Here is a 56,032-nt window from a genome sequence, read left to right as displayed (position 1 = left end):
GAGAGCTACTATTGTTGAAATTTTGTTTACCTCACATGATTTTTGGTTGCTTGCTTGGAAAGTTTCACTCATCTCCAATAAATTTTATTTTGTTTTGGGACGAGTAACGTGGACATTCTTGTTTGTATCTTTTTGTTTTGTTTTTCTTTTCTGAATTTGTATCTCGTATTTGTTCTTAACAAAGGTGGATTGAGTTTTGAAAATCTAGTATTGACACGAATAGTCTACGCACTCTTCATTGTTTATCTTTTAATCACATTTTACTGATGTAGTTTTTCATTAGTAACCCCTCTAATTTGGCAAATGGGTCTTCTTTGTCATGGCTGTGTCAATTTGCTTTTTTAACGTGCTCATTAAGCTAATAGGTTCAAAAATTCAAATCCGAACTAGGCGTGTTAGCCTATTACCAATTTTTATACTAAAAATGTTATTGGGCCTTGTTGGCCTGATAAGATGATTACAAAGAAAATAGAACATAGACCTTTAATTTACTATAAATGAATAGTACAGAACCATACTGTTTTTTGACTTGTCAAAGATACCAAAATCTCAATCTTCCTTCTCGATTGGAGAGAGCACTAAATGTGACTTTGGTGGGAATGTGATCATAGATTAAAACAAAACCACAGTCTTGGTTATGGTAATCTTCATTCCCTGCAGAAATATTTTGGATTACTTTCCTATTAATGCATTACTTTTTGGAAAGTGATCTTGGTCGGCTTCAAATGAGAACATAGAAAGCATTGATGGAAAATGTGAAAGGTCTATAAATACAAGTACAAGACTCAGAGCAAAAGACACTCAAATCATTCAACAAAACAAACTACAAGCTTTAAAACCAAAAGCTCTTTGCTTTTACTTGTTTCATTCCTTTTGTCTTATGAAAAAAATCACTTGAAACCAAGACCTTAGAACTTTAGGAAACCTTCCTTTACACTCTAAGACCAATTAGAATTTGCTCTGCTACCATCTCTTTTGCATAGCATCGATTCACCAACCTTAAGAAAGTCTCTTTGGTTGTAATGTTAAGTATGATATAAAATTAATTTTTTGGGTTTTGAAAACACAAATAAAGCTTTTAATTCTCTTGCTTTTGAAAACCCAAACAACAGCACAGCAAAAAGCTCATCTTCACTATACTAAATTGGAAACACCAAACACATGCACAATTGTTAATTTTGTACTGAGTCTTTGGCACTCACACTTCATGCCTATCATACTAAAACAATTTCTAGTTTGCCTCAATCGTTGAATCTCATTTCCATTGTTAACACATGGAGCCATGGAAGAGAGCAACAAAATACTCTAAGGTCGCGTTTGGTGGGCTAGATTGATAGACCCTTGATCAACTTTAGCTCATAAACTGCTGTAGATACATAGACAAGATGAACATAAGGAATTCAATACTATTTTCATAACAACCTCGTTGTATCTTACAATCCAAGCTATATAGCAACAGGTCCTAACAACCTTTAATACTAACAAACTAATAGCTTTTACAACTAATACAACTAATTCACTAATATGATGACACTTGGTACTATCCTAATTGCCATATAACAACCTTTAACGACTTAGATTCCTATCATTTACTTCCCCCTTTGAAATTAGCCTTGTCCTCAAGGCTGGAATTTAGGAAATCGAATCTTCAAATCATCCAAATTCTCCCAAGATGCATTTGCAACATGATGATTCGTCTAATGCACTAAGACTTCAGTGACTGGAGTGGAACCTTGTTGAATTACCCTGTGATCCATGATAGCTGCTGGTTCATCTTGAATTAGACCCATATCTTTGACTGTTGGTAATGGTATATTAGTAGAGACTGATGTGCCTAGTTATTTCTTGAGGCAAGAAACATGGAAAACTGGGTGAATCTTAGAATGAGGGGGTAGCTTCAATTTGTAAGCCATATGTCCTATTTTAGCAAGAACCTCAAGGGGTCCATAAAATCTAGGGTGCAATGTATGAAAAAGGTGTAAAGCTAGTGACTTTTGTTGGTAAAGTACCAATCTGAGATGCACAAAATCACCAATTGCAAAAGACCTTTCTATTTTGTGCTTGTCCAATTGACTTTTCATCCTTACTTGAGCTTCTTCTAGATTAGTATTCAAAAGGGACAAAATTCTGGTTCTATCTTGTAAACACTGATCTACCAATTCAATCTTTGTAGTCCCAATTTCATAAGTTGGAACATGTGAATGAGGCTGCCCATGCATCACTTCATAGGGTGTGAGTTTAGCTGCAGTGTGATAAGAAGTATTGTAGCTCAACTCTGCCATGGAAACCATTTCAATCATTGCTTGGGCTACAAGCTACAAAAATATCTCTGGTATGTTTCTAAACATTGATTAAGGACTTTAGTCTGTCCATCAGTTTAGGGATGAAACCCTGAGCTAAGAGACACAATTTTGAGCCTTGAAGTTTAAAGAATTCTTTCCAAAATGAACTGATGAAGATTGGATCCTTATTAGATACAATGGAAGTTGGCATCCCACATAGTTTAAACACTTGATCAGTGAAGAGTTGAGCTACTGAGTGTGCTATATAAGGGTGAGATAATGACAGAAAGTGTGCAGCTTTAGAAAATCGATCAATAATTACAAATATGACCAATTTGCCCTTGCAAGGAAGAAGGGCAGTGATGAAATCCATAGATATGTCAGATCACTCTTTGAGGGATATGTAAGGGGTTAAGAAGTCCAGCAAAAACAAGTGTTTCATACTTGTTTTTTTGACAAATATCACATCCATCAACCATGTCCTTGATGTTGTTTTTCATACCCTCCCAATAAAAGGACCTGGAAATCCTTTTATAGGTTTTTAGAAAACCTACATGACCTGCAGTAGGTTTACAATGATGTTCCTCAAATATTTTTTTCTCTCTAAGAACTTTTAGGACTTAAGACAATTTGATTCTTGTACCTAAGAAATCCATTATCAAGCTGATATCTCAATAATTTCAATGGAAATGAATCTGAAGTTGTATTCAAGATAGCTTGTGATTTTTTTTCAAAATCCAATCATCTTTTTCCACATGTCTACGAAGATCATCAAGCCAAGACATATAAGGGTAAGATATAACGGTGAATTCACTATCCATCACTATGGAATCCAATGAATTTTTAGCAACACTACTTGTCTCATTTGCACCGGTACTACTTGTACCAGTAGGTTTATTTCCCTGAAAATTGAACATTCGAGACAATGCATCAGCTGCCTTGTTGTCACTACCCTTTCTATACTGAATTTCATAATCAAAGCCAAGTAGTTTAGAGACCCATTTTTGCTGAAAGGAGAATTGGCTCAATTTTGGAGAAAGTACTTGAGACTATGGTGATATGTGTAACAATCCGAAAATTTATATTTGGAAGCAAATACTAAGATAGGCCCAAAATTTATTTCGGAAGATAATCACCAAATTCCTTTTCTTTCTTTTCTAATTAGGCAGTGCCCATTTCTCTCCCATCCACTACCACACACGTGGCACCTCAAAATTTTTTGGAGAAATCTATATTATGGTCAAATGACAATTTCACCCCTAATTTTGCTCGTTTATAACTTTTTCATTATAACTCCGTTTCACGAATGGTTTGCGCTTACACGTTCATGAGATTGAGCTCTATCCACATATGCCAAGAAATACAATAAAATATATGAGAATAAAATATGTCCTCGTAAAATTACGTTTAATCAACGAGAGACATTTTCGTCATTTCATTTTCCAATAAATTTTTTTTTACATAATCATATATTTTAAATTTTTCAGGGTATTACAATATGTTTTTATACTGAAATTTTTCAGGGTATTACAATATGTTTTTATACTGAAATGGTTCATAAGTAGATAAGACTGCCACTTCTTAACTGCGTAAATCACTGGCAACATTTCTTTTTCATATGTAGATAATACTTGTTTTTTTGGTCCTAATGACTAAATTGTAAATGCAATTGGTTTACCCCTCTTGCTACAAAATTGCCCCCATACCAGTACCTGAGGTATCACTCTCAATAATGAATGGTTTTGAAAAATTCGGGAGAGTCAACACTGTGGGAGACATCATGTCATTTTTGAGTTCTTGAAATGCTCCTGTGGCTGCAAGGTTCCAATGGTATCTATCCTTTTTTGTGAGTTAAGTCAAAAACCATAGATTCTTCCAAATTGAGGAATGAATCTCCTATATTACCTAGTTAGGCATAAAAAAACAAACCCTTTAAAGCTTTCACAGAAGTAGGTAGAGGCCACTTTGCAATGGCTTTTAATTTCGTAGGGTTAGCAACAACTCCATTTCTTGAAACAATGTCCCAAATATTCAATTTGTGTTTTTTCAAAAGCACAATTAGATAGCTTGACAAAGAGTTGACGATCTTGAAGTAAATTCCCAAATGGTGTAGGTGTAATTCCCAAAAGACTATATATCAGAATATCATCAAAGAAGACTAATATAAATTTCCTCATATAAGGCTTGAAAATCCCATTCATCAGGCCTTGGAATGATGCTAGTGCATTTGTTAAGCCAAAATGCATAACTAGGAACTCATAATGTCCCTAATGAGTTCTAAACACAGTTTTATTAATATCTTTAGGATGCATACGAATATAGTGATAACCTGATCTAAGATCCAACTTTGAGAAATATGATGCACCAAAAAGTTCATCCAATAGCTCAACAATCAATGATATAGTGTACTTATCTTTAACTATTAATAGATTGAGTGCCCTATAGTCCATGCACATTCTCCAAGTACCCTCTTTTTCTTCACCAAAAAAACTTGAGAGGAGAAAAGGGTTATGGCTTGATTTTATAAAACCAAAATCCAACAATTCCTTGACACATTTCTCTATCTTTGTCTTTTGGAATGGCCCATACTTGTAGGGTCTTGCATTAGGAGATTTGCAACCTTTTGTTAATGGTATCCTGTGATCATGGGATCTTGATGGAGGCAACCCAGATGGGTTTTGAAAGATAGGCTTATATTGTGCTAACAAGGCTTTGTAGATCAGTTTCTTATGTAGAATCCAACTAAGAGAGAGTTAAAGTAGTTGTAGTATCCTCACTGACTTGTAGAACAAACAATGCAACTCTTAAACAGTGATCATGATTAAGTAACTTATCCATTTGTAAGGAAGAAATGGATTGAGGATCTTGAGCTTGAGGAAATGTGATAGAGGATGTGGTATTTTCAACAACAAATTACATGATCATTTTATCAAAATCCCATAAAATTGGTCATATTGTTCTCAACCATTGAACTCCAAGAACAATATCACAACCTCCCAAAGGGAAAGCGTAGAAATTCATAGCTGCATAATTTTGAATTTGAATAGACTTGTGCTAAACATCCAGTGCTAGTGAGAGAACGTTCATTTGCAATCTTAATAGTAAATGGATATGTAGTAACCAAGTGACCTTCCAATTGCTTTACTAAGGAAATATCAATGAAATTGTGTGAGTTTCCTGAATCTATCACTTTCATGGTTTTGATAGATTTTGGGGCAGACATACCATAAACTGCAGAAACAGTGACTTCAGGTTCTTCATTATCATTAAAGTTATGTTCAGTAAGATCTCCAATTTCATACACATCCATGAGTAAAACTTGCCTCTTTGGACTAGCACACACATGTTCTTTAGATAATTTCTCATCACAATTGAAATATAGTTTATTTTTCCTCCGAAACTCAATTTCTGCAGCTGTTGATCTTCTAAGGAAGACTCAGTTTTTGGTATATTGGTAATATCATATAGATGTGTAAGCTTGAATTGTGATGTAGAAGAATGGTTTCTTGAAAATGATTTTACCTTGAGTTTTGCCAATTTAACATCTACTTGGTGAGAATATGCAATAACTTCATGAACATCATAGGGTCGCAAAATCTTGACATCATGACGGATTTCTGGTTTCAACCCTTCAATGAAGTAGCTTTTTAATAATCATAGTCATTTCCACAGTACGATTTGCCAATCCGTCGAAATTTCATGATATAATCTCTGAGTAAACCATTATGGCAAAGCTTTCACTAAGTTCTCAGTGCAATCAATAAGATAAGATGAACCAAATTCACGACAAAAATTCTTGGTGAAGTCCTCCCATTTAGGGTAATTCTTAACACAATTAACCTGTTGAAACCACTGCAACACTTCGTTTTCCATGTGGAAGGAATCCATATGCACTTTCTTATCTGTAAGAATGTCGAAGTACTCATAGTAATGTTCTGCTTTTTAAATCCATCCAAGAGGATCATCTCCTTCATGAAAGCGAGGAAAATCCAGTTTCACCAATGGAGGTTATGGTTGGAAGCTTGAATCATGGCGATTGAATTGATGGTGTCTTGCATCATCATGCAAATTAATATATGATAGAGTTGCATCCGATGAATCACCAAGAAAACCCATATCCCATTTCTCCACAAAATCACGATGGAACTTCTCAAATTGAGCATTTGATGAATCTTAGTGTACTTCCATGGCATCAAATCTTTGAAGCAGTGTGTTGAGAGTGTTGTTTATAGCATCAACATGATTCTACGATTGCATGGCTTTCTTTGTTGAAGAACGGGTCATGAGGCACAGAGAAGGGATGAAAAATCACTACCGGCTCTATACCAATGATAGACCCTTGATCAACCTTAACTCATAAACTGCCATAGAAACATAGAGAAGATGAATATAAGGAATTCAATACCATTTTCATAAAAACCTTTGTATATTACAATCCAAGCTATGTAGCAACATGTCATAACAACCTTCACTACAACTAACAAACTAACAGCTTTTACAACTAATACAACTTATTCACTAATATGATGACACTTGGCACTATCCCAATTGCCATATAACAATCTTTAACTACTTAGATTCCTATCATGGATGAGATTGAGCTTTATGGATAAGATTGGATTGACAGAGACTTGTAAGGATAGGTTAGATAACCCACTATACTATAGGTTCATAACCCATTTTGTTCAATCCTGTCCATCTCGCATTTTGACACAACAAACAATGAGCTGGACTCAAGTTCATATTAATTGATCACAACCTATCCCATCTAGTCCACCAAACGGAGCCTAAAAGATCTACGAGCATGACTTATCTGCCCATAATTTTGGGAAAAAAAAAGAAATATTGAGATTTAACTATAACTCATTTAATTCAATCTCAACTACTCACTTGTAGCAAAAAATGTGCAGGAGAGAATTTTTAAATGATCTACACTTATTTCCGGGGATATTGAAGCCTAGTCCTTGTTGGAAGGCTTTGTGCAACTATTTTTAACAGTCCAACAAAACAACCATCAGCCAACAAGGCCTTCCAACGAAAGACCAAACTAGCATAAGTTTTTTGTTTGTTGCGTTGGTGAAAAACAAACTATCAACATAACCTAATACTAATTGCTAAGTCATGCTCCCGCACCATTTGGACTAACCCAACTCTTAAAATTAGAATAGGTTTTCAATGTTCACTTGAGAGCAAGCACGGCATATTAGAGATTTTTCAGTGTACCCAGAACACAAGACAAAATACCACATGTCATAATATAAGTGGAGGTATATTAAAAAATATATCCTAAAATATGATATATCAACCTTGTCATCCACTTATACACCCTCAAAATACACCTTAAAATACATGATGTATCACCTTGTGCCACATAAAAATTTCTCCTACTTATAGCAATCTAAGGGCCCCAATGATAACCATTTGGTTTTCAAAAATGTTATTCTATCATATATTTATAAAAATAAAAAAACCATTTTAAGTTGTTTTCATTTTCATTATTTCCTCCTTCATCTCTTCACCTCTCTTCCATCACCTTTCTTCATTCCACCTTCACCACAAATACTTTATCATATCTCAAACACTAAATGTGAAAAATAAAAAAATAATTATGCAAGTGGTGAATTATCTTGGTGAGTTAGTAATCATCTTCAATCCGCTACATCTTGAACCCGACTTCAAAACCTCCTCCTTCTTCTTAAAGCATGTTTAGTCAACAATAATAGAAAAAAAAAAATAAAGGAACAAGAGAATTTTTTTTATTTTTTATTTTTGTCCAACGATGGATTTTGTTACATTAGATGTTAGATTAGCTAACGACATGGTTTGTACCTACATTGTCATGCAAGAGCTAACACCTTTCTACCACTCTGGTAAAGGGTCACTTGCAAGAACAAGAGAACTTAAAATAGAGAAAGTAAGAAAAGAGAATCAGATTAAATAGTCTTCCCTAATCGATCTAATTTTTGATTTTTAGGTATTTGGTTATGAATTCAAGAAAAAACTTATACTTTTCCGATTCCTTACGTGTAAGTAAAGTTATAAAGGCACTAGGCGCTAGTCGGACAGTCGGCTAGGCAGGACCTAAACGGATTTTAATCATATGCTACTTATTAAAAGCAGCTGTTAGGCCCAAAGAGTCCAGACCATTTTCGGGCTAAAATAGCCCAACCGGTAGCGGTCCAGATCCCCGTGTGAAAAATGGCGGCGGTGTTTCATCGTCCCTTTTAAATTAAAAATCCAGAATTCCAGTGCCTTCTTTTCACTCCAACAATTCAAGCTTCGCCTTCGAAACCTACTGCTTCAGTGCGATTGCAGTCTTTCGTCTCGAGCAACAACCCTAGCAGCAAGCAAACATGGAGGAACCTCAGAACGGAGGAGAAACCCTACCAACATACGCAGAGGAACCCCAGAACGGCAACGCGAACTCGGCCGTGGCGGAGACCGAGGAGGAGCCAATGGTGGGTCCCGGCCCACCCCCACCCCCTCGCGCTCGACCCAAGCGGCCGCTCCAGTTCGAGCACGCCTACCTCGATGCTCTTCCCTCCGCTCAAATGTATGTATTGATTTTTCCCTCCTTCACGCTCTGATTGCTTTTTGGTCCAACTCGTAGTTTTAATTTGGAATTTTAGTAATCATATGTTGCAATTTCAGTTGTAGTTTGAAAATCCAGTTTCGATTCGAAAATGCCATTTGTTGTTTGGCTTCATAAACCCTAAAACCCTAGGGAACTCAGCTCATGTTAATTAAGCAAATTCCATGTGTTATGATCCCTGTTGTTTTGGCTGGAATGAGTTGGATTCAAACTCTTGATAATGATTGTTTATGTTCCCCCCTGCCAATAGCATTGGTCGTCCGGTTAAACAATTCTCATGTTCTTTCCTTCTCTTATTTTGTGGCATAAACAGGTACGAGAAAAGTTATATGCACCGGGACGTTGTTACGCATGTTGCTGTGTCGTCGGCGGATTTTGTTGTAACTGGAAGTGTTGATGGTAATGATAGCAAGATACTGTTTTTGCAAAGTCCTATTATTCCTCTTGTATCGTGCATGTCATCAGCTACTTGTGTATACATAGTGTTAATTAATGAATTGGCTATGTGTCCATGCTGATTTTTCAAAGGCTTGTTGAGGTTAGTTATTGCCATCCAAAGGTCTAAATTCTATGTCAGTTTACTACTCTTGTACAAACGATAAGAGTAATGTGATTCATGTGCACATCCATATAGAGTGATGTGGGTACCAGGGTACGATACTGAGTTGTAGCCTAAGCAGTGGTTGCTAGGTGTTGATGACATTGTGGTGAGTAAGAGTTTAATGCAAGACATGGTGGCACATATTCTACGGCCACGTTTGGTGCCAAGGATTGGATTGGATTAGATAAGTTAACACATTCAAGGTATGTTGAATTAAGAAATGAAGGCCAACTTCCAAATTTTGTTCTAGTTGAAAGAATTAGATGGACTAGTCATGACTAATCCACTGTTCTACCTTCAACATAGACCAATTTTTGAAGTTGGCCTCCATCTCGTCTTTCAAAATACCTTTAATCTAGTGAGCTATCCAATCCAATCCAACTTTAGGGACCAAGGGCTTGTTTGATACACATGATTGGATTAGAATGTATAACCTACTAAATTAAAGGTATGTTGAAGGGAGAAATTATAAAAATTGTGACCACCTAGATGATAGAAGATGGATTACTCATGACGAAAACTTATCCATCCAATCCTCCTTAAAATGGTAGGATTAGAAGGGATGAATTTCCTTCATAGCTAATCTTCTTCTAATCCCCAGCAAATGAAAAACCATTCACTTCCACCTTCAACATACCTTGCGATTTGAGGGTTTTCCATTCCAGTCCAATCATGTGTACCAAACGAGCCCCATATGTAGCCTAATAGTATGTATATGTCTGCAAGAAAGAGAAAAGATTCTTTAGCGTAATGTTGACTCCTGTGTGTTTTAGTAAAATGGAAGTAGGCATTTAAGATGAAGTGTGCATTTGAGTCGAATGAGATTTGCATAGCTAGCATACTATGTCAATGATTACATCCTGAAATATCAAGGAATGTACTCTCCCAGTTTTCAAAATAAGTGTGTAAATACAAGGATGGGTATAAATTTCCTTCTGTCAGTTAGCATTGCAGTAATACGGCCTGAATTTATATGTTATAGCCCTCTAAATAGATGCAATCTAATTAATATTACTACCTGGACTGGGAAATTCGTGATACTACTCATAAGATCTTGCGTTATGATCTTTTTGGTTTTCTTAGATTTCTAAGCTATTTTTCATTCCTTATTCTTGTTTTTTGTTCTTTGTTTATTTTTTCCTACCAGGACATTTGAAGTTTTGGAAGAAAAAGGCTATTGGCATTGAATTTGCAAAGCATTTTAGGTCCCACCTTGGTCCAATTGAAGGTTTAGCTGTGAGTTATTCCTCGACATTACTACATGTGTACTCATGCTGGATTTTACTTTTAGATTGATCACTGCTTTCGTTCTAAATATTGGGCTGACTCTGAACATGCAATCAGAAGTGGTTTATCCTTATACAGCAGCATACGCATAAAAGCTGCATATTAATCTCCTGTTTTAGTTTGTGCGTGCAACTTAGGGTTCCTGAATATGTGTTAGGTTGTATTAATCACAGTCAGCTGAAACTTTAGCTCTCTAATTAATGAGGTACAGCTATATGTTTCTAATCCTGTTTGATAGAGGATTTGTTTGTCAAGCAGACAAGCTATGTACGCTCAGTTTATTGTGTAGCGAACTAGTGGTAATCCTGTTACTCATGATATTCAAAGTTAGCTGTGGTTTTTATTTTTCCTTTTTTTCGATCCACAATATTGGTACTAAATAAAAAGGATTTTTATTACTAACAGTCCTTGAAATTGACTTATCTCCTCATTTTGGTCCTTGAAATTCAAAATCAATTAATTTCGTCATTGAAATTGACCACCGCACAATTAATTGGTCCTTCCATTAAAATTCATTGGTAATTCTGTACTTTGTTGACGTGGCACATAATTGAGCCCAAAAATAAAAAATAAAACTTATTGTAAACAGAAAAAATAGAAAGAAAAAAAAAACCTCGATGAACTCGTCGACAACGCCATGCATCTCTCAACCACCAAACTCAAATTCATAAACTCCACCAAATCCTCCAAGCAGTCTGAACCTCTATCATCCGTCTTCACATTCCTCTTTGGAACAGCCACCCAAGTCTCGAAATCAGTCTGTTCCTCCTCCAGCAGTTCATCTCCTGCCTACCACCAAACAACTTCAGTCTCCTGCCTACCACCAAACAACTTCAGTCTTTAGCACATCAGAGAACAGCCAAATGGGTCTCAAATTTCAAGATCCGAAAATTTCCCAAATCTACAAAAGATGCGAACTTTGCAGAAACGTTCTTGAATGGAGAACTGGCCAATTGCATTTGGGAACAATTCAAGCTATTCCTTTCACTGGAGATGGCAGCAGCGCCGATCTTTTGCTTGAGATGGTAGCATTGTGAAATTTTCCCTTTTTACTTTATTTTATAAATTTTAGGACTCTAAATTGTTTAAAATAATTGACTATTGTTTATAATCCATGTCACCCTATTTGATTGGACTGGTAGACCCCACATCTGTGCATGTCAGCAATGTAACAGAAGTACTAACAAAATTTTAATGGAAGGACCAAATTGATGTGTGGTGGTTAATTTCAGGGACGACATTTATTGATTTTGAATTGTAGGAACCAAAATGAGGAGTTCTGTCAATTTCAGGGATTGTTCGTGATAAAAACTCAAATAAAAATGATATCTGATGCTGTGTCGTCAAATTTCAGATTCTGATGGTAATGACTAAAGTTTGTCCATAACTGATGTTTAGTTCCCATGTTTCTCTTAGTTCCTATTACTCATGTCATATACAGGACTGTCCTGATTTGTGTGTGTAGATATTTGAGGATTTTTTGTATTTGGTTTGTAATTGCACACCTACTTATTTGGCTGAGCCAGCCTACCATTTTGGTTTTGTTGGTTATTAGTGATTGTATGTAGATTTCAAGTCTTCCTGTTATTGTTGTCATGAGCCATGACTTGTTCAGCTATGCAGGTTAGTGTTGATGGTTTGCTTTGCTGTACAATTTCAAATGACAAATCTGTGAAGATATATGACGTAGTCAACTATGATATGATGGTCATGATTCGCACAGAGTTTGTTCCTGGTGCTGTTGAGTGGGTCTACAAACAAGGGGATGTCAAGGCCAGGCTTGCCATCAGTGACAGGGACTCATCATATGTACACATTTTCGATGCACGATCTGGTACAAATGAACCTATTATCTTCAGAGAGGTATGTTGTTGCAATGTTGGCATTCCTTCCCCCTCAGTCATATTTTTTTATTAGAAAAATACATACCTAGGTTAAATAAATTGAACTTTCAATTTTGTTTTCCATTTCATTTCTTATTCCATTCCTCAGGTACATTTGGGCCCAGTGAAAGTTATGAGGTATAATCCTGTATTTGATACAGTGATTTCAGCTGATCAACAGGGAATGGTTGAGTATTGGAGTCCTGACACCCTTAAGTTTCCAGAGACTGGGTATGTGCACTTTGGCATGTTAATATGATAATTTTCCTTCATCAATATGGTAGAGAAACTGTATAAAAAATTAAAAATACACCAAAGTTTTATGTGGAAAACATTATGAGGATCATAAGTTCATATGATCAGCATTCACAATTCCTATAAGATTGATTTTGTTAGAAAATAGCGGTAAGACCGTAAGATGATATAGTACTACAGTTGCAGTCAGAGCAGTCAAACTTACCAAGTTTTGCTTACCTTTATCCTAGTCAAATATAACTAAGCACAGCTTTTTAGAAAGTAGAGAGACTACTAGTGAGAATTCAGCATGTGCTGTTTTTCACAAACCTTGTTGGGAATTACATTTTGTGTGCATACTTTTTGTTCTCTGTTCTCTTTCCTCTCATTAGCATAGCAAATAACACAATTCTGATTACATCTGTTCTTTAATGATTTACTAATCAGGTGTTTAAGTTGTCCACTCCACTTCCTAATAGAACCATACTGCTTTCATGTGGTGCTTGTAGGGTGAAATTCAGAATGAAAAGTGATACTAATCTGTTTGAAATCCCGAAATGCAAAACTACCGTTTCTTCTATCGAGGTAATCTGCACAATCCATCTCATAAGAATATAGATCTGGAAATCGATTTGAGCTTTTTCGGGCATTTGATTCTCATGGAGTATGAACTCCTCCTATTTCTATCTTTAGATAAAAGCTCAAACTTGTCTTTTGTTTTGTTTCACTCTTTCTTAATAGATGATGTATGACAAAAGAAGTTTGTTACAGAATCTCTTTGGTTCCTCAGGTTAGCCCAGATGGTAAGCAATTTTCGATTACTTCGCCCGATCGCAGGATACGTGTATTTTGGTTTAGCACAGGCAAACTACGACGAGTTTATGATGAATCTCTTGAGGTAACATCAGTTTTTTACTTGAACATTTTTTGTAAGGATGTTAATCTCTAATGTTTCTGAGAAACTTTTGTTTTTTTAACACTTATATTGATCAAGTATCCTGTGCTGATTAGGTGGCCCAAGATCTCCAGAGAAGTGATGTGCCTTTGTACCAGCTGGAAGCCATCGACTTTGGGCGAAGAATGGCTGTTGAGAGGGAAATTGAGAAAACAGAATCTGCCCCACAGCCGAATGCAGTTTTTGATGAAAGCTCAAATTTTCTCATCTATGCAACTCTCCTTGGAATTAAAGTAATATAAGAGTCATATAATCCCCTCCGCCTTCCCCATTACTTCTCTTGAGTAAAGGAAACTAATTTGTCTATTTTAATTTTGTTTTGCAATTTCAGGTGGTAAATTTACACACTAATAAAGTTTCTCGAATTCTCGGAAAAGTGGAGAATAATGATAGGTTTTTGAGAATTGCCTTATACCAAGGTGACAAAAGCAGTAAAAAAGTTAGAAAAATCCCTGCTGCTGCAGCAAATGTTAATGAAAGCAAAGAGCCTTTGACAGATCCTACTCTCATATGTTGTGCTTTCAAAAAACACAGAATCTATCTATTCAGGTACTAAAATACTTTAGAGAACCTCGAAGACACTTGTCTGATATTGGTTTTTCTTTTAAGCATATACTATTGGTTCATTTTTGCTGTTTTTAAATTACTACATGGCTAATGATGATTGGATGCCCAAGTTGTTACTACTTGCTGATATTTTTCTGGCCCAGATCTGTACTTGGAGGAAATCTTGATAATGGTAAAAGTTCTTGTAAAGAAGAAATTGGATTGTCATTTGGAATCATAGGATTGAAATATTCATATAGTTATTGTGGTATTCGTTTGGGAACTGTGATTCTACATTTCTAATTTGATATAATCTGACTTCCTTGTGCTCTCTTCAGTCAGAGAGAACCAGAGGAGCCTGAAGATGCAACTAAGGGAAGAGATATATTCAACGAAAAGCCTCCTGCTGATGAACTCTTGGCTGCATCAGAGATTGGTAAATCATCCTCAACATCTCTTCCTGACAATGTGGTAAGTTTTCTTTTACCTTGTATGTTGGATTTGATGGTCTTTTCTCAATTTTACTTCTACTTTTCTTAATATTTCAATAATAATGCTTGATTCTCTTGTAAAATAATTCTACGAATAGGAAACTGAAATTCAAATGGTACACTTCCTTTCTGTTCTCTTTTCTTACTATGCTGTTGTCCTCGAATTAGAAAGCAAAGGGGAGATAAAAAGGAGTAAAAAGAGGAAATATAGGTTTTGCATGTTTTTTGTTTGTAAAGCATATTGGACTCCTTTTTACTTTTTCCTATCTTCTTGGTATGCCATCCTGTTTGGTCTTTCCTCTCTCAGAAAAGGAGTATTATTTGCCTTTATGAGAAAATCAAGATGAAGTTCTTGTTATACATTCCAGCATACGGAAATTATTAATGTACTGGAATTTATTAATAATTGGATGAACCAAATAACCAAATAATTAAGTTACTGGAAATTTTTATGTCATATTATCTTTGCTAGATAGTGTCATATAAGTTCACTGTCTTTTCTACATAAAAACACGAATAAATCCACTTTTCTGATTTTTTTGTTTTTTTTTTTTTTGGTATGGATCTTTAGATGTGTATCTTCTTCTTAATTATGCGGCCTGAATCTCATGAAAGATGGGTTCAGCATTGCTTTGTTTTAATCATGTTCTATTTAGCTGTATTATTTGGGATGTGTTATAGCCTTACAGGTGTCTAATATTCTCTTTCCTTCTTCCCCATCAGATTTTGCGTACTACAATGGGTGACATACACATGAAACTGTATCCAGAGGAATGTCCAAAAACTGTGGAGAACTTCACAACACACTGCCGAAATGGCTATTATGATAACCTCATATTTCATCGAGTCATCAAAGGTTTCATGATACAAACGGGAGATCCTTTAGGAGATGGTACTGGTGGGCAATCCATTTGGGGACGGGAGTTTGAGGATGAATTTCATAAAAGGTAAAAGGTTTAATTTCATGGAGCAAGTGAGATTGTAATGAAGACAAAGTTTCTAATTTTGTCTGTTTGCTCGCACAATTTTTTGTTTTGTTACAGTTCTAAAGTGTAAGTATTCTTTGATGTAAATGTTTCTTTCCTTGCAGTTTACGACATGACCGGCCTTTCACTGTGTCAATGGCAAATGCGGGAGAAAACACAAATGGATCTCAGTTCTTTATCACCACAGTGGCAACTCCTTGGCTTGACAACAAGCACACAGTTTTTGGCAGAGTTATCAAGGGGATGGATGTTGTGCAGGTACGATTGAGCCTTAAATTTTATGTTTGTCATCTGCATGTGGTCCTTTTTTCTCCTTGAGACTGGGGGATGGGGCGAGTCCGGTGTCATCATGTGCTGGTGCAGTCTTCTCGAGAGGGGCGGGAGGGAGGGAGGATGAGAGGGACAGATTTAAAGTTGCCTAGAAATTATTCATTGATTTAAGTCACTCCAGGGAGGAAAATGTTATGTGGCAAAGGACATTTTTTTCCCTTGCAAACTTGGAAACTATCCTATGATGATGGGCATTTAAGCATACCTTTTACTTGTGAATCACGACTAGTATGAGGTCCCCCTGTGCGACTGATCAATCAACGTCTGACAATCATCTTATTGTTGGCACTTGGCAGGCTATAGAAAAAGTGAAGACGGACAGGGGAGAAAGGCCCCAAGTAGACGTGAAAATTCTGAATGTTACTGTCCCCAAGCCTTAAGATTCTCCCTTTTGATGATGTTGTTTCCAAATATGGTTGGGGAACGTTTTGGTGAATTTTGACCGCAAAAGATGCATTCAGGTAATTTTATTCCCCTTCCTTTTTTCACCTGCCTTCTGCCTGCCCAATGAAAATGCTTTTAATGTGGGGGTAGATCATCGGAACATTTGTTTTACGTCTATGCTTCGTGTTTTATGCCGATTATTTTGCAAGATGTTGCTTGTTCTGGGTAAAAGAAGAAACAACGTTTCCGTGGTATGTGTTTTTGCTATGAGCACCTATCAACCGTGAAGATGAGCACGAATTCTGTGTGATTGCTCCGAAGTCATCCTAAGGCTTTTATATGAAGTTTTATTCTAGTATGCCCCCTATTAACCGTTTATGTAATGAAGTTCCATCGTCGTATGTTGTTAATTTCCTTCAACTCAAATACCTTTGACAAGCAAACCTTGTTCACTAATGTTTTTAAAGTTTGACCTGTAGTTTGAAGCAAAGTATACTTCAAACTTTTAGTGCTTGATGGTATTTCGTCCTTTTTTTTAAACTAGTTTATCTGTGTCTTTGACTCGACTAATCACAAGGTCCCCTACTTGACCCCACACCATTTAGGGAGCGAGAAACTCTAACATTTGTTAGGTGGGTACCGTGGGGGAGAGTCGAATCCCAGACCACTTGGGAGCAAACCAAGGACCTAACCGCTAGACCTTTAGGGGGCCTTTGTTTGCCCTCATCAAACTTCTTTGGATTGGACTAGCTTAGTTGGGATTGCTAGCTGGTGTTTGATGCGGACAAGGATTACCATTAATGAGACTAGGTCGGACTCGCACCGACTAAGTCTTTTGCTAGGTAGTCTTAGCGAGGATCCCCAATATGTATGGGATTGCTAGTCTTGTCCCCAAACTTGCTCCATTTTCCAGCTACGTCGTCTGCAAATTGTTCCTTTGCAACACCCATTAATCACCTCCTAGATCTAAAACAAAGCCCCACCCATCCACTGCCCAAACCTAAATCCAACCACCAAAATTTAAAAAGAAAATAACGCGAAATAAATAACAACAAAATTCAACCCTAAAATTCAAAATCCACACATTGCCAGAAAATTTTGAGATGGCTTTGCAGGCTGAGAAGCCAACGCATGTATCAGAGGGAGGAGAGAGATCTGAAAATTTTTGGGAAAAAAAGGATGAGGAAGGTGGAGATACTTGATGATGATAAGAGGGTGAAGAGGATGACCTTGTTTTGAAGGATTTGCGATGAGCTTTACACCTGTGTTTTGCAGAAAAAAGAGGGAGGAAAGAAGAAATGGGGCGGAGAGCCAGAGGGAGAAGAAAAGAAAAGATGCTACGCAAGGGATAGTCTTTTAGGTGTAAAAAAGTAAAAGGTGAATAAATAATAAATATGCATTAAATAATATAAAATATTATTATGTATACATTAAATAATATAAAATATTACCATATATGCATTAATTAATGTAATATTATAGTTCATTAATTATCGTGTTTTTAGACCGATATTGCATCAAATGCTTCGTGAAGTCCAATTTGGTCTAGTCTAAGCCAGTCCAACTTAGTCCCTGAAGCTAGTTCAGTCCAAGGTAGTCCGGTGCAACAAATGCACCCTTAAAGGCTGTGTAAACAAGTTAGGGTTTCCGATGAATATCTTAATTAAAAGCCTACAATTTCTAACCAATCTAGTTTATAAGTTATAACTAGACTATCGGAAAATGCTAAAGAGATAATTAAACGATTTCTAGTGTGTAGTTCAAAAAAAATAAATAAAAGGAACTGTTATTAGCACTATAAAAATCTCATTTTACACTCCTCACAAGTGTATTTTTATTTTTAATTATAGAAAATTTGGAGTATGAAATGAGATTTTTGGAGTGCTAATAACAATTCTCCAAAATAAATATATTATAGTTTGTTTTTCGTAAAACCAAATGCATATTAAGGTTAAGATATTCAACGAAATGTAAATTAATGAGGAAAATAAAATAGATTGGAGACGGAGGATATATAAGCAAGAGTAAAGCTAGGTAGAATAATTTTTTAAACCAAATGATTTGTTACCAATAGAAAATAAGTACGTTAATCATTATTTACATAATAATTCAATCATCAACAACCATGTCACATGGTTTACAAAATTTGATCTCCTTATCATTACTCTATAGTAATCATAGATGCATTCTTTTGTATCTAAGTACGTTCAAATTTTAATACGTTATTCCCACATATTTTCCTAGCTATCTCATAACTGGGAAGTAACAAGGAATGCAATATCCCTATATAACATGACCCAAAAGTTCGTTGTAGATAATGAATAAGGAAGTTCGTCTTTGAGATTAGATGCCGATCGAGTTGGAATATCTTTCCAAGGAGATTTTACGCATTGCTTATAGTTGTAGTCGAACTGGTTTTGGGTTTGCTTGCTAAACACTCCTAACTAATTGAGACACTCTTGCATTTGCAAATGGTGGAGATGACGAGAGACATAAGAGCTCAAGGTATGTGTTTTCAAATTCAAGCTAAAGTGATTACAAATGAATTGTTTGGGTCTATGAATGAACGGAGTATGATATATAAGCAACCCAAGGAGGTTATAGGTCTAAATTTAGGAGCTTAATTTTTGTACCTATTGTTTTTGTTTTTTATTTTTTACGAACTAAACCCTTGGATAGAAATTAGCTTTAACCTATTCTTCAAGTTCATTTTATTTTTGAACTAAAACACAGCAAAAGTTGGACATCATGGTTTCTAGAAATCCAATACTAACTATATAATTGGACATAGTTTCTGGTTTATATTTATGGTAGTTTAACCCCTCGAGAACTCAACACAGTTTCAGCATTACTCGCATTGTGACTTGAAATTTGGCTATCATAGGATTTTCGTAGTTTGTCTTCATTTTTGCACTATTGAACGAAGCCACCACAGCGTCATGCCAAAAATAATACTGTTTTATATGCTCCCTCGGATCCCTCTTGATCAAATTGTTGATGAAGCCACGGCTAGCTTTTGTGTTCGTTATGGCCAACTCATGAGCGACTCAAGCAAGCTCTTCGTAATTGGATGCTGATCAGGATCAAGGATCGGAGCCGAGAGTTTTCTGTCATTCGACATTGGTAATGGTCTGTCTGCAAACAGTTTCAACCAATTGAGTTGATGCATTATGCAGGTGAAGGAGAAGAGAAAAACAAGAACACAGACGTAAAAGAAGAATGTTAACGTGCTTGAGGAGAGTTGAGAAAAGGATTCACTTAATCTTCAAACATCTGTTGTTTTATAAGTTGTTGAGAAAAGGATTCACTTAATCTTCAAACATCTGTTGTTTTATAAGTTTTCTCTCTTCATTATTTGAAAGAATTAATTATCAGAGAGGTGTGTTTCGTACCACTCAATTGGATTCTGCGGGATTTGGATACACCCTCAGTTTTTTCTCTACCTAACTAGCATTTCGAATGTCGAAATAAATATTCTTAATTACTTGGAAGGAACTGGTTAAGAGTGAGTCTTGCTTGGTGATGGTCACACCGTCAAGTGATGTTACTATTTTACGTGTTATGATATTGATAATGATACTAATTCATATGTTATAAAATGTGTGAATGATATAATTGATATGTCATGAACATAGTAATATTAATAAAAATAAATACATGTATTTTAAACAAAGTCGTATAAAACAATGGGAAATGAAGGCAGTTTAAGCAAACACAAACTGAAGTGCACCGTAAGATTGGTGCACTGATATACTCTTAACCATGACTTATCATATACTCTTTTATAAGTGATGTGTCTTATCATAAAAGAAGACTATTCAGATAAGTCTCACAACTTTGGAAATGATACGATAAAGTCTACAAAAGGAGGATTCATTCCTCTAGACAATTCATTCAATGTGAAACATAGTCTTCTTTCCTTTGGTGTGCTATTTCTCCCTTGACACTACCGCATAGTAATCAATAGTCTAATAACATTAGAGTTAGATCCTGTGATAGTCATGTGCAATCCTACAGTGGTATCAAAGCAAGGCTCTTTGATATTATACAACGGAGAAATTTGAAAAGGGAAAGGAGATTAAGAACCGAAGGGATGAAATCTGGTTTTTATTCGTCTGGTTCATGATATTGAAGTTGGTCAGGTTGAAATCAAATATCTGGGCTGTGAATCAATGATATTGGGATATTAGAGTGACTGGAACTTCATGTCTGAAGTGACTCGTTCAAAATTGGCAAATTGGTTTAACTTTACAAAGCTTGTAAACAAATAGGGAAATTTTATTTAAACCCACCTAACCTCTCTTCACACCTATCTTACTCTCTATACTCATATTATTTTTAATTAAGAGTGATGTTATTCCCACCTCAATGTCTTATCTTCCCATCCACCTTTTAATGAATTTTTTTAATTACAAATTTGTCCATTTACAAAAAGACTGATAAGGACATTAATTATCTTGTTTTGCTTAATTTAAAAAAAAAAAAAGGTTGGGCATGGGAGACAATTTGTCTACCTTAAACCCTAACTCATATTTTCATCTCGTTTCATTCAGAGAAAGTAAAAAAAAAAATAGCAATGGACTTAGAAGATGACTTTTTCATTGAACAAGTAGAAGATGACGATTATAAGGAAGAAGTAGAAGATCGTGTTTCCATTAAAAAGGTAGAAGAATAATTTGTGTGTAGGTCATTTGAATTTGTTCATCGCATTTTTAAATTTGTCGTTGTCGAATTCTTTTGAATTTGGATACCTCTGTTGTATCCATTTGAATTTGCAGACCTTAGTGGTTTTCATTTACATATTATTTGTTATATTTTTTAAGAGACAGTTTTATAATTTCATATGTATGTATATATTAAAGGTTATTTTGGGAATAATAGTGGGTGGGAAAATAACATTTTAATTTTTTGAACTTTTTAAGATGGGTGGGATTGTAACGTGGGTGGAAAAATAAGACAATGGGGTGAGTTTAGTAGCTCTTTTAATTAAACTATCAATATCTCTTTAAACCTAAATTTACTACCTAAACTACCCTCACAAACCCAATCGATATGTAAAATTATCCTTACACCCATTCAAAAAATAAAAAATCAAACTCAAAGCATACGTTCTCTCCTTTGAAGTTTTTACCCTTCGACATATTTGTCATATTTTCTTTCAATCTTCCGTTGCTTTACAAGAACACACCACTCTTAGCATCAAACACAAATATATCATAATTTAAAACCGTTGAATTGTCCATGTGGACAATAACAAGCAGAAACAATCTTGGGGACTAGGTTTTGAATCTTTTAAAGCCAAAACCAAATTCGGACTAGTTAGATAAGTGAAACAACACGCCATTATCAATCCAGTTTATATGAACTCGGAATGGCGGATTATTCGTGCCAAAATTTCGAACAAGAGCTAGGCAAGTTTCGGAAGCGAGAAGAATAACAGACAAATAGAAAGCCAGTACTAAAATGGTTCAAATGAATGAAGTTCTGATCCCCCATTGCTACTACGAAATAAAGCTAGGATTTTAAAGTTCGAAGATTAAGGAGCAGCACAACTGACCAAATCACATTATATAAAAGGTTTAGAAACTGAATCTATCACATTCTTACTCTGAACATAATCCCTAATTAGGATTCTTCTACCTAAAATAGTATCCAGCTGGATGTATAAATCCTTGTATTCGCTGTACAAAAATATATCAATAAAATCACAAATTCTACAATTTCACATACATAACCAAAAAATATTATTACAACTCCAACGAAAGCATATAAACTTTGCCTGTCAAGCTAAACCAAGAGAGGCATGAACGCACGTGTGAAGAAAAAAGAAACATTTTATCGATGATTGTCTAGTCTTCCACTTTTACTTTATCTAGATTCTAGTGAGTTTATGCCTTCAAATCTTACAAATGGAGTTAATGTAGAAGTAATTTTAAAACAAAACTTGCACAAACCAAAAATAGCTTATTTTATCTGAGAGCATCTTAGGATTTTAGGCAAAATAGAACATAAGAGAAAGATTGTGTGATAGTAATATAAGGTGTGGGTTTATTGATAAATTTTAGTTTTATAGTTAATTTTAACTTGTACTTTATGGTAATTATGCAATAAGGTAAAAAATAAACTTCACATTTAAAATTTAAGTGGGGTGTAAAAAGAGGTTAGGTGGGATCAAATAAAATTTCCCAAACAAATATCACATAATAAAACAAAATAAAAAATATAAAAAAATTATCACAGCCAGAATTTGAGTTTTTTTTTAACAAACGATATTATCTACAAGGAGAAAGAGTGGGCTTAGCCTCATTATGGGCTAGCAATAATGTGGTTCAAATTCGCCTTTGGTAAGAATCGAATCACCTCTCACTTATAAGTGAAGAAGAATAATACTAGACGGTAGTACTAAGTGTCAACCAGATTTTGAGTTTAATGGTTTAGAAAAATCAGCAATATCAAAAGGGATACAGATAGGCACACGGTTCCGGAATTGTGTAAAACGTGCCTGATTTTAACAAAAGGCTCATGCAAATTGAAATTGTTTCTCTGAATCCGCGCTCACAAGAACTTGAGTCTTGGTATGAATCGCATGGACAGTTCATCGTATAAGAGACATTGATGCAGGTATTTCTGTACAAGGAGAACTCAGGATTCTACGGAAGACACAAAATTTGGCTGGTTGTAGTTAATTAGGCTAATTGGTTGGTTCTAATCTATTTTCTTTGCTGTTTTGCATTGAAATCCATAATCAGGACTTGCACTTAAAAAGAACTTGCAACGATCCTCTGTAAGTTTATGCCTTTACTAGTTTGTTTCCATTATTTTAGAAGATAAAATTAGTGTCAACCTTATTTAACTTTTTTTAGAATATAGTAAACTTTTATTGTTATTATTGAGTGGAAAGTGTGGGTTGTTGATATCATTTCGTGAATATGGCTTAAGACATATTTTGAGTCTATTATTGTTGAGAGACTCAATAATATTAACCATTGCACATTGCTTGTATCACATCCCAGGTTCGACTCCGTCGTAGCATGATATTGTCTGCTTTGGGTCCAAACCACGCCCTCATGGTTTTGTTTCTGGGAACTCACGAGCAACTTCCCAGTGGGTCACCCATCTTGAGATTGCTCTTAGCCCAAACTCACTTAACTTCGGAGTTTCGATGGAACTTGAAGCCAATGAGTTCCCAAAAGACCTTGTGCTATATGGAGGTGGACATGTATATATAAGGCACATCATCCCTTCTTCATTGGTCGATGTGGGATGTTACAATCCACCCCCCTTAGGGGTCCGACGTTCTTGTCGGCACACTTGCACCACACGGCAGAGTGGCTCTGATACCATTTTGACACACCCCGACCTAGGAAGGTTGGGGTGTAGGGCTAGGTTCAGTTCTCAACGATTTGGTTTTTTCTCGATTCGGTTTTTTTTTTTGTTCAGTTTCGGTTTTTATTTTATTTTATTTTCCCTCCAAAAAATAAAAAATTTGAAAATATGAAAGTTCGCATTCAAAGTCATCCACATGAAAATCTACATTTGACAGAAAAGGAAAGATATGCCATTTGAGAAGTGGTACTACTATCATAACCTTAGACCATATTCAATTCAACAACAAAACCATGATGAGAATCCAAAGTTGGTCCACTGTCCACCAACTTCGGGAAAGAACACTGCAACAAAGAATAAGGCAACAGATTGACATACGCCAACGTTATTGACAAAGTTTAAGTCTTCCAACTAGAATCATCAAATCAAGTCTTCCAATTTTCAAGGTCCAAACTTAAATAGAGATCAAAGTTTAAGTCGAAAAGTCCAAATTTAAAATAAATATCACACAAGTCAAATAAACCTTCATGGTTTCATCACTTCATGTCTTGCACAAATAAAATCTTCCAAGTCCTCAAGCTCAAGCTCAATGCTTAGGCGGCCTAGGAGGCAACATAACACCTTTCTTTGAGCTTCCACTTGCCATTTTTACATACAAATAAAAAAAGAAACAACACGATGTAAAGCAAGCATGCAACTTAGCATCTAATTAAAATAGTCTAACAAAACCAAATGCAATAAGTAAAATTTCCTTTCTCAACTTCTTCACAAAACTCAATCTCCTCAATGGTTGGTTCATGATGTAATGCAACATGAATTGACCTAAGCCAATTTTGTGTACATATCAAAGCCTCCACCATTTTTGGACTCAAAGAACAACGATATGGATCAATTATTCTTCCACTTGTGCTAAAGGAGGATTCCGAAGCAATGGTTGATATGGGAATAGCTAAAATCTCTTTTGCAACTCGTGCCAAAATAGGATACTTAGAAAGACCATTCACCCTCTACCAATTCAAGATATCAAAGTTTGCCTCTTCTTCCCCTTCATTAGGATCCGAAAAATACCTATCCAAATCATTGTGCACAATACGGGCTCTCTTTGCTTATTTGGAGGAACCGGAAGATCCAGAAAAATTTGCAGAAGAGGGGGGGCAATGTAACATCTCACATTGCCCAAGGGAGTGAATCATGTAAGCTTTATATGTATATTCTCATCTCTACCCAGCATGAGGCATTTTGGGAGCTCACTGGCTTCGGGTTCCATCAGAACTCCGAAGTTAAGCGAGTAGTATGCGAGAGCAATCCCATGATGGGTTCATTTCCACTCACAGCACACTCTCGTATTTAGGCACTTTTAGATTTAAATTTATTCATATTTTCCCACATCACTATACTTTATATCTTTGTCACCTTCTTGGTGTTGGCCATCACAACTTGATTTGGAGTCCAAGTGGACTTTCCGGGTGACACATCCCGACCCAAAATGTCCATTAGGACTCCGAATCGAGCTGTGCTAGTCGACACTTAGAAGGTGAAGAAGTCATAAAGTGTGATGATGTGGAAAAATGTGAATAAATTTAAACCTAATAGTGCCTAAATACTAGAGTGCGCTGGTGAGCAAGAATGAACCCACTTCACACGTGATTATAGAGCATAAATAAAGTATAGTAAGGTAAGATAAGGCTTGTACCATCTTAGGAAGCTACCCGTACAGGGATATGCCACGAATCCTCGTCGATACGGAAACTTTGCTACTAGAACCTAGAGGGACGAAAAACAGAAAACGTGAATGGGTAAAAACAAAACTTTTCAAAAACCATTTCACTTATTAAAGGTAGTAACCCCTCGTTGTAAAACTCGTATAGTTTCCTAGAAAATAGAGTATATACATATATCGAAACCACATTCAAAATAACAAAATCCATATAAATGCCATGCCAAATGTTTTATATTTAGAATATGCATTTAGTAGTTGTACATATTTATGTTTGACGCTGCAGACGTTCAAGTAAGTTCCAGGTGAGTTTATAAATTGTGGATGTGAGTTGCATGATTATGCTGAGATGTATCTATAGCTCATAACCTGCACCCTGGTGTTAGTGTTTCCGCCCGTGGTCAGGGTACAGTTATTCACGTGATATTCACCTTTCGCACCATACTCTTACCTTGGATCCAAGTTAAGTGCACAATCCTATCATACAGACCACTATAGGTGGTGGTTTCGACTTGTAAGTGACTCATGATCATTCGCACAGTCTTCACGTGATCGTAGCATTTGAGTGTATTTATTTACACCCAGTCCTGTCATATAGACCACTTTATGTGGTTCCGACTTATGTGCAAGCATACTTGTTGAGTTATTGGTTGAGCCGTACAGGTCATATTAGGTGACTCCGGCTAGATGGATGAGCTATAGATTCAGCCGTACAGGTCATATTAAGTGACTCCGGCTGACATATCATTTGCCCAGAAACAAAACCGTGAAAGTGTGGTCGGGGCCCAAAGTGGACAATATCGTGCTACGGTGGAGTCGAGCTCGGGATGTGGTGGGGGCCCGGGCTGAGATGTGCCAATTTGGTATCAGAGCCAATCCCTGGTCGAAGGTGTGCCGACGAGGACGTCGGGTCCCTAACGGGGGTGAATTGTAACATCCTACATCGCCCAAGGGAGTGGATCCTATAAGCCTTATATGTATATTCCCATCTCTACCTAGCACGAGGCCTTTTGGGAGCTCACTGGATTTGGGTTCCATCGGAACTCCGAAGTTAAGCGAGTAACACGCGAGAGCAATCCCATGATGGGTGATCCACTGGGAAGTTCTCGTGTGAGTTCCAAGAAATAAAACCGTGACGGTGTGGTCGGGGCCCAAAACGGTTAATATCGTGCTACGGAGAAGTCAAGTCCGGGATGTGATGGGGGCCCAGACAGGGATGTGACATGCAAGGTCAGGTCATCACGGGCCACGAATATGTTTCTCGGTTGCATGAGCTTAAAGCTAAAGTAACTCATGCATGGCTTGCTGATGATCGTGTTACATCCTTGAAATTATCAATAAAAGTACATTTTAATTGATAATTCAGTTTAGCCAATTAATCTTACCTGGAGAGAATTTGTAATAGAAGAAAACATTAAGCATCAAACTTAGAAGACTACTTGTAGTTTTTTCATTTTTGTTTGGACATCTTGTATGTACATTTTCATATATTTTATAATTAAATACTTTTTCTTGGTTTATTAATTATTGTTTAGAATTTAATTATAATATTTATTAAAAATTAAATAAAAAATGTTTTTGCCAAAAAAAAAAAGGGTTTGCGTGACGAAGAAGTAACTTACGTCGCGCAAAGTAGTTTTGCGCAACGCAAAACTTAAATTGCACAAACCCTATTGTTACTGCCTTGGCACACGACGAAGGTTCGTTGGGCTAATTTTTGCGCGACGAAGGACCTGCGTCACGCAAAGTGTTTTTTGTACTAGTGAAGCCATGTGACAGAAATTAGATTAAAAATAATACAATTAATGAGAGAAGATTTGAGGGTTAACTTTTGTATAGGAATGGAAATTTAAATCAAAGGAGAGTAATGGAGTGACGAAAATAATAATTTAACATTGATATAATAATACCATAAGCACTGAACTTGTTCATAAGTTTTGCTAAAAAGAAACGATTACTACATCGAAGTTGAACAAGCATTATAGATCATGGCTCAAAAATGCAATTGTGTGATGTTTCTTTTTTTTTTATTTTTTTTTATTATTATTTTTTTTTATTTTAACTCTTTAAACAACATTATGCATGCAAAATGGTGATTTAACTACGTTGTGCTCAATGGAAAGCACACAAACAGAAATTAAGGAATAACAAACACAAGCTAAAGCATAAAAAATAAAGAAAATTGACGGAGAGGCCCAGACCAATCTCATGTCTACCACTAGAATGAACCCACCACCGAACGGTACCAAAAAAGATATTGTTAAATAGGCTCCCTCGAATCCCTCTTGATTAAGTTTTATAAAGCTATGTCTGGCACTACCCCTCAAATGTCTGCAATGCATGTCAATTCCTCATTATCCACTCCAACATCAAATGCTTCTTCTCAGCAGTTCTGGCTTACAGATTCAGGAGCAACAAATCATCTCACTGCAGATTTGCAGAATCTTTCCTTGGCTACACCTTTCCCATCCACAGAGACCATTCAAACTGCCAATGGTGCAGGTTTATCCATTTCACATACTGGTTCATCTGTCGTTCATACACCTACTCAAAAGTTGAAGCTTAATTCAATATTATTTGTTCCGAGAATTACTCAGAATCTGTTATCTGTGCACAGACTCTGTCTTGATAATCATTGTTGCCTAATTTTTGATGCTTTTTATTTCTGGATTCAGGACAAAGCCACAGGGAGGATTCTGTACAAGGGGAAGTGTAGTAATGGGTTATATCCAATACCAATATCCAGACCAGGTCTGCTTCAGCAACAGGGGTTTAAAGCTGCATTTCTTGGACAGCAAGTGCATTCTAGTTTCTGGCATAGCAGACTAGGTCATCCCTCCAATTCTATTGTCTCCACTATACTTAGAAAATCAAATATTCCAGTTTCTTCTGATGTATTACCTTCTTTGTGTCATTCTTGCTTACAAGGCAAATTCAGCAAGTTACCTTTTTCCTCATCTGTCTCCAAATCTGTAATTCCTTTTGAAATACTGCATAGTGATGTCTGGGGCCCTGCTCCCTGTGTTTCTATTGATGGATACAAATACTATGTGACATTCATTGATGAATGCACTAGATTTTGTTGGCTGTTTCCCTTGCATAATAAAAGTGAAGTATGTTCTGTGTTTATTCGATTATATCACTTCATCTTTAATCACTTTGCAGTCAGTATTAAAACTTTCCAAAGTGATGGGGGTGGGGAGTATACCAGTTCTGTGTTTCAATCTTTTCTGATAGCCAAGGGAATCACTCACCAAATTTCCTGTCCTTATACTCCAGAGCAAAATGGCCTGGCAGAAAGAAAGCATCGCCATGTTGTTGAAACCTCAATCACATTGTTACAGACTGCATCTCTACCTGCATCTTTCTGGTCTTTTGCTTGTCAAACTGCAGTCTACCTTATAAACAGGATGCCTTCCTCCACTATAAATAACCAATCCCCATTTGAGGTTCTGTTTCAATCTGTTCCAGATGTTCAACACCTAAAGATTTTTGGTTGTGCATGTTTCCCCCTCTTAAAACCTTATACTAGGAACAAACTGCAACCTAAAACCAACTTATGCATTTTTCTGGGCTATGCATCTAAGTACAAGGGCTATATTTGCTTTGATGTTCTCTCCAAACGATCTTATATCTCTAGACATGTGCTATTTGATGAGTGTGACTTCCCATATTCCTCTCTTGTCTCTAAGTCATATCTCAATTCCCAGAGGTCTAGCTCTCCAATTCCAGTAAGTTCAGTGTCTATTACTAATACCAATACTATTGTTGGAGCACCATCACCCACTTCTGTGTCTAGTCCTCGTGCTACCCCTACCTCTGCCACTGCCAGATTTCCCCAGTCTCCATATCTACTGGATCCATCTCAGTCCCCTTCACCAGAAGACACAAGCTACCCCATTACTGGCACTTCACCTCAGTGTACTTCCTCTGCTCTTCCTGTGGCTCCTGAGTGTTCCCCAGAATCGTTACAAGTCATTCTTCCTATTCCTCCATTAAACTTACATCCTATGCAAACAAGATCAAAGAGTGGCATTGTCAAGAAGAAAGCATTTCTTGCCCTGGTCTCTGAGTCTACAGATGTGGATTTATCCCAGATTGAACCAGTATCTTACAAATCTGCTCTGAAATCTCCTGTATGGGTTAAAGCTATGGAGGAGGAAATTGAAGCCTTACATTCCCAGCACACTTGGTCTTTGGTACCCTTACCATCAAATCGAAATCTTGTGGGGTGTAAGTGGGTTTTCAAGATCAAGAGGCATGCCAATGGAACTATCTCCCGATACAAGGCTAGGCTTGTAGCCAAGGGGTTCAATCAAGAGGCAGGGATAGACTATGGTGAAACATTCAGCCCTGTAGTTAAGCCTACTACAGTAAGGCTTGTTCTTGCTTTAGCTGCACAGTTTGGTTGGGATTTAAGACAGCTTGATGTCAAAAACGCTTTTCTGCATGGAATCCTCCAAGAAGAGGTATACATGGCCCAACCTCCTGGGTTTGTGGACTCTATCTATTCCTCCTCAGTATGCAAACTTCACAAGTCTCTATATGGTCTCAAACAAGCCCCAAGGGCATGGAATGAGAGGTTTACTAATTTTCTGCCTTCTCTGGGGTTTCAAACAACCTATGCAGATACTTCTTTGTTTGTCAAACACACTGAATCTGGGGTTGTCATTCTCCTTCTTTATGTAGATGATATAATCATCACAGGGAGTGCAACAGCTATAATTCCAGCAGTCATTGCTGCATTGGCAGCCGAGTTTGATATAAAGGATCTGGGATCACTCCACTACTTCCTTGGCATTCAAATTACAAAAACTGCAGAAGGGTTATTTCTTTCCCAGCACAAGTATGTTAATGATCTGTTGACCAAGACAGAGATGCATCTGTCAAAGCCTTGTCCCACTCCTTGCTTGCCTCATCATCGGCTCCTCAAGGATGATGGAACACCATTTGTTAATCCTGCATTATACAGAAGCATCGTGGGTGCTTTGCAGTATCTCACCTTCACACGCCCTGACATTGCATTTTCTGTGCATCAAGTCTGTCAGTTCATGCATTGCCCTATGGAGTCTCATTACTTGGCTGTCAAACGGATCTTACGTTATCTTAAAGGGACTCAACACTATGGTCTTCAATATGTCAAAGGTGAGATGGAGCTGAATACATTTAGTGATGCTGACTGGGCAGGGGATCCCAATGACAGACGCTCCACAACTGGTTTTGTTGCTTTCTTAGGGCATAATCCCATATCCTGGTCATCCAAGAAGCAACAAACAGTTTCTCGTTCCTCTACTGAAGCAGAATATCGCGCTATTGCTACAACAGCTACTGAGATCGATTGGCTCAAGCAGATTCTTGCTTTTCTGCAGATTGTCATATCGACTCCTTCCATAATGTTCTGTGATAATCTGTCCGCTATTGCTCTTACCTGCAATCCAGTGATGCATCAAAGAACCAAACATATTGAGATTGACATTCATTTTGTTCGGGAAAGGGTTGCTAAACAGTTACTTCATATGCAGTTTGTTTCGTCTACTGAGCAATTCGCTGATATTCTGACTAAAGGACTTTCTGCACCACTGTTTCGTGCTCATTGTTGCAATCTCAGCCTTCGTGATCCTCCTCCTGAGCTTGAGGGAGGATGTTAACAATATATAGTGAATGGTTAGATAGTGTGCCATGTGTCAATGGATTAGTAGGGTTGTTATAAGGAGGTTAAGGCAGTTATAACAAGTCTTAGTGAACAAGCTTGTAAAGTTAGTATATAACAAATGTAGTGAATGTAATTGAGTAATATAGAAAAACATTACAGTAATACATTCCTCTTTCTCTCTACATTTCTTCCTTATCTCTTTAACACCTTAATAATCTTTCTGCATCAATACATCTCTGCAATATAATATGTTGCTTTACAAAGGAGGACTTCGCATTCTTGAAAAGAATGTCATTAGTCAAAGGAGGCAGTCTTAGAAGATTATTGAATTATTTTGGGTTGTCTAAGGAAAGGTCATAAAACAAAATGGGATTTAAGACGGACATGGGTGCATAGAAGAAAAAAATTGGATGTGCAGTAGTTGTTCTCTTCGAAATGCTTCAAAAGGTTTCAAGTTCAAATTTTCCCACCCCTTTAATAAAGAAACACAAGTTGCATGAATCGAATGGTGAATGAAATGAGTTAGAGCCTGTATTCGGATTGATACAATGATGTCAAGTTTTAATGAAAATACATATACCATAATGTCATCTTCGTTAAAGCCAAAAAGTGAATGCATGATAAGAAATTCAAATTAAAGAGGAACACAACAATGATAGCAAACGGGCAATATTCGTTATCCATATCATTTGCTTTTGCTTTCTTCAAATTTCTCTCCTTTTTATTTATAGTAATCACAGATACATTATTTTTGGTACGCAAGTACTTCCAAATTTTAATGCATTATAAACATATATTTTTCTAGATATTGAAGAACTGGGAAGTAACAAGGAATGCAATATCCCGATATAACATAACCCAAAAGTTCGTCGTCGATATTGGCATAGGAAGCTGAACTTCAACAGAGGCCAATGCTCTTTGGCAACGAACAAGGTCATCTTGGGCCTGTGTGAGGATTTCGGTGACCGATTTGTCACTGTCATTGACCCCTCGCACTGCGAAAACAAAAGCCCCTAACGCAAAATCATACGAATCTACACACTGCTTTATAGCTACCGTGCCATTAGTATTCTTGTCGGTGGCGTTGAAAGCTTTTTCAAACGTAGCTTTGGCTTGTGCTGCATTTGCTGCTGCTAATTTAAGAACAGCTATATCAAGATCTTTGAGGTTAGTTGCCGATCTAATTGGAATATCTTTCCAAAGAGATTTTACGCACTGCCTATAGGTGTAGCCGAATTCTTCTTGGGTTTGCTTGCAAACACTCCTAACTAATTGAGACGCTCTAGCATTTGCAAATGGTGCTGGGGAAGACGAGAGATGTAAGAGCAAGGAAGCAATGAACACTGCATAACTGATTGAGGAGGCCATTGCTCAAGATGTATGTTTTTAAATTGAAGCTAACGTGATTAGAAATTATTTGCTTGGGTTAAGAAATGAATGAATGGAGTATGATATATATAGCAACCCAAGAAGGGTGTAGGTCTAAATTTAGGAGCGCAGTCTTCTGTACCTTTTGTTTTTGTTTTTCTGTTACGTAATAAACCATTGGATGGAAATTACTAGCTTTAACCCATTCTTCCAGTGACTTTTGTTTGAACTAAAATACAACAAAAGCTGGACTTCATGGTTTCTAGAATTCCAATCCTAACCATGCAATTGGACATCATGGTTTTTGGTAGATATATCTTGTAATTTAACCTCTCTAGAGCTCAATGCAATTTGACTGTAACTCAAATCGTCTCCCGCAATTTTGACTTCAAAATTAGCTGTTACAGAATGCTTGTAGTTTGTCTTCATATTTAGCTATTTAATGAAGCAGTGGCGGATCCACAAATTGAAGCTAGGAGGAACCTCCACGCCAGGCCATGTGACAGAAATTAGATTAAAAATAATACAATCAATAGAGAAGATTTAAAGGTTAACTTTTGTATAGGAATGAAAATTTGAATCAAAGGAGAGCAACGGAGTCATGAAAATAATAATTTAACACTGAGATAATAATACCATAAGCACTGAACTTGTTTATAAGTTTTGCTAGAAAGAACCGATTACAACATCGAAGTTGAACAAGAATGCAACTGTGTGATTTTTCTTTTTTTCAATGTAAACTTTTTAAACAACACTATACGTGCAAAATGGTGATTTAACTACGTTGTGCTCAATGGAAAGCACACAAACAGAAATTAAAGAATAACAAACGCAACTAAAACATACGAAATAAAGAAAATGATGGAGAGGCCCAGGCCTATATCATGTCTGCCACTGGAACGGAACCCACCACCGCGCGGCAACAAAATTGATATTGTTAAATAGGCTCACTCAAATACCTCTTGATTAAATGTTTATAAAGCTACGCCTATCTTTTGTATTTGTTGCTGCTAAATCAAGAGCAACTCGAGCAAGGTCTTCGTAATCATATGCTGACCATGATGAAGGACTTTGCATTCTTGAAAAGAATGTCATTAGTCAAAGGAGGCAGTCTTAGAAGATTATTGAATTATTTTGGATTGTCTAAGGAAAGGTCATAAAACAAAATGGGCTTTAAGACAGACATGGGCGCTTACAGGAAAAAAATTGGATGTGCAGTAGTTGTTCTCTTCGAAATGCTTAAAATGGTTTCAAGTTCAAATCTCCCCATCCCTTTAATAAAGAAACACAAGTTGCATGAATCGAATGGTGAATGAAATGAGTTTGAGCCTGTATTCGGACTCATACGGTGATGTCAATTTTTAATGAAAATACATATACCATAATTTCATCTTCATTAAAGCCAATGCAGAGTAGAGTGAATGAATGATAAGAAATTCAAAATAAAGAGGAACACAACAATGATAGCACACGGCCAATATTCGTTAACCGTATCATTTGTTTTTGCTTTCTTCAAATTTCTCTCCTTTTTATTTATAGTAATCACAGGTACATTTTTTTTGGTACGCAAGTACTTTCAAATTTTAATACATTATTCGCATATCTTTTTCTAGATATTTAATAACTGGGAAGTAACAAGGAATGCAACATCCCTATATAACATGACCCAAAAGTTTGTCGTCGATACTGGCATGGGAAGCTGAACTTCAACAGAGGCCAATGCTCTTTGGCAATGAACAAGGTCATCTTGGGTCTGTGTGAGGATTTTGGTGACCGATTTGTCACCATCATTGACCCCTCGCACTGCAAAAATGAAAGCCCCTAACGCAAAATCATATGAATCTACACACTGCTTTATAGCTGTCGTGCCATTAGCGTTCTTGTTGGTGGCGTTGAAAGCTTTTTCAAACGTAGCTTTGGTTTGTGCTGCATTTGCTGCTGCTAATTGAAGAATGGCTATATCAAGATCTTTGAGATTAGTTGCCGATCTAATTGGAATATCTTTCCAAAGAGATTTTACGCACTGCCTATAGCTGTAGCCGAATTCTTCTTGGGTTTGCTTGCAAACATTCCTAACTAATTGAGACGCTCTTGCATTTGCAAATGGTGCTGGAGACGACGAGAGACATAAGAGCAAGGAAGCAATGAACATTGCATAACTGATTGAGGAGGCCATTGCTCAAGATGTATGTTTTTAAATTGAAGCTAACGTGATTACAAATTATTTGCTTGGGTAAGAAATGAATGAATGGAGTATGATATATATAAGCAACCCAAGAAGGGTATAGGTCTAAATTTAGGAGCGCAGTCTTCTTTACCTTTTGTTTTGTTTTTCTGTTACTAATAAACCATTGGATGGAAATTACTAGCTTTAACCCATTCTTCAAGGGACTTTTGTTTGAACTAAAACACAACAAAAGCTGGACTTCATGGTTTCTAGAATTCCAATCCTAACCATGCAATTGGACATCGTGGTTTCTGGTAGATATATCTTGTAATTTAACCTCTCTAGAGTTCAACGCAATTTGACTGTTACTCGCATCGTCGCCCGTAGTTTTGACTTGAAATTTTGCATTCACAGGATGCTTGTAGTTTGTCTTCATATTTTGCTATTTAATGAAGCCGTGGCGGAGCCAAAAATCGAAGCTAGGAGGAACCTCCAGGCCTTGTGACTGAAATTAGATTAAAAATAATACAATCAATGAGAGAAGATTTGAGGGTTAACTTTTGTATAGGAATGGAAATTTGAATCAAAGGAGAGCAGCGGAGTCATGAAAATAATAATTCAACACTGAGATAATAATACCATAAGCACCGAACTTGTTCATAAGTTTTGCTAAAAAGAAATGATTACTACATCAAAGTTGAACAAGCATTATAGATCATGGCTCAAAAATGCAACTATGTGAATTTTCTTTTGTTTTCAATATAAACTTTTTAAAAAACACTATGTATGCAAAATGGTGATTTTGTTGGAGCAGTATTAAAAAATATGAAAAGAATAAAAGAATTTTAACGATAATAATAATCAAGAAAACCACAACATAAATTTGTAGAAAATTAATATAAACAACGTAGAGAGAAAGTAGGTAAGATTGACAAACTTGGAGATTGAGACTTGCATAAATGCAATGTCGCCAGTACTCTTGTGCTTGTAGTTCAGTAGGCGTCCGTCTTCCAGGATTCAACAATCTATAATCCGAAGTTGAAGCACTTAAATATTTGGACTCTAGTGGACTTTATATATTCCGTACTCTCAAGACATGACTCGAAATTTGAGAAACGAAGAACAAGAGAAACAGAGTGGGGAAACCCTATTTCTCAAGAGTAAGAATTAACTCTAATTTTCCATATTTGAATACCAATGGTTTCATGGGTTTATATAGAATCCAATTTCTACTTATTAAAGAGATATAACTTTTTATCTATAAGTATACCTCACTTATCAAGGGAATACACCTAAACAACATAACCTTTCTAAGAAATTGGTTAACACTATTTTTAATTCAATCACTAAAATTATATATTACACTATCTCATATTATAATATATAATTTCCAACAGATTTAACTATGTTGTGCTTAGTGGAAAGCACACAAACAGAAATTAAAGAATAACAAACACAAGCTAAGACCAACTCCAACAATGGCTTATAACCTAAAATTCCCTCCCCACCCCACCCCACCCCCCCCCCCCCCCCCCAAAAAAAAAAAACCCACTCCAACCCATGTGCTAAACAAAACCTAAAACCTTAAACTCAAAAGAAGGCCAGATACCAGCCATTTTTAGGCCATAAGTCATTATGGGCCCTACCTGTTGCGAGTAAAACACGAGCTGTGAAGCCCAGATGCTTGAGCCAGTCGCTCAACACACAGCAACATGCCAGCCAGATTCCCGCGGGGACCCCATCCACGTGGGCGTGTCCCCTGCTGTCAGATGGCGTCAGTAGCCTAACTGCTACTTTTTTCGATCAAACAGCCATATTTAAATGGGCTGTTGGTTAATCCAACGGTCCATGTTCAAAATTTTTTTTTTTTAGTTTTATATTTATATATTTATGGAATCAAACGGCTTAGATCGAATATAATCAAATCTAACGATAAAAAAAAAAAATCTAACGGTACAAATTTAATCCAACGACAAAAGTAATTTAAAAAAATTATTTAACTTAAAATTCAACCAAAAACTCTATAAATACCTATGTATTTGTTCAAACATCCACACAAAACTCACTTTTCTCCTACAATTCTTCCAATTTTTCTTTCTACCATTTCTTCTCATTTCCAAAATTTTCAAGATGGCAAAAGAGCATGTTAGAGGTTGTCATTGGACCTTTGACAAAGATATGGCTTTATGTTTGGCATGGATTTCTTTTAGCAAAGATGATGCTGTCGGCACCAATCAAAATAGAAAGGTTTTGTGGGGTAAATCGTTGATAAGTTCCATGAAAACTCCAATGTCAGTCGAAGGGAAGTTGGTGGTGTTTATGATCAATGGAAGATTATCAACAAAGCGTGCACTTTGTGTAAGGGAAGCTTGGAGAGAGCCATGGTTGACATGCCTAGTGGAAGGGGCGACTAAAAAATTGTGAGTTTCTTTGTTGATATTTTAGTTGTCATGTACATAATAGTATTTTGCAACTCATTGTTTTTATGTATTTGTTGCATAGGGTGACAAAGCAATGGCAATTTACAAGACAAGAACTCACCAAAAAATCAAGCTTTTAAGTTGCATCATGGTTGGAACATCCTTAAGGATTGTCCGAGGTGGGGAACCGATGCGAATCAACAATGTGGAAGATTATTTCATAATGAAGCCCCACCCCCAAATGATGTCAATGAAGGTGTGAATTTTTCCGACAATGAAGGTGTCGACCAAATGAGCCCAACTTCTTCTTTTCCAAGGCCCCCGGGGTAGAGATAAGCAAAAGGAAGCAAAGAGAAAAGGGAAGTCCCAAGATCCGATACGTGCACAATTTGCTAGCAAAATTGGAAGAATGAACGAAAACTAGTGTCGTCGGCAAGAAGAATCGGCCCAAATGCTTTTGGCCACGAAGGAAGAAGGGGACAGGGAGGAAGAAAGGTATGAAACTAATTTGATAATGGATGACCTCAACAAATACACTCCAGAGAGGAAGAAATACTTACGTGGTAAGCAAAAGGAAATTTTATGAAGGAATGCCACAAGAAGTATATTTCAAGATGATGATTCATCTCAAGACTATCACCCAAGTCCATCACCAAGTCAAGATGGTTGGATATCATTATTAAGTTTATGTAGTCTATGAGTTTTTTATTGTATTAAGTTTATGTGGTTTATTAAATGTCATTGGTATTAAGTTTATGTGGTTTATCATGATTTTCATGTATTGATTTAGTGACTTTTCAAAATTTATCGGAATTTAAATATTTTTTGGTTAAAATGTTCATAAAATTAATATAGGATAGTCTACATAATTTTTTTTTTTAAAGTTAATTTTTAAAAAAATAGCCTTAATTCATTCTTTGATAATCTGAGGCTAAAATTTTAGGCCAAAATAGTTGGAGTAGAAAAGCTGTTTTTGGGCTAAAACCTAAATTTTATGGGTTAAATATTTTTAGGTTTTAGGTCACCATTGGAGATGGTCTAAAGCATACAAAATAAAGAAAATGGTGGAGAGGCCCAGGCATATCTCATGTGTGCCACTAGAATGAACCCCGCACCACGCAGTTTAAAAAATGATATTGTTAAATAGGCTCCCTCGAATCCCTCTTGATTAAATGTTTATAAAGCTACGCCTATCGTTTGTATTCGTTGCTGCGAACTCAAGAGCGACTTGAGCAAGGTCCTTTTAATCATATGTTGACCATGATGGAGGACTTTGCATTCTTGAAAAGAATGTCATTAGTCAAAGGAGGCAGTCTTAGAAGATTATTGAATTATTTTGGATTGTCTAAGGAAAGGTCATAAAACAAAATGGGCTTTTAAGACAGACATGGGCGCATAGAAGAAAAAAATTGGATGTGCAATACTTTTTCTCCTCCAAATGCTTAAAAAGGTTTTAAGTTCACATCTCCCCACCCCATTGATAAAGAAACACAAGTTGCATGAATCGAATGGTGAATGAAATGAATTAGAATCTGTATTCGGACTAATACGGTGATGCCAAGTTTTAATGAAAATACATATACCATAATTTCATCTTTGCTAAAGCCAATGCGGAGTAAAGTGAATAAGAAATTCAAATTAAAGAGGAACACAACAATGATAGCAAACGGGTGATATTTGTTATCCGTATCATTTATTTTTGCTTTCTTCAAATTTCTCTCCTTTTATAGTAATCACAGATACATTTTTTTTCTTATGCAAGTACTTCCAAATTTTAATACATTATTCGCATATCTTTTTCTAGATATTTAATAACTGGGAAGTAACAAAGAATGCAACATCCCTATATAACATGACCCAAAAGTTCACCGTCGACACTGACATAGGAAGCTGAACTTCAACAGAGGCCAATGCTCTTTGGCAACGTACAAGGTCATCTTGGGCCTGTGTGAGGATTTCGGTAACTGATTTGTCACCGTCATTGACCCCTCGCAGTGCGAAAACAAAAGACCCTAACGCAAAATCATACGAATCTACACACTGCTTTATGGCTGCCGTGCCATTAGCATTCTTGTCGGTGGCGTTGAAAGCTTTTTCAAACGTAGCTTTGGTTTGTGCTGCACTTGCTACTGCTAATTTAAGAACGGCTATATCAAGATCTTTGAGATTAGTTGCCGATCTAATTGGAATATCTTTCCAAAGAGATTTTACGCACTGCCTATAGCTATAGCCGAATTGTTCTTGGGTTTGCTTGCAAACACTCCTAACTAATCGAGACGCTCTTGCATTTGCAAATGGTGCTGGAGATGACGAGAGGCATAAGAGCAAGGAAGCAATGAACACTGCATAACTGACTGAGGAGGCCATTGCTCAAGAAGTATGTTTTTAAGTTGAAGCTAACGTGATTACAAATTATTTGCGTGGGTTAAGAAATCAATGAATAGAGTATGATATATATAAGCAACCCAAGAAGGGTATAGGTCTAAATTTAGGAGCGCAGTCATCTGTACCTTTTGTTTTTGTTTTTCTGTTACATAACAAACCATTGGATGGAAATTACTAGCTTTAACCCATTATTCCAGTGACTTTTGTTTGAACTAAAACACAACAAAAGCTGGACTTCATGGTTTCTAGAATTCCAATCCTAACCATACAATTGTAGAATTATCTGAGAGACGGGCCGAGAGCCCACTTCTAACAACACCGATAATGTCTCTAACTTGTTAATTACCACCTGCACAATCCGTCAAGTATGAGGTTTTATCACAAAATGTCACAGTATTAGTTGGAGTGAGGTTAGGATATTTAAACTATAATTTCTCTTTTTGTATAGCTGATGTGGGACTTAACACACCTCCTCACGTCGGACCCAATTAGTGGGTCACACATGGAAGGTCCACACAACGGCAACCACGTGAAGCCAAGAGGACTCGCTCTATAAGTGGGGCCAAGGGACCCACCATCTTTGCACGGGGCCAAGAGAACCCACCCATCACGTGGCAGTACATGACTCGCTTCCTGGCTCTGATACCATGCAGAATTATCAGAGAGGCAAATAGAGAGCCCACTTCCAACAACACAGATATTGTCCACAACTTGTTAATTACTACATGCATAATCCGTCAGGTGTGGGGTTTATATCAAAAAAGGCATCGGTGTTAGTTGGAGTGGGGTTGAGATATTTAAACTATAATTTTTCTTTTTTGTATAGCCGATGTGGGACTCAACAACAATTGGACATCGAGAATGAAATGAGTTAGAGCTTGTATTCGGACTGATACGGTGATGTCAAGTTTTAATGAAAATACATATACCATAATTTCATCTTCGTTAAAGCCAATGCATAGTAAAGTGAATGCATGATAAGAAATTCAAATTAAAGAGGAGCACAACAATGATAGCAAACAGGCGATATTCGTTATCCGTATCATTTATTTTTTCTTTCTTCAAATTTCTCTCCTTTTTATTTATAGTAATCACATATACATTTTTTTTGGTACGCAAGTACTTTCAAATTTTAATACATTATTCGCATATTTTTTCTAGATATTTATGACTGGGAAGTAACAAGGAATGCAACATCCCTATATAACATGACCCAAAAGTTTATCGTTGATACTTGCATAAGAAGCTGAACTCCAACAGAGGCCAATGCTCTTTGGCAACAAACAAGGTCATCTTGGGCCTGCATGAGGATTCCAGTGACCAAATTGTCCCCTCACATTGCGAAAATGTAAGCCCGTAATACGAAATCATATGAATCTACACACTGCTTTATAGCTGTCGTGCGATTAGAATTCTTTACGGTGGCGTTGAAAGCTTTTTCAAACGAAACTTGGTTTGTGCTGCATTTGCTGCTGCAAAGTTAAGAACGACTATATCCAGATCATAGAGGTTAGTTGCCGATCTAATTGGAATATCTTTCCAAAGAGATTCCATGCACAAAGAGATTCCATGCACTGCTTATAGTTGTATATGTTTTTAAATTGAAGCTAACGTGATTACAAATTATTTGCTTGGGTTAAGAAATGAATGAATGGAGTTTGATATATGTTGGAACCAAATCTACGCACCTCCATAAGCGGTGGTTGAGCACAAAAATCCGTATAGTCTGGAAAACCTGCAAAATAGTGAACAACAGTAAGCTAACCCTTTGTTGAAAGGGGTGTGTCAGCCAAAGGCTCTCCGATGATCAAGTTAGTGAATGATTTGAGACTCAAGCAGTAATTAAGAGAATTCAAGTGTATATATTGTGTTTCCATAGATGAACCCTAGATGGGTGTATTTATAATGTGGGAGATAGAACTTTTTAGGGTAGAATCCTTGTTCTAAGACAAGAGAATCCGAGAGGATATCTAGTAAGTAGATATTACATCATCTTGGGAGTATGATTACTTGCCGGTGCATGCCTATATGATTACTTGCTGGTGCATGCCTATCCCTAGATTGTAGGGACTCAAAGACTTATAGGATTTTATTAAGTCCATATCTGGATCACATCTTGTGTCTTGTAGAGCAAGCATGGTTATCCAATGGAGCCACTTGCGCTTCACCTAGGGCCCCGGAGCAGAATGATGGTGGCATCCTGCTCCGTCTGATACAGCTTCACCCAGAGCTAATGAGTCCATCACTGGGCTTCTGAGGTAACAGTATTCAGATCAACCTTGTTCCAGCTCTAGAAAATCATGTTCCCACAATTGCCCTTAACTATCCATCTGAAAGATAACCCGTTCCTCTTGAGGATGGATTGTTACCAAAGACCATGCCTTTCAGAGCAAGCTGGAATACGTACCGTCTAGTCTTCAGATCATCATTTAAAGCTAGGTAGTCAAGTCGCTTCAATTTCCATCGCATAATCTTCAGAATTATGAAAATAAATCCCCTGCCATGATGTCGAACGCCTTTGTTTTACGTGGTAATGTTTTCCTTGTGTTGTATTAATTATCATCAATCTTTATGTATATCGACCCTAAGATACGTGTATCTTCACTTTCAACGATGAGATCTCTTGGCGATTTTCCTTTATATAGCCTCTTTTAGCAGCGGTTTCGTTCAAACCTTTCCCATTTTCTACCATAATGCAAGTGCCTTCCTTGCCTAACTCTAATCATTTTCTGAGTTCTTTGTTGAGAAAAATTTAATCCCAAAAAACTATTGCCTTCTACAAACCTTCTGAAAATGCTTCCCTTCTTCCTGCAACTTGTTCTATAATATTCATCCCATGTGCTAGTGCTGCTTTCGAATTGCATTGGAGTTAATCTATAACATGGGGTTGAAATTCTAAGAAGAGTTGTTGGCTACCGCTTCCTTCATTATCCGATGTTGAATTCTTTGTCTCCGTTCTTCTCCACCCCTCTACGGGCGGACAATGACGGTGGCGAGTTTCCATTTGAATACTCACCTTGAATGTAATGTCGCGCTCGGAACGTAGCAAGGTGGGCTTAACACATTTCTGCTTTAGCAGAAGACCTTGATAACTTTAGCCAGGAACATTGTGTTTTTTTTTTTTTTTTTTTTCAAATGTTTCATCACCAGGCATGAGGGTTTGTCTTCCCTAAACTTTTGTACCGAAGTGATCCCTTTTGGGATTTTGATACTAGACACGGGCTTGCATAAAAATATGCCTATCTTGTACATCTTTTTTTTCGGAAAATTCCTGATCTAGACCCATGAGGTCCGCCTCCCAGTTGAACTTGGTCCTAGAACTATAACAATAATACCAAGATAAAATAAGGGACAATGGTTTGCTAGTGCCTGCTTCGCTTGCAGTGGATGCATAGGTGCTTGTGTTATCGGAACAAGGTGAGCCTCATTCGGAATCTTGAGGGACAGATAAAGAAGAAAGATACCACTACTACTGCTGATACCCCTCTTATTGATTTCCCTTTAGTTGATCATGTGATGCAACAGACTTTGACGTTGCGGAGCAGTTTTCCCTTTATGCTTTGCCTGGCTAGAATGAGGGAATGTTCTACTCATTGAACACTTTGCTCCTGTTCGGGCTTTGAGTCTTTCAACCATTTTATCCAAAGGTGTTCCTTTCTTGTTCTTCCTATTTTTCTAGCCGTCTCCCCAATCTAGCTAATTGTCCAGAGTAAGCTAACTTTGGAATGTTCAGAAGGAAGGCAAAGCACATGTAAGTTTATGGGCTTGGGACAAAGCATAACAACTCCCTTGATGATGTTGATTCAGAATAACATCATCTTCCAAACTTAGCTCTTGTAAGGGTACCAAGCGCGATATTCAGAGCACCACCTTACTATGATACCAGGCGTTAACACCCATGGACAACCCTTTGCCTTTCTACTTTTGCGCTAGATCAGAGATGATGGTATCTCGTTTCTCGGGAATGTCCTCCCATTACCTATTATTCTTATTCCCTTTTTGGGCTCTTTGAGTTTTGTTGCAATGTGATGCTTGAAGGTGTTGCATGTTTGTCCCCAGTGAATCTTTAGGCAAAAGTTCGTTGGCGACAAGGTCGCCTGCTTGTGGGTTGGAAACACTTTTTGAATCCTTTTGTCAGACCCTAAGCATCACACTGAGCATTTCCAATCTGACTACTTTAGTTGGCTTGACTAAAGCATTTCTGTGTATCGGAGCTTCGTTGGAATAAATTCCTCTTGGAGATTACCTAGTCTGGATGCCCTATTCGAACCTGCTAACACTTGGTGTTGCAAAGCTTAGTTATCTTAGTAAGTTAGTCTGGGATAGATTAGTCATACTCAGGGTCGGATTTCAGAGCCACCTTCAGATGAGTACCAGATCATCCTTTCAACTATTCCTTTTAATGGTGTAGAGCCTAGGTTCAAATGTTATAACCCACAACCTTGTTGGTTACATAAACTTTCCGAAGGCCAGAGGGTGCATTGAACTTTTGAGTCAATGCACCATGTGCCTGTGCCCATAACCAGCCAATCATTACCACGTTTATTTACGGTTTGAGTCTCCTAAGTTGCTAACTGTTCTATACGAATTGGGCTAAATAAGGCTCCTTTGACAGTGTAACTTTGAACATTTTAACTTGCACTGGTGAAAAGTTTTCAAAGTTAGGGTCCTATTTTGAACAAGTAGGGTACTCACTGCATTACTTAAAAATAAAGAAAGAACACACGTTTGAGACAAACATATACTCTTTATTCATGATCCAAGTAAAGTTGGTTTAAAAGGGGATGTGATTGAATCTAAGAAGGACTGCCTACATATCTTCGAGATGAAGAATCAAATTACTGCTGTAGTTCTAAAGAAATGATGATATGACATAAAAATTACAAAAGAGATCACTTTTGACGATGAGCCTATGATGGGGCATTAGGAGATGAGTTCTTTGTGGACTTGTCTTTGCGCATGCGATGGTGTTGTGATTAGGTCCGAAGGGAACTGCCTACATATCCTGGTAAAGGAATCAAACCCTGTGTAGTTCGTATTACCTTTTATTTTTATTCGATCTTAATGTGAAGACGGGGCATCCATTTCAGGTGATTGGCATTGGATTCCTCGTAACTTCCAATGCTGCTTGCATCCGTCCTTCACGGATAAAGTTTATGTTGAGGGTCAGTTTCTTTGCAGGCTGACGTTCTTCATCTTCAGTGTGTTTATCTGACTAATCCATTTCCCTGGGTTTGATCGAATTTTCTTTTCTCACCTTATCCTTAATGAATTCCAGCAATGCCCCTGATCCAATAAGTCCTCGATATGATTCCTCAGCATAGGTCTGGCATTCGTGTCGTGTTTTCCATGTTCATGTCATTTTCGTGACATACCCGATATCTTAACTCATATCATGTAACACCTGTTAAAGTAAACGGATGATATGATCCAACCTGAAATCGACTCTTTAATATTATCAAGTAAGATGACTCAACTCGTTACCCGTTAAAGAAAATATATTTTAAATCAATGAATAATGAAAATGAAAAAAAAAAATCAAAACATAATACTAAATTAGTATATACATACTACATTGTCACATAAATATTATTTCTAAACATTAAAAAAAAATTTGTCTTTCAAGTATTACATACTCCAAAATAAGAGCCTAATGAAAAACATTAGTACATTACTATAAATTACCAACTAGTCAAGGATATACCAAATGAAGGGAGTTGCGTTTCAAGATTAAGGAACCTTGCACGTTTATATATGCTTTCACATTTTTAGACTAATACATTAATGATTATGAATTTTATTTATTTTGAACTCCCCTAAAAATACTATTCATGAGGGTTTGTATGGTTTTAAAACTTCAAACGACAATGTACCCATACTCAAGGCGTAGAGTATGAAATCACGAGCCGTTACATGTTTTTTGACGTTTTTTGCACTTGTAATGATTTTTTTATATTTGAACTCCCTTAAAAAACTATTTATAAGGGTTTGTATGGTTTTAAAAATTAAACGACAATGTACCCATAGTCGAGGTGTTGAGGATGGGATCACAAGTCGTTGCATATTTTTTCACATTTTTCGCCCTTGTAAATTAAATATTAATTTTTTTAATGTGTTTGATATTTTTATGTTAATGTGTTTTACTATTTTTTTTAATTTCACTCTTTGCCTATAGTATACAATAAAAATAAATAAATAAAACTTAATTTGTTAAAATTTATATAGAATAATAATACAATAGTACATATTTAATATAATATATATATACACACACACACACACATATACACTATGGCTATGGTATTTTATAGACCTGGCAATTTCTTACACGGCCCGTTAATACAACACAAAAAATAACGGGTTTCAAGTCAACACCATAACTAATCGAGTCATTAACGGGCCACACGATAATAATCTGTTAATAACGGGTCCTTAACAGGTTTACACGAGAGTGGCACGTGAGTAACTTGTTTCAACATGATAAGAAAAAAGTTATTTTGATGATTTTAATTTTTTAAACTACTAAAAAAACTTACTATAAAATACAATAGATATAATGAATATGTATATATTGTTTATTAATTATTATTCTATATAAATTTTAAAATTGAAGTTTTATTTATTTATTTATTTATTTTCATAGTATATTATAGGCAAAGATTAAGATTAAAAATCATAAACCACATTAAAAATAAAAATATCAAGTAATTTATAAATACCAAACACATTAAAAAAATTATAATAATTAATTTACATGTGCGAAAAATATGAAAAATATGCAAACGCTCGTAGTCGCATCCTCTACGCTTTGAGGATGGGTATATGATCGTGTGAATTTTTAAAATCATACAAACTCTCATGAATAGTATTTTAAAGGGAGTTCAAAATAAACAAAATTCATAATCATTAATGTACAAGTTTGAAAGATGTGAAAGCATAATAAACGTTAATAATTGTATCCTCAATGCTTAGACGATGGTTACATGGTCGTTTAGATTTTTAAAACCCTCCAAATCTCATGAACAGTGTTTTTTATTTGAGTGAAAAATTAATAATAATTATTGTCGAAGTGTGAAAAATGTAATCACTTTTAATGAAAAGTTTTACAACTTTCATGAAGAGGTCACTCCGAAATTTAGTATGTGTATACTAATTTAGTATTATGTTTTACATTTTTTTGGGTCAAAATATGATTTTCATTTTCATTTTTATTGATTTAAAATATATTTTTCTTAACGGATAACAGATGAGGTCATATTACCTGATAATATTAACGGGTTGATTTCAGGTGGGGTCATATTACCCGTTTACTTTAACGGGTATTACACGACATGACTCGTTAAGCTATCAGGTATGACATGTAAATGACACGAATGCCAAGTCTAGTATTTTATAGTAAGTTTTTTTTAGTAGTTTAAAAAATTAAAATAATCAAAATAACTTTTTTCTTAATGTGTCGAAATGGGTTACCCACGTGTCACCTTTGTGTAAACCTGTTAATAACAGGTCCTTATGGTGTGACCCGATAACGACCCGATTAGTTAACGTGTTGACCCGAAACCCAATATTTTCGTGTTGTTTACGTGTCATGTTAACGGGTCGTGTAAGAAATTGCTAGGTCTACCTCAACGCTTGATAATCTCTAGTGGCGTGGCCGGTACTTTTTTGGAAAGAGCAGTATTCACTTGGGTTCTTCTTAGCCAGGTGTTCTAGGAGTGGTTTTGGGTGTCGGAGGCGTCAGAGGAAGGGTTTATCTTTTACACTATGGAGGATGTTATTAATGGTAGTGTTCAAGGTGGTGTACTACTTAGGCTTTGATAAGACTTGATTGTCTCGACGCCCTCCTCTCATAACTCGTCATGGAGAAGATGGAGGAGTGTCTCTATCTACCCTTCTTTTATCTATTTTTCCAGAGTAATTTGGTTCAATAGTTGTTCTTCGACTTTTGTCATCCGAGTCTGTCAAATCGTCTGAGATATGGAAGCATTCAACTAGAGTAGCATAGTCGTACTTCATTTTGTTAAGCTTTTAGGAGGTAAGCGAATGGACATAGAGGCCTCGTTTGAATGCTATAGTCGCAAGTTTATCATCTAGTTTTTGCACCTCAGCTAATTCTACACGAAAACGCTTCAAATAGGCTTGAAGACTTTCATCTTTGGTTTAAGGAAGTAACCTAAACATAGCTTCATGATGCTTCCAAACATCACTGTATACAGAATAGGTATTCGTAAATAACTTGACCAGAGTTTCAAAGCAGTCAATGGACCTGGCTGATAATTTTGAATACCACCTCATAACAGGTCCCTCCAAGGTGGACGGAAACATCTTACACCTCTAGGCATCGTTGTTATTGTATAACGCCAAGGCAATTCTGTAATTCATGATATGGTAATTAGGGTCGAAGTCACTGAGGAAAGACTTGAACCTTAGTTGAGAGAATTTTTTTGGGCGGAGGAACTCCTTCAATTATTCGGAGTAAGGAGTAGGATGTGACCTACCTGATTATATACGTTCAGAGAATATTACTACTCTTGGTGCTCAAGAACCTCAAGTTCGTCAAACCTTAGACAGTGGGGTTTTTCTCTCGATACCCCCGAGTTGTTTTGAGGGGGATTCTGAGGATTTTGGATTCCTTCTCCCTTATCTGCGCCCAGGCCCAGGGTCCGTCGATTAATAGTGGGATTTCTCTAGAGCCTTGCCGCATTTGCTGATGCTTAAATGATTGGAGACAATATGGGGCCACCTTCTAGCGTTATGGTGCTTATGCTTCCAAATCCAATGACGGGAATTTGGTAGGAGGCGTTGTCCTGCTCGAGTTTTCTAGGTTCTTCATCCATCTCTGCATGTCCACGAAGTCAGAATGGCTCTTAGCTTGGGCGGAAGTCTAGTTCTTTTGTAGTTTTTCAACAAAAATGCAGATCTTGGTCAAAGTTTCCCATATTTGATCCATAGAAGGGGGATACCTTCTAGCTAGATCTCATCCTTCCTTAGGGGCGATCGTCGTCCCTTGGGGGTCGTTGCTAGCTCCGGGTGTTGATGCAATAGTTAGGGGCAACAAGCTTTTTGCCCTAGTAATAACTGATACATAAAAAATGAGGCCTTCTTCATCAGTCGGATTAGCGTGCACATTGACTGAGCCTTCTTCGGCTGACATATTTGTTGGTGGAGTGATCTAGTTGAGAGGAATATGGGTTCTCTCTCAGTAAAAGCACCAATTGTTGGAACAAAATCTGCACACCTTCATAAGCGGTGGTTGAGAACAAATCCATATAGTCTAGAACAACCTGCAAAACAGTAAACAACCGTAAGCAAACCCTTGGCTTAGGGGGTGGATCCGCCAAAGGCTCTTCGACGGTCAAGTTAGTGAATGATTGGAGACTCAATCAATAGGCAACAAAATTCAAGTGTATAGATTGCATTACCATAGAGGAACCCAATATGGGTGTATTTATACCGTGAGAGAAAGACTTTTTTATGATAGAATCCTTGTTTAAAGCCAGGAGAATCCAAGAGGATATCTAGTAAGTAGATATAGCATCATCTTAGGAGTGTGATTACTTATTTTCCCTTTCCCTAAAACTGAAACACCCTTTTTCCATTGGCAACCGACACTTGAGAAGGGGTGGAGATTTTTTCAAAATCATGCAAATTTGTGAATTGATTTGTCATATGATCAGTGGCTCCATAATCTACAATCCAATAATCATGCACATTACCAATATTGAGAGCAGTTGAGAAGGAATTCAAAAAAACCTGGAATGTCTTGGTGTGTTATGCCCTCACTTTTAGCAAGAAACCATGCAAACTAACCAAGTAATGCAGTTTGGTTGCTACTCCCATGGCTGATATTTCTTTCACAGTCACCACCCATCCGTTTCTTATGAAGAAATGCTGCAAATTCGCTGATTAAGGATGCTAGATTAGCAATGAAGTTCGACACTGTAGATGAAGAAACAACATGATTCGCTTTGTGTGGATAGTTGTGAAGGGCTTTTGGAAAACTCTTGTGATCTTTAGAGAATTTTGGCTTCAATTCTTGGCGAAAGATCCAACACCTATCCCTCGAATGCCCAACACCATTGCAATAGGCACATTTCATATCCAATCTTTTCCTTCTGTAGATTGTTTCTTCAACAGCCTTGTGATTAGAAGCATAAGCCCTAGCCTCAAGCATGTTTGTCTTGACCTCCGTATTCATCACCCTTTTGTGAACTTCTTCTCGTTGGATAGTGGCACAAATACTTGAGAAAGAAAGAAGATCAGAGTTCATGAGAATGTGACTTCGAAGATCTTCAAAATCAAGACTCAAATTTGCTAATAGTTGAAAAATTTTGTCCTCCTCAGCCCTCTTTAACAACACTATGGCATTTGTGGTATGAGGTTGATAAACGTTTAACTCATTCCACATAGTTGTTAGAGTGCCAAGATGTTGCACAAAAGGTTTTCCTTCTTGTTGTAGATCAGCAATATCTCTTTTGAGTTGAAAAACTCGAGCTGAGTTATTCTGGTTTCCATACATCTCTTTGTTATTCTTCCAAAGATGCATAGAAGATTTAGCATAGCTAAAAATCTCAGCAATCTTCCACTCCATGGAATTGAGCAGCCATGACATGACCAATTGGTCCTTGCACAACCAAGCCTCATAGGTTGGTGAGGTGAGCTCTGGCATTTGTATGACTCAAATGACATAGCCGAGTTTAGATCTTCCTCCAAGAGCAAGAGTCACAGCTCTTTCCCAAGGGAGGTAATTGAACTCATTCAGTAGGACAGAACTAAGACGTTGGTTAGGGTTAACATCAACATTAGAAAAAGTTGGAGTAGCAATACATGAGCTTTCTTCCTCCAGATTAACAGAACTTTCTTCAGCCATTGTTGTGGATTGAAAGAAACTCAGAACGCACAAAAATATGCATAGACAAGCCTGTTAGGGTCAATGCTCTGATACCATGTGGAATTTGATAAGCTTGTATGTGTTTTGTATTAATTATATGAAAGAAAGACAAGAGACAACGTATATATACAAAGGAGATATGGAGTAGACTCCTTCAATCATGCCCAAGCTATTGACTTCTTCCCTTAAATTAAGGAATTGATTACAGACTTTTACAGAGATATGGACGCCACTCTACTAAACTATCTTCTAGGATGGGACGCTGCACCTTGTTGCAAGAAATAAGGAAACCAACTTGCTGCACCTTGTTGCTGGAAACAGGGAAACCATTTGTCTAGAGGATAAAAGACCCCAACTAGATGCTAACTATTATTTACTTCCAATAATTTCGGTGACCGGTTTGTCACCGTCATTAACCCCTCGCACTGGGAAAACAGAAGCCCCTGACACAAAATCATACAAATCTATACGCTGCTTTGTAGCTCCGGTGCCATTAGCATTCTTGCGAATGGCGTTGAAAGCTTTTTCAAAGGTTGCTTTGGTTTGTGCTGCATTTGTTGCTGCTAATTTAAGGACGGCTATATCAAGATATTTGAGACAACTAAGTATAGGCAGCTGCCTCTGCCTTACACAGCTGCAGAACTGTCATGGCTAAGGTCTCTATTTGGAGACTTACATTTGCATCTCGTAAGACCTTCAATCTGGTGCAACAATATTTCGTCCATTGCCCTAGCTTCTAACCCAGTGTGTTTCATTCAAGAACAAAGCATTTAGAAGTGGATTATCATTATGTTCGTGAGAAGGTGTTTCGTGGAGAGTTAATTATGAATTACATTTGTTCTCAAGACCAGTAGCTGATCTATTTAGAAAAGGTTTGTCCTCTTCACGGTTCAAGCTTCTAGTTGTTTCTCTGCCTGTCAGCTTGCGGGGCAATGTTAGACCAAGTCATCGTATGAGAACAGTTACAACAACTTCAGGAGTTTGTGATCATTTCAAAGTCTTATCCAAGAAGAGTTTAAAACTCTTTCAAACGTATGTTTTCTGTGTAATCAAATTTTGAATCTTTCTGTCATACTTTTGAATTTCAAATAGCCTTGTAAATAAGGATTGCAATTCCCTGATGTAATCTGGAATGCAATGTATATACATGCAGCCCATCGTTGAAAGGGTATGCAATTGAAGTGAAACTTTGGGTTTACTTAAGTTTTTACAGAAAGATGGACTTGGGGTTTGTTTGTTGAGAAGGCCAATTTTAGAATGCAGTTGGTTCTTCGTAATACGTAAGCAAACCTTGCAACTTCCCTTCGAAGCATCCTTATGCCAGTCTTGGTAATGCAAGTTGTACTTTATATACATTTTATGTGTTCAGCAAGCTCCTCAGCCTTCTTGCTATTCTTACCAAAATTAGGAGCAGACACTTTATCTGAAGATATGATTAGGAACAGAAATTTGATCAGAACAGACACTCTTCAAACTTTTAGAGTATCTTCAAAAAAGAAGTTAAATTTTAGACATAAAATTTAAATTTGAAAGGTTATATGGCACTTTGATCTTTTTTTTAAAATAAAAAAAAAAAATTTGTTCTCTATCTGATGTATCAAATTTAAACAATTATTTATTATATTATTTACTTTTTATAATTGTAACTAGCAGGGAGCACATACTTTGTGTGTGTGAACAACCGCCCACCTCCTCCCACGTTCTCCTCAAGTGTAACCGCTTCAGTTCATTCAAACTATCCAAAAAACATCATGAGTTCACTTACCTGCATGAAAAAATGATGATGAGACAATTTCTCTTAATAAGTACATATTTTTATCTTATGTAAATATTTTGATACAAAATTACTATTTTGCCCCTCATTATGTAAATATTGTGTATCAAAAGTGAGGGCAAAATATGAAGAAAAAAAAAAGGAAAAAAGTTCAAAAAAATGGAAAATACTATTTTGCCCTCCTCATGTCAACCTTGTGTATTCAAAAGTTGACAAGCCCTCTTCTCTTAATAGAATAGATAAGTAATCTAGTCACTTAATATTATGGTCTAGTTATATTCCTCTTCACTTGTAAGTGAGAGGTCTTAGGTTCGATGCTCGTCAAAGGCGAATTTGAACCATATTATTGCTAGACCATTGTGAAACTAAGCTCATCTCCTCTCCCTTATTGTAGATAATATTGTTTGCTCAAAAAAAAAAAATTGTAATAAGTATTGTTAGAACAAAAAATAATAATAAGAATGATAAAAAGCTTATTAATCACCAAAAATAGTTTTGAATTTGACAGCAACCACCCTTGCTGTCAATCCACATCATGCTATAGGAATTTGCATTTCGGTTGAAAAACACTACCGGTATCTTTTTTTTACTGTTATTACTGATGTGGACTTTTTGACTCCTCGTCTGGAGATGCTCTTATGAATTCTGTCAACAAGGGAGACTAACGAAAGTAGGGGTGGAAAAAAAACCGAAAATCTCAAACCATACTAAAACCAAACCAAAAAAAACCCAAACCAAAAATCCCCAAAATTTTGATACCAAAACTAAACCGATCCTGAATTGTTTGGTATGGAATTTAGTCTCACTTTAAAATCATTGGTATTTTCGTCCCCGAACCGAAACGTTACTATATATACAACACATGGGTGCTTTCTAAAAGACAGAACTTTCTTTCTCATTTTTTGTCTCAACTCTCTCGAATTATCTCTCTCTACAACCCAGAAACCACTTAGCCCTTCCTTTAACTCAATCCAAACCTGAGCGTCCCTAATCACTCTCTCTCATTTCATTTCACATTTCTCATCTCTGCCTTCACTCAATCTCAGACTCTCTCAGTCTCTCCTTCTCAAATTCGAAACTCAACAACCACTCACCCTCTCACAATCTCACTTCGACAAACTCTCTCCGCTTTGGCCACCACCAGACCTCACAGCTTCATTCCCACCTTTGATTCTCTCCAATGATTCTGTGTGTGTGGGGTTTCGAATTAAGGTTAGGGTTTTGAATTGGGGGCTCGTGTCAAGAGCAGGATGCAAGTCTATCTCTTCACTCTGTCTCTCTATCTCGACCATCAATCTTCACCGATTCACTGTCACTTTGTCTCTGATTTCAATTTGGGGTTTTAATGCAAATTTAGACAATTTCAATTTCACTCTAGATGATTTGGATTTTGATGCAGGGTCAATTTTGGGAAATCCCTAAATATCAAAAACATTTCGAGAGTCCCGAAAATTTTCGATTTAGGATTAGGTATGCCATTTTAGGTTCGGTATCCCATACCAGCCCTAAATGAAAGTGTTGCCTGCACCCTGCTGATTGGGTAGCCCCCTACAATTTCCGATTTTTCTTTCGAAGTTCATAGATGCTCTCTTCAATTTCTCTTCCTGCTTTCAAAACCATTTGGTAGCAGTCTTCCAGACTTTTGTGACGGCACAAGAGGCATAAGTACGAAAGATTGGACTTTCGCTACATAATAATCTCACACTCCATGACCAACTAGATAATGAGAGACGTGGTTGCGCAAACACTAAATGAACCGTAACATGCAATAAATCACAAGAAAGCAACCTTTAGTCGACTCAAATAGATGGAATTAAGATCTAAAGCAAACATCTTCTATCACTTGCATATCTAAACAAAATTTTAGAGATCCAGAACCATATCCAACTACAAACATAAACTTAAAAACACAGCATTGGTCCCAAAAATATAAAGATGAAGTCTTGATACAGGCAAAGCTCCGAACAAAACTCCCTTAGTCGAAAAGGCTGAAACCCATATCCTGCAAAACATATGATTTAAAAAGTTATTAAACAATCACGATATAATTTGGAAATCCAAGGTTACAAATAAAGCAAGCTTGGTACCATCTACATCAGTTTGACATAAAATACTTACGTCATCTGATTCTTCCTTTTCTTCCACCTTCTCCTCCTTCTTCTGCTCAGCAGCGGCAGGAGCAGCAGCCCCACCACCACCGACGGCTGCAGGTGCAGAATAAGCAACTGCACCACCACCAGATGGAACAGATGCCAACTTCTCCCTTCCAGATGCAATCAGCTCTGTGATATCTTTTCCCTTGACTTCGGACAATAGCAACTCAATCTTGTCACCATCTGCCTCAGCTCCAACTGTCAACAAACAAATTAATTTACATTTCCAAGTGCAAAAATGGCACCGCACAAATAATAATAATATACTACTCTTTTAAAATAATAGTCCTAAGGGAAACTTAAGCTCGTGCCCACATTTCTTGGCCAAGAATTATTTACTACTCATGACACATCACATATTCGAGTTCTTTCTTTATTACTTGTTAAAACGGGAACTATAATCTTTTCATCTCTCCCAAATAACATAATAACCAAATCGCAATCATAAATCATCTACATTCCAATGACGCAGGAATTCAACCGCGAGCAATAATATAGGTAAATAGGTTGAAAGACTGATAACCAAAATTCCATCCCAACATAATTAATAAGCACTAATGGAGGAAAAGAGCACTCTACACAACCGAAGTTCAGACATTGCTTCAACATATAATCTAAATGAAATAACTCTTTCGTCCAAAGGGGTGGCAAGACTAGAATCATTGCCACGGGTGTGGGGCTAAAGAGTAAAAGCCGACGAGCTCGAAAGCCCAAAACCAAAATTGATATTCAAAACATAAATCAATTTAAATTATCTAAACAAGGCAAAACCCACAAATGGAAATCCAAAATCAACACAAAACAATAAATTGAAAACAATAACAATTTTAATACGAGTCATACATTGTAGCAGGCTTGCAGCAACAAAGGATTTTTTATTAGGAAAGTTACCTGATCCGAGAATGTCCTTCAAGTCAGCAGCTGAGGGGCTGCTCTTCCCTCCCAAAACAGCGAGCAAGTATGCAGCAACAACCTTCATCTCTGCCCATCCAAACAATATCACAAGGAATCAAACACACACGATTATATACATAAATGTACAAACACACACACACATACATATATATATATGAGAATCAGAAGAGAATTCAAAGATATATGCACCAAAAGATCAGATTCAATTCGCTCTCTACTCTCTAGTATGATCGGAGGAACCTGATAATAAATTAATAAAAACTACTCGTATGAAGAGATGGATAGAGGTATGTTGAAGAATACTAACCGTATTACGTACAGTGAGTAAAGAGAGCTTCGTAGCAGAGCTTCAATGGCGGAGCCGCGGCCGAAATAGGGTTTGTGGGGAAATAAAAGCACGCGAGGTTTAGGTTAGAACTCTGAATCAATTTATACAAATACGAAAGTTTCTTAAGGTTTCACTGACCCAAGCCCACAACTGACTTCAGGCCCAACTTAAAAGTGTGGAAAGACGTGGCCGAAACGTGCACCTTTATGCCCAAGTTTTAGCGCTTTCTTATTACCGTTGGTTTAAGGGGGCATTTTGGAATTGGAAGTGATTTTAAAAAGATAAAAAAACGCTTTCAAATCCCTTTTTTTTATTATAGAGTTGGCCAGAGATATGATGTCGTCAATAATTGTTCTTAGCCATC

General features: G+C 36.8%; 6 protein-coding genes across 14 annotated transcripts; 1 reads left to right on the top strand and 5 right to left on the bottom strand.

Annotated features, from left to right (window-relative positions):
* Positions 1-8,407: 8,407 nt before the first annotated feature.
* LOC137715316 (peptidyl-prolyl cis-trans isomerase CYP71) lies at positions 8,408-17,945 on the top strand. Of its 5 annotated transcripts, none has more exons than XR_011065558.2 (14): positions 8,408-8,835; positions 9,188-9,273; positions 10,623-10,711; positions 12,386-12,625; positions 12,755-12,876; positions 13,389-13,464; positions 13,670-13,777; positions 13,891-14,067; positions 14,166-14,383; positions 14,719-14,851; positions 15,595-15,818; positions 15,962-16,115; positions 16,484-16,648; positions 16,781-17,079. XR_011065558.2 is itself a non-coding variant. In XM_068454598.2 (13 exons), exons 1-13 carry the CDS (start codon positions 8,636-8,638, stop codon positions 16,565-16,567), a joined length of 1,911 nt encoding a protein of 636 aa, XP_068310699.1. In that variant the 5' UTR covers positions 8,421-8,635; the 3' UTR covers positions 16,568-17,079. The 5 variants fall into 5 exon arrangements, 2 of the variants coding, with proteins under 2 accessions (XP_068310699.1, XP_088547351.1); XR_015960843.1 differs by lacking the exon at positions 16,781-17,079 and adding an exon at positions 17,847-17,945 and having other exon boundaries at positions 8,517-8,835; XR_011065559.2 differs by having other exon boundaries at positions 8,540-8,835; positions 12,378-12,625.
* A 14,123-nt stretch (positions 17,946-32,068) lies between these two features.
* Positions 32,069-32,663, bottom strand: LOC137714816 (uncharacterized). Its single transcript, XM_068453947.2, has one exon. It carries the CDS (start codon positions 32,633-32,635, stop codon positions 32,069-32,071), a length of 567 nt encoding a protein of 188 aa, XP_068310048.2. The 5' UTR covers positions 32,636-32,663.
* A 1,498-nt stretch (positions 32,664-34,161) lies between these two features.
* LOC137714777 (uncharacterized) lies at positions 34,162-34,850 on the bottom strand. The gene has a single exon (XM_068453917.2). It carries the CDS (start codon positions 34,809-34,811, stop codon positions 34,245-34,247), a length of 567 nt encoding a protein of 188 aa, XP_068310018.2. The 5' UTR covers positions 34,812-34,850; the 3' UTR covers positions 34,162-34,244.
* Positions 34,851-39,022: 4,172 nt separating this feature from the next.
* Positions 39,023-39,589, bottom strand: LOC137714843 (uncharacterized). The gene has a single exon (XM_068453971.2). The coding sequence runs from the start codon at positions 39,587-39,589 to the stop codon at positions 39,023-39,025; it is 567 nt and encodes a 188-aa protein (XP_068310072.2).
* Positions 39,590-49,412: 9,823 nt separating this feature from the next.
* On the bottom strand, positions 49,413-50,276 carry LOC137714356 (uncharacterized). Its single transcript, XM_068453593.2, has one exon. The coding sequence runs from the start codon at positions 50,274-50,276 to the stop codon at positions 49,413-49,415; it is 864 nt and encodes a 287-aa protein (XP_068309694.2).
* Positions 50,277-54,093: 3,817 nt separating this feature from the next.
* Positions 54,094-55,803, bottom strand: LOC137715266 (large ribosomal subunit protein P2B). Of its 5 annotated transcripts, none has more exons than XM_088691222.1 (5): positions 55,648-55,747; positions 55,530-55,561; positions 55,317-55,406; positions 54,391-54,623; positions 54,094-54,274 (listed from the first exon to the last, which is right to left on the bottom strand). In XM_088691222.1, the coding sequence occupies exons 3-5, from the start codon at positions 55,402-55,404 to the stop codon at positions 54,248-54,250; spliced, it is 348 nt and encodes a 115-aa protein (XP_088547348.1). In that variant the 5' UTR covers positions 55,405-55,406; positions 55,530-55,561; positions 55,648-55,747; the 3' UTR covers positions 54,094-54,247. The 5 variants fall into 5 exon arrangements, with proteins under 5 accessions (XP_088547348.1, XP_088547349.1, XP_068310626.2 ...); XM_088691223.1 differs by having other exon boundaries at positions 55,660-55,738; XM_068454525.2 differs by lacking the exon at positions 55,530-55,561 and having other exon boundaries at positions 55,648-55,803.
* Positions 55,804-56,032: the final 229 nt, after the last annotated feature.

The sequence above is a fragment of the Pyrus communis genome, chromosome 3 (genome assembly GCF_041283825.1).
Source record: "Pyrus communis isolate YQ-2024b chromosome 3, ASM4128382v1, whole genome shotgun sequence".
NCBI lineage: Eukaryota > Viridiplantae > Streptophyta > Magnoliopsida > Rosales > Rosaceae > Pyrus > Pyrus communis.
The sequence above is the reverse complement of the archived record's forward strand: the minus strand, read 5'-3'. Positions and strand labels throughout refer to the sequence as shown.

Excerpts from the sequence above, each read along its gene's own strand:
- LOC137715316 (XM_068454598.2), top strand. The coding sequence starts at position 8,636 with ATGGAGGAACCTCAGAACGGAGGAGAAACCCTACCAACATACGCAGAG. Across the intron at positions 10,712-12,385 it reads GTCCAATTGAAGGTTTAGCT|GTTAGTGTTGATGGTTTGCT; the intron begins GTGAGTTATTCC and ends TCAGCTATGCAG. Across the intron at positions 12,626-12,754 it reads AACCTATTATCTTCAGAGAG|GTACATTTGGGCCCAGTGAA; the intron begins GTATGTTGTTGC and ends TCCATTCCTCAG.
- LOC137714816 (XM_068453947.2), bottom strand. The coding sequence starts at position 32,635 with ATGGCCTCCTCAATCAGTTATGCAGTGTTCATTGCTTCCTTGCTCTTA.
- LOC137714777 (XM_068453917.2), bottom strand. The coding sequence starts at position 34,811 with ATGGCCTCCTCAATCAGTTATGCAATGTTCATTGCTTCCTTGCTCTTA.
- LOC137714843 (XM_068453971.2), bottom strand. The coding sequence starts at position 39,589 with ATGGCCTCCTCAGTCAGTTATGCAGTGTTCATTGCTTCCTTGCTCTTA.
- LOC137714356 (XM_068453593.2), bottom strand. The coding sequence starts at position 50,276 with ATGCCAGAGCTCACCTCACCAACCTATGAGGCTTGGTTGTGCAAGGAC.
- LOC137715266 (XM_068454525.2), bottom strand. The coding sequence starts at position 55,404 with ATGAAGGTTGTTGCTGCATACTTGCTCGCTGTTTTGGGAGGGAAGAGC. Across the intron at positions 54,624-55,316 it reads GAAGGACATTCTCGGATCAG|TTGGAGCTGAGGCAGATGGT; the intron begins GTAACTTTCCTA and ends GTTTGTTGACAG. Across the intron at positions 54,275-54,390 it reads AAAAGGAAGAATCAGATGAC|GATATGGGTTTCAGCCTTTT; the intron begins GTAAGTATTTTA and ends TATGTTTTGCAG.